This window comes from Impatiens glandulifera, chromosome 6 (genome assembly GCF_907164915.1).
Source record: "Impatiens glandulifera chromosome 6, dImpGla2.1, whole genome shotgun sequence".
In the NCBI taxonomy this organism is placed as follows: domain Eukaryota; kingdom Viridiplantae; phylum Streptophyta; class Magnoliopsida; order Ericales; family Balsaminaceae; genus Impatiens; species Impatiens glandulifera.
This window is the reverse complement of record NC_061867.1, coordinates 6,159,474-6,231,562: the sequence shown is the minus strand read 5'-3', so window position 1 is coordinate 6,231,562 and position 72,089 is coordinate 6,159,474. Positions and strand designations below refer to the sequence as shown.

Below are 72,089 nucleotides of genomic sequence, written 5' to 3'. Positions count from 1 at the left end.
TGGGTCGGATTGTGGGTTGACCCGCCCATAAACTTAAAACAGTTTTAAAATAAAAATGCTATATGTATGTTTCGAACTCGCAACCTAATAAAACAAATACAACATTTTAACCAACTAAGCTAATAACACTTTATATATTAAATTCAATACCAAATTAGATGAACGCGGGATATTTTAACAATATAAGTTGAATTTTTTTAACTAACTAATCTATATATATATATATAATGATGCTTAATTTTTAAAATGTTCGGATTTCCGGGTAGAGTATTGTGCTTAATTTGGATATATATATATAAAAGTAAATGGATACTTGGGTCAAATTGTGGGTTGTCCCGCCCATTTAACTTAAAATGATTTAAAATAAAATTAAAAATGATATATGTATGTTTCGAACCCACCACCTAACAAAACAAATACAACCATTTAATCAATTATGCTAATAACACTTTATATTTTAAATTCAACACCAAATTAGATCAACGCATGACATTTTAATAATATAAGTTCAATTTTTTAACTAACTAATATATCTATATATATATATATAATGCTTAATTTTTAAAGTGTCCGGATTGTCGGGTCGAGATCTGTGGTTAATTTGAATATATATGTGAGTCTAAATGGATACTTGAGTCGGATTGTGGGTTGACCCGCCCATAAACTTAAAACAGTTTTAAAATAAAAATGCTATATGTATGTTTCGAACTTGCAACCTAATAAAACAAATACAACATTTTAACCAACTAAGCTAATAACACTTTATATATTAAATTCAATACCAAATTAGATGAACGCGGGATATTTTAACAATATAAGTTGAATTTTTTTAACTAACTAATCTATATATATATATATAATGATGCTTAATTTTTAAAATGTTCGGATTTCCGGGTAGAGTATTGTGCTTAATTTGGATATATATATAAAAGTAAATGGATACTTGGGTCAAATTGTGGGTTGTCCCGCCCATTTAACTTAAAATGATTTAAAATAAAATTAAAAATGATATATGTATGTTTCGAACTCACCACCTAACAAAACAAATACAACCATTTAATCAATTATGCTAATAACACTTTATATTTTAAATTCAACACCAAATTAGATCAACGCATGACATTTTAATAATATAAGTTCAATTTTTTAACTAACTAATATATCTATATATATATATAATGATGCTTAAATTTTAAAGTGTCCGGATTGTCGGGTCGAGAGGTGTGGTTAATTTGAATATATATGTGAGTCTAATGGATACTTGGGTCGGATTGTGGGTTGACCCGCCCATAAACTTAAAACAGTTTTAAAATAAAAATGCTATATGTATGTTCGAACTCGCAACCTAACAAAACAAGTATAACATTTTAACCAACTAGGCTAATAACACTTTTTTATTTTAAATTCAATACCAAATTAGATAAACGCGGGACATTTTAATAATATAAGTTCAATTTTTTAACTAACTATTATATATATATAATGATGCTTAATTTTTAAAGTGTCTGAATTTTCGGGTAGAGTGTTGCGGTTAATTTGGATATATATGTGAGAATAAATGAATATTTGGGTCGGATTGTGGGTTGTCCCGCCCATTAACTTAAAACGGTATAAAATAAAATTAAAAATGATATATGTATGTTTCGAACTCGCAACCTAACAAAACAAATATAACATTTTATATTTTAAATTCAACACCAAATTAGATGAACGCGTGACATTTTAACAATATAAGTTCAATTTTTTAACTAACTAATATATCTATATATATATATATAATGATGCTTAATTTTTAAAGTGTCCAGACTGTCGGGTCGGGAGCTGTGGTTAATTTTAATATATATATGAGTCTAAATGGATACTTGGATCGGATTGTGGGTTGACCCGTCCATAAACTTAAAACAGTTTTAAAATAAAAGTAAAAATGATATATGTAAGTTTCGAACTCGCAACCTAACAAAACAAGTAAAACATTTTAACCAACTAAGCTAATAACACTTTATATTTTTAATTCAATATCAAAGTAGATGAACGCGGGATATTTTAAGTAATTTTTTAACTAACTAATCTATATATATATATATATATATATATAATGATGCTTAATTTTTAAAGTGTCCGGATTTCCGGGTAGAGTGTTGTGGTTAATTTGGATATATATGTGAGAATAAATGGATACTTGAGTCGGATTGTGGGTTGATCGTCCATTAACTTAAAACGGTTTAAAATAAAATTAAAAATGATATATGTATGTTTCGAACTCGCAACCTAATAAAACAAATACAACCTTTTAATCAACTATGTTAATAACACTTTATATTTTAAATTCAACACCAAACTAAAATAAACGCGTGACATTTTAACAATATAAGTTTAATTTTTTTAATTAACTAATATATATATATATATATATATAATGATGCTTAATTTTTAAAGTGTCCGGATTGTCGGGTTAAGAACTGTGGTTAATTTTGATATATACATGTGAGAGTAAATAGATACTTAGATCGAATTGTGGGTTGAACTGTCCATAAACTTAAAACGGTTTAAAATAAAATTAAAAATGTTATATGTATGTTTCAAATTAAAAATGTTATCTTATTTTTTATCGTAATTTTTTTCGCTTTTTTTTATATTATTATTCGTGCAAATGTACGAATTATATGCTAGTTGTATTTCATTCAGAATCAAATAAATTCAGATTGGATTAATTAAGCTTATTCAAATTATCTAAACTAAAAAAAAATTATTTGTTTTTATCTAGATTAAATTTCACCTTAATATAGTATACTTTTACTTATTTTTGCATTAATTTGGCAATCAATTCTTTTTTTTTTATTAACTATCAAAATTTAGTTAATTAATTAAAATAATTGAAATTAACGAATTAAAAGTTTTAACAAAAATAAATAAAATACTATTATAAATAAACAAAATTAATTATAACAAGATATATTATATATTAAAAAATTAATAATATATTTTTATAATTAAACGAATTAAACCTATTAAACATTAATTAATAAAATAAATAATTAAATTAAGCAATTATATAAAAAAAAAACATTAAATTAAATTATCCCACCAATGTCAGTCCAATGTAAATTTGATCTGTATTAATCAATATAATAATTTAAAATAATAATTAAATAAATATAATTTGTACTTAATAAAAATAGGTAAATGGATCCGATTTGTTCACCCTAATCAAGGGTTGGGTTCTTTGAATTTGTGAGATAACCAGTTTTAATTGGCTTTGATAATTAAACTAATATTGTGTTAAACAGATTAATACAAAAATGGAATAACTTAGTGAAAATGGAATCTTAAACCTTTAGAATAATACATTCAGTGTTGGGTTCGAGAATTGGTCTGCCAATGTATAGAAAAAACGTGTAAACATTTTTACTTGTCCTAATTTAGTTAAAGAAAATGTTTTTAGTTAGATTATAACTTATAATTAATTAAAATTACAAAATTTCATCATAAATTATTAAACTAAACACTTTTATGTTAAAAGACTTAATAAATTTAACTAAATTTTATTTTTATTTTTATTAGATGGACTGACTTAGAGTGGACTATTTAACCTATGTATTTGTCGGGCTTATTCCAAGCCAGCCTGAATACATTTTGAAACAAGTTGGTTGGAAGTTTTGTATAATAAACTATTTACAATATTTAGAATAAGTCTATTGAGCCCATCAATTATAATGAACCAATATTCAAATCTCTTATTAAAGTCCAACCAACCTAGGCACCGTTAACACAAAACATTATTTAAAGTTAAAACCCAACAATCTTTTTTTTTTATATACTTATAATTGTAAATTGTTGTTCGGTTGAAAACTAGTAAAGTTTAATTCCTGTAACTGTATTAGTCAAATATTATTATTTAGATGTATAATTAAATACTTTTATACTTGAAAATAATTAAGAGTTAATAATAAATAAATAACAATGTAAACAAATACATTTATAAAATTAGTTATATTAATTCATTTATTTGAATAAATAATATTATATTCTTATAAATATAAACTGATTTTTTTTGTTATTAAAATCAAAATTATATAAAAAATTATAAAATCATAATATCTTATTTTGTAAAGTTTATCTAAATTAGATTCGTTATATTAATCTAAATAGTAAAATAATTTCTTTTAAATCAACTCAAATTTTAATAAATGAACAACACACCATATTTTCAACCACTTTTTAAATAAATTTTGATGATAAAATTTATATTAGTGATATATTTTTGAATGGCCAGAAATCAATTTCAATCATTCACCATACTTCTTCTTCTTCATAAAGTGTTTTCGCCATTGCCAATCTGAACTTATACTCCAAGCAATAAAATGGCATTATTGCCGCCATTATCGTATCCACCTTCACCTCCAACCATACGTCTCCTCTCATCTCCAAATCCACTTCACATACTCACAACAACTGTTTCAAAACCTAATCCCCTCCCTTCTCTCCACCAATCGACACCGCCAAAGAACCGATTTGTCATTTGCAGAGCAGTTGCCGAGATCGGAGGGTTAGATTCCGTTCTTCACGATTCATCTATCGATGAAGATGTTACGGAAGAGAAGAAGAATGTAGTAGTCCCTTACGATTGGACTGAAGAATGGTATCCACTCTATCTCACTCAAAATATCCCCGATGATGCTCCCTTAGGTCTTACTGTTTATAACGTCAACATCGTCCTGTATCGCGACGGGAATGGAGAATTGAGGTGTTATGAAGATCGTTGTCCTCATAGGTAAAATCTTGTTTCGAATTCTTACTTGATTTATTGTTGTTTCTCTGGATTTGAAGTTTATTTAGGGTTTAGGTTGATTTGAAAGGAGGATAATGATTTAGGTTTGTTTATGTTTTAGGTTGGCTAAGCTATCTGAAGGGCAGATTGTTGATGGAAGGATTGAATGCTTATACCATGGTTGGCAATTTGAAGGTGAAGGAAAATGTGTCAAAATTCCTCAGGTTAGTCTTCTTTTTCTTCAAGAATTGTTGATTCATGTGATGAATTTTATAAGGGTTATTGCAGAAATTTACGATAATGTTGAGTTTTCTAGCGTTTTTATTCGAATTTATCTGCAAAATATAGAACAATAGAGCAATGAACAAGATTTAACATGTTTAGACTAAGTAAAAAGCGCAGCATGTTCGAATTCTGATTGCTTCTACCCGAGAAAGGGGGATTTCTTGAGTTGAGACTCTAGGTTACATGATATTTGTAGAACTTGTATATTTTTTGTTTGAATTAGTTAGACGTTTTTTCATTGCTCTTAGTTTCGAGAAAAGCCAACTAACTAACTACAATTTTGGATCTTGGCATTAGTATTTTGTTACAATCACGGTTAGAATCACAATCACTTTTGAAAATTGTGAAAATAAGAAGTGAAAGTGATTTTGTTTGTATCTTGATACGTGAGATTTGATTGAATTAGATAAGAATTGGTGTTTCCATCCATATAGGCTAAAAAGTTACATCACCAAATCAGATAAATCAGATAGATGTTCAAAATCGAAAGATAAAGAACATCAAAAGTTTGTTTGATCTTAGAGCAATACATTAACAATTTGTTTCTTTCAAACAGCTGCCTGCCAATGCAAAGATCCCTCAATCGGCTTGTGTTCAAACCTACGAAGTTCGAGATTCTCAAGGAGTCGTATGGGTATGGATGTCACGTAAGACACCTCCAAATACCGATAAACTCCCATGGTTTGAAAATTTCGCAAAGGAGGGTATTCAAGAAGTCTCGGCCACACACGAACTCCCATATGATCATTCCATACTCCTCGAGAATCTAATGGATCCAGCTCATGTACCCATTTCCCACGACAGAACTGATTGGACTGCGAAAAGAGAAGATGCTCAACCGTTGATATTCAATGTCACCGAGCGAACAGATAGAGGTTTCGCGGGCAAGTGGGGCCGAGGAAGAGATGGTTCTATGCCAAGCTTCGTCCGGTTTGAGGCTCCATGTGTTTTACAAAACAACATGGAGATCGTGGATAAGAAGGGGGTGAAAATAAACTCGTCCGCTTTGTTTCTTTGTAGGCCGACGGGGCAAGGTAAATCAATGCTCATTGTTCGGTTTGGTTCGACGAGAACCTCTCGGTTATTTAAATTCCTACCGAAATGGTATTTCCACCAAAATGGATCGAAACTGTTCGAGCAAGATATGGGTTTTTTGTCTTCTCAAAATGAAATTCTATTGAGAGAAAAATTGCCCACGAAACAACTTTACCTTAACTTGAAATCCTCGGATACATGGGTATTGGAATATCGAAAATGGATGGACAAAGTAGGCCACGGAATGCCATACCATTTCGGCCATACAACCATTAACCTACCCGAAAATCCAGCGGTAGTCGAACACGCCCCCGCGGGTTTACTTGCTAATATCTCGGCTACTATGCCCGCCAAGGGAGGAATTGGAACAATGCACGCTCCAAATCTTGCAAATCGATATTTTCGACACGTGATCCATTGCAAGGGATGTTCCAGCGTTGTGAAATCCTTTCGGGTTTGGAATAACGCTCTCAGATTGGCAGCTGTTGTTTTGGCGGGTTTTGCTATTCTTGTCTCTGGAAGACAATGGAAGGCGGTTTTGTTAGTTGTTGCGTCGTTGTGTTTTGCAGGAGCTTACGGGTGCTCTTTCGCGATAGCGATGAACACGACCAATTTCATTAGGTTGCATAGAAGATTGTGAACATATTTGTAAAGAAATATGTTTATTGCTAAGAGTTGTGTTCCTTATTACAGTGAAATCAATATTAATTTAATTACTATCATAATCCTAATCTAATACTTTTTAGATATACATAAAGGAGTTCATTCAACTAACTATCTTCTTCTTGTAATGTAGACATGACATTCTAAGATAATTTAGAAGAATTAGATTATTACTGTTATTAAGTATTAGATCGATGTATTATAGTTTATATGTTGGTTTTTATAATGAACAAATGTTCATAATTTTAACCAGTTAATTAGAACCTTAATAACTAGTTGGGTCGAATAGTTGGCATATATTCAGACTGCTCAAGCTCGAACTCGGCTGGTGGGAGATATCGTTTACATCCCTAGTTATGAATAATGAGAGCTTTGTTATGGATGCTAAGATCAAGTTGAGAAATCCGTCACTTGACAGTCATGGTTGATGAATTTGACAAAGCATCATGTGGCTCTCTCACAAAAATAGGATGCATGCAATCAATAAATACTTCTTCCCACAAATTCTGGATTTTCGAATGTCTCCAAGGAGATTTTGAACGGTTTGAAGAAACTTCCGGCCTTACGGTTCTTTGATGTAAATTGTGATGTGGAAAATCTAAATTTGCATTACGTGGGATATCTAAAACATCTTAGATACTTAAATCTTTCATATAGTAAGTATCTGCGTTACCTGATAACATTTGTGATCTATTGAACTTACAGACTCTCAAGCTCAACAATTGTTTTAATCTCGAATGTTTGCCCAAAGATATGAAAGACCTTATTAACTTGCGACATCTTTATTTGGAGGGCTGCAGTAGATTAAAATATATGCCTGGAGGGATGGGGCAATTGAAGCATCTCAAGACGTTAAGCTTGTTTGTGATGAGCGAGGAAATAGATCATTGCCAACTAGATGAATTAAAAGAATTGGACATCGGAGGATCTTTGGAAATTAGGAACCTTGAAAGAGTTAGCGAAGTTTCTCTTGCAAGAGGGAGGATAAGTTTTGCTGATAAAGAGTCAAGTATTAATATGTTGGAGTTACATTGGAAATACGATGACAAGAAGAAGAAGAATATCGATAAGGAAGTAGTTGAAGCTCTCCAGGTGCCAACTACAAGGCTTGAGATATTGAAAATGTGGTGTTACAAAGGTGTGAGTCTCCCCACATGGGTGGAAGAAACATCTAGTTCTATAATACACATTGAGCTTTATTGCTTGAAAAATCTCAAACACGTATTCACCATGAATACTGGTAATAGTGATGATGATGATGGAATGGTATTTGTTATTCCCTTTGTTACAGAAATTGGATATTTCTCACATGATGAGTTTAAGGGAATTGGTGTCTTATCTTGTTCCTAGGCCTCTAACATTTCCTAGTCTATGCAAGATGAATATTTTTAACTGCCCAAAGCTAGGAAGCTTGTCACCGCATCTCGAATCACTTAAAGATCTAAGTGTTGGTGGTAAATGTTCTGATGAACTGTTATATAGTCTCTCAAATCTTGGTGGTCTCACTCGTCTCAAACTTTTTGAATTGGATAAGAGAAGTGTTTTATTTCCAAAGGCAATGTTTGATGAGATACCATCAACTTTTCAATCTCTTCGACAACTGAAGATTAAAGACTGCTCCATGTTGAGTTATTTGTATGATGATGGAATGATAATGCATCTCCCTTTGCTAAGGACCTTAAAGATTAAGAATTGTCAAAAGTTAGTGTCTCTATCACGAAAGCATCATATTCAAGGAGGAGGAACAAGAGGTGTCACAAACCTTGGATCTCTCACGAAATTGCATATTGAAAATTGTCCAGAGTTGGTGATATCATTGGAGGAATGTGGAGGCCTGAATAATTCACTACAGAATTTGTATATCATTGGTTGCCCCAAGATCATGTCCTCGGAAGAAGATGAAGTAGACAATGGCGTTATCGAACTCTTACTTTCCATTCGAACAAGACTTGGTCGTAACAACTTCAATGTAGATCTCCTAGAGTGATGAGGAAGATAAAGGTGAATAAATTATATCCTCCTCACTCATTCATTTGTTGAAGAAATTTAGTATTAGCAAAATAAAAGACTAAGTCTTAATAGCAGTTAGTATTAGTAGCAGTTAGTAGTAATAGCAGTTAGCAGTAGCAGTTTATTTTATTTCCTTTGACGTGCCTTGTTTTTAGGCTGACTTAGTTTATCCTATTTTTATGCTTTTCAGTTGTTGACTAAGTTTTAGGCTGTAAGGCTATTTAAGCCAAATCTCTTATCAATCAAATTACTACATTTTATTTCTGAATACTACAAATTGGTATCAGAGCCATATACCTAAAACTAAACACGAGTGTTTTGTGAGGAAATTAGTGTGTTTATCAAAGAAGCCATGGGTGACGATAAGGGTAGTCTCGTCCAAGTTCCTCAATTCGACGGCCAACACTATGATCATTGGAGTGAATTGATGAAAAATTTGTTGATGGCTAAAGGGTTATGGAGTATCGTAGAGAATGGAATCGAAAAGGAGAACCCCTCTGCTGAGGCGACGACAAAGGATTGCAAAGTAAAGTATATCCTTTTCCAGGCAATCAATCGGGTTACGTTCGAACAGATTCTTGATCGAAGTTCCTCAAACATCATCTGGAATTCTCTGAAAACGAAATTTGGGGGAAATGAAAAGGTTAAAAGGTCGTTGTTGAACTCCTTGAGAAGAGAGTTTGAAGTGCTTGAAATGAAGCAAGGTGAAACGATTAAGGAGTACTTTACAAAGGTATTGGCTGTGGCAAACCAGATGCGTAGCAATGGTGAGGTGATGCCCGACTACCTGGTGGTGGAAAAGATACTCAGGACGTTAACCGAGAGATTCATGTACGTGGTGGTTGCAATCGAAGAGGCAAGAGATACAAGACAAATGTCAATTGATGAGCTGCAAAGCTCATTATCTGTTCATGAACATAAGTTCAAGAAGACAGAAAAGGGAGAAGAACATGCCCTTGGTGCATATGTACCAGATGGAGGAAGAGGCAGGGGAAGAGGAAGAGGTTCACCTAGAGGTAGAGGAAGAGGAAGAGGCAGAGTACCTAGAAATAAGGATCTAGTACAGTGCTACAATTGTCACAAACTTGGACACTATCAATATGAGTGTCCATCATGGGAAGATAAGGCAAATTATGCAGAATTTAACGAAGAAGAAGAAATGTTGTTGATGGCTTATGCAGAAAATCAAGAGACTGAAATATCTGAGCTAGAGCCAAAAGAATCATGGTTCTTAGACTCTGGTTGCTCTAATCATATGTGTGGACACAAAAATTGGTTTTCTCAACTAGACCAAAGTTTTAATAGTACTGTCAAGCTTGGAAATGGATCAATACTTACAATTAGTGGTAAAGGAAGTATAAGGATGCATATTGGAGCCCAAAAACATACAATTTCTGGAGTTTTTTATGTTCCAGACCTCAAAAACAATTTGTTGAGCATAGGGCAACTTTCAGAAAATGGTCTTTCAATTCTAATTCAGAATGGCAAATGTAAGATCTTTCATCCAGAAAAGGGATTGATACTCACATCAATGATGACAGCAAACAGATTGTTTGTTCTCAGATTTGACATAATAATAAAGACTGTCACTCATCCTCAATCCTCAATCTGTCTACAAACAGTCACAGAAGATTTGGTCAAGTTATGGCATTGTCGATTCAGTCACCTCAACTACAAAGCCTTACAAACTATGCAAAATCAGAAGTTAGTGAAGGGGCTGCCTATAATCAACATTCCAAAGGACATCTGCTCTGAATGTCTGGTTGGTAAGCAACCGAGGCAAAAAATGCCAAAGAAGAATGAATGGAGGGCTACCAAGAAATTACAGTTAGTTCATTCAGATCTGTGTGGTCCCATTACACCAGTATCATCAAGTGGAAAGAGGTATTTTCTTAGTTTTATTGATGATTTTAGTAGAAAATTGTGGGTCTATTTTCTTGCTGAAAAATCTGGAAGTTTTGAAATGTTTAAGAAGTTTAAGGCTTTAGTTGAGAAAGAATGTGGTGAATCAATATTATGTTTACGTACTGACAGAGGGGGTGAATTTAATTCAGAAGAGTTTGATGATTTCTGTGTGAGTAAAGGAATTAAAAGACAGTTAACTACAGCCTATACTCCTCAACAGAATGGTGTGGTTGAGAGGAGGAATAGAACTATAATGAATGCTGTAAGAAGTGTGATGACAGGAAGAAATGTTCCAAAGATTTTCTGGACAGAGGCTGTGCAATGGTGTGTTTATGTGATAAATAGGAGTTTCACTAAATCTGTTAAAGGGAAAACACCAGAAGAGGCTTGGACTGGTGTGTTACCATCAGTGGAACATTTGAGGGTGTTTGGGTGTATTGGCCATGTGCATGTTCCAGATCAGAAGAGAGCTAAGCTGGATGACAAAAGCCATTGTTGTGTGTTCTTTGGAGTTAGCAACCAGTCAAAGGCTTATCGTTTGTATGATCCAGTTACTAAGAAAATTGTCATTAGTAGAGACGTGGTCTTTGAGGAAGGGAAAAGTTGGAACTGGAATGAAGATGGAGAGACAGAACTTAAATGGGCTGGTGACATATTAGAAGAAATTGATGTTGCTGTACAGAATAAATCTCAAAGTGATGATGGATCAGATCAAGATACAAACAGTGGATCAGATAATCCAGAATCTACAATTCAAAACCAAAGAACACCTATAATAAGGTTGAGAAATGCACCTAGATGGCAAGAAGATTATGTGATGGGAGAAGATATTTCAGATGAAGAAAATGTGAATCTAGCTCTTCTTGTCTCTCAAGATCCTGTTAATTTTGAAGAAGCAGTAACAAACTCAAATTGGACAGATGCAATGAAAGTAGAAATACAAGCTATAGAGAAGAATTCAACTTGGAATTTAGTTGAACTTCCTAAAGGAGCCAAACCTATTGGGGTGAAATGGGTATTCAAAACGAAGTTGAATGAGAAAGGAGAGATTGAGAAACACAAGGCTAGGCTTGTAGTGAAAGGGTATGCACAAAAGTATGGAGTAGACTACAATGAAGTGTTTGCACCTGTGGCTAGATGGGACACTATCAGGTTAGTTATAGCTGTTGCTGCACAAAAGGGGTGGACTGTTTTTCAATTAGATGTAAAAAGTGCATTTTTATATGGAAAGCTAGATGAAGAAGTCTTTGTTGAACAACCAGAAGGTTTCATAAAAAAAGAAGAAGAACACAAGGTTTATAAGTTGAATAAAGCTTTGTACGGTCTCAAACAAGCTCCAAGGGCATGGTATAGTCGCATAGACTCATATTTTGTCAAAGATGGTTTTCAAAAATGTATATCAGAACCTACATTGTTTATCAAGGTTGTATCAAGATATAGAATCATCATTGTGAGCTTATATGTTGATGATCTTGTTGTGACTGGGAATGATGAATGCTTGATTGAGGATTTCAAGAAGTCTATGAAGCTGGAGTTTGAGATGACAGACCTTGGGAAAATGAAGTATTTTTTGGGTGTAGAAGTTCAACAAGGCAAGAAAGGAATTTTCATTAGTCAAAAGAAGTATGCCACTGAAATACTTGATAAGTTTGGGATGATGGACTGCAATGCTGTAAAGAATCCAATAGTTCCAGGTATTAAACTTATCAAGGATGAAGAGGGACCTCCTGTGGATGCTACAAATTACAAGAGGATAGTAGGAAGTCTCAGATACTTGACTGTAACCAGACCTGATCTGATGTATGCAGTTGGCTTGATTAGTCGATACATGGAAAGGCCTACAGAAATTCACTTGAATGCAGCTAAGAAGGTGATCAGATACATAAAGGGTACATTGGATCTTGGCATTTTATACAACAGAGGAAATGAAGGAAATTTGGTTGGCTTTACAGATAGTGATTATGCTGGAGATCTTGATGATAGAAGAAGCACTTCTGGCTATGTTTTTACATTGGGAAAAGGGGCTGTGGCTTGGGCATCTAAGAAGCAACCTATTGTAACACTATCTACTACAGAAGCTGAGTTTGTAGCTGCAGCATTGTGTGCTTGTCAGGCAGTGTGGATGAAAAGACTGCTTAAAACATTGTTCTATTCTCATAATGAGTGTATTACTTTGTTCTGTGATAACTCATCTACCATAAAGCTTGCTAAAAATGCAGTGTTACATGGTAGAAGTAAGCACATTCATATTAGATACCATTTTATACGTGAGCTGTCTAATGATGGGGAAGTTGAGTTTGCATATTGTGCAACACATGAACAGACTGCAGACATAATGACGAAAGCATTGAAGTTGGAGTCATTTGAAAAACTCAGGGCAAAACTTGGAATTTGCAGGATGCAGAGTATAAACTGAAGTGATGATATTCAGTTTAGGGGAGAGTTTGTTGAAGAAATTTAGTATTAGCAAAATAAAAGACTAAGTCTTAATAGCAGTTAGTATTAGTAGCAGTTAGTAGTAATAGCAGTTAGCAGTAGCAGTTTATTTTATTTCCTTTGACGTGCCTTGTTTTTAGGCTGACTTAGTTTATCCTATTTTTATGCTTTTCAGTTGTTGACTAAGTTTTAGGCTGTAAGGCTATTTAAGCCAAATCTCTTATCAATCAAATTACTACATTTTATTTCTGAATACTACATCATTGCATCTCTGTTTTATTTTCAAAGATAAAGTTTCAATTTTTATGCATGTCTGATGTATATATAGACAAGGAATAACTTAGGTGATGTCTTTTCCCATTTTATAGGGTCGAGTTGACCGAATTTGGACACGATGAATGATCTATTGGTACGTAATTCGTATACAGGTTTGTTAAGAATAAAAAAATAAGCAATTTTGATTTTGAATAAACTGTGTTCGTTCTTTGGCTGTAGTGCTTTCATGATGGGATTTTGATTGACAACAAATTCATAAAAAATATTGTATTGTAGGTTGAATAAATGTTTCACATTCTTCTTTATTGTCCAGCAGGTTTGGATCAAAGTGGTAGATATCGAAGGCTCCAAAATCATTATGTTACTATTCATGTTATATTTATTTTAGTGGACTATCTCGTTGTAAGTCATTATCATATTTTTTTAAGATTTAGAAAGCCGTGGAATCGGTTGAAGAGAGTTCATCGCCCTTTTTTAAGTCTTAGTGCACATTAATCTTTTGGTATTTACTATATGTTTTGTTTGGAATGCTTAAACAACTAGTATTTTATTTATAATATTTCAGGAATGGTTTATTTATGATATCGACCAAGCATGTTTCATATTTAATGGTACGAATAATTTGTTTTGATGTGGTATTATGAATATTTATTCTTGAATGATTTTTAATTCACGATTTGAGATTTTATTTCATATTTCTAATTATTTGACTACATTATGACATACCATTTCGGCCATAGAACCATTAACCTAACCGAAAATCCAGCGGTAGTCGAACATGCCCCTACGGGCAGAATTGGAACAATTCACGTTCCAAATCCCACAAATCGATATTTTTGACACGTGATCCATTGCAAGGGATGTTCTGGCGTTGTGAAGTGAAGTCCTTTCGGGTTTGGAATAACGCGCTCAGATTGACCGCTATTGTTTTAGCGGGTTTGGCTATTCTTGTCTTGGGACGACAATGGAAGGCGGTTTTGTTAGTTGTTGCGTCGTTGTGTTTTGCAGGTGCTTACGGGTGCTCTTTCGCGATAGCGAACACGACCAATTTCATTAGGTTGCATAGAAGATTGTGAACATATTTGTATTGAAATTTGTTTATTGTTAAGAATTGTGTATTTCATATTATAGTGAAATCAATATTAGTTTAATCTAATACTTATTTAAATATATAAAAGAGTTCATTCTTATCAATATTAGCTTCTTAATTGATATTTTATTTATTTACACAAATAATAAGCTAAAAACTATGTTTAAAAAAGACATTTCCAAACCCAATTGTCCCAATAAATAACCTATAATAATTCTACCATAATTTATTTGTTGATTTTATAATGAACATAATATATGTTAGGAACATAATTGTAACTAAAAGAATAATAAAATCTTTATATAATTATTTTTTTTTATAATGAATGATCTCATCATAAAACATATCTACACAAAATTGGTTAGATTGATTCCTAATTGTTTTGATATATTTTATAGAGTAATTTTGATATATTTAATTTGTAATTTATTCAAAATAGTAAGTCAATACAAAAAAATAAAATTGAAATAAAATTCATATTAAATGTAAAAAATAAAATAAAAAAATCTAAACCCGTCAAATGAAATTTACCCATAATGAGTTATTGTTTTATTGATTTAAATGAAACTAGTGCTACGTCATTAATCCATGTCTCGATCCTTGTCATCCATTTTAATTAAATATACACCGTTGATCTGAAACAATCCACGGCTATCCTTTCTTAAATATTTCACACGGATAACAAATCTAACCCTAGATTGTATAACAATCTGACGGTCCAAATCCCCCCCCGCTAATCTAAACCAATTCCCCACCTATAAATAACAATCCCTCCTCTAAACATTTCATCATTCACTGTATTTTCAGATCTAAATCAGTTTTTTCAAATAATCCATCTCTTTCAAAAATGTCAGGTCGTGGAAAAGGAGGCAAGGGTTTAGGCAAAGGAGGAGCAAAGCGTCATCGTAAAGTTCTTCGTGATAACATTCAAGGAATCACGAAACCAGCAATCCGTCGTCTAGCTCGTAGAGGAGGTGTAAAGAGAATCAGCGGTTTGATTTACGAAGAAACTCGCGGTGTTTTGAAGATCTTTCTCGAGAATGTCATTCGCGATGCTGTTACTTATACTGAACATGCTAGAAGGAAGACGGTAACTGCTATGGATGTTGTATATGCTCTTAAGAGACAGGGAAGAACTCTTTACGGATTTGGAGGTTGATTGTTGTTTAGATCTGGTTTTCTGGAATTTGTATATCGATTTGATCTAGGGTTTCATCGTTTGTTGAAATTTGGAATGATCTAGTTTGAATCAGATTCAGTTTAATCCTTTCTGGTTATTGAAATCTTCTTGTTAATTTGTTTTAGTTTTATGAATTTGGAAATCTGCAAATTTTTAGAATTTATGATTATAAATTCTTAATATTTTTAATTACTTAACAAATAATAAGAATTTAATTAGTATATATATATATATTTAATAAAAGTATTATTATTAAATTACAATGATAATTATATTTACTTTAAACATAATGGTAGTAAAGAATATATATTTTTAAGTATTTTAACATAGTGATAGTGATTGGTGAATTATATTTATAATATTGTGTAAGGATATATTAATTATTTGAAAGTATATTTTTAAATATATTTTTGTTAAAATTCTATTGTTAATAATTTAAATGTGTGACTAAAATAAGAAAATGCAGAAATAATATAAATAAATAACTTGATATGATTAATAAAATAGAACTAAACAATTAATTTTTTTTTTATCTAATATATAATATATGATATTGATTAGTTTGAATATTTTGTAATTTATATATAATGGATTTATATGAGTGCAGCCTAACTTGACATTATTGAAAAAGACCTGTTTCACGCATGATAAGGTGTCTTTTATGGATAATAAATAATTTCGGCTGGAACTTTAAAATGTACAATAATTGAGTTCACGGAAATTAGAATTTCTAGATTAATTTCATAAAAATAAATTTGAAAGAAAAAGAAATCAACTGATTAAAGATATAATCAAATATAATGATTTAACTATACCGGTTAGGTATTGAAGTACTTATTCTCGAACCTGATTTTATTCGTATTTCACATCTCCGAATTTGACAATTATCTTTATTTTAGTCCCTATTCCCGATTCGTGAGGTACTCGATCATCGATAGTCCCATGCAGATCCTTGTTGTTGACTAAAAATTTTAGCCATTTAAATAAGAGATTCTAATATTTATATATATATATTTTTAAATTAGTTTATGTCAGTTATAAAAACATAATAATTTTATTTTTCTAATTTTTCCATTTATTTTTATACATTATTTATTTTTGTAAGTTATTCAAAAAAATATTTAATAGTTTTTAACGTATATATCTATAAAATATATTCAAATTAATATACAAATACGTCTAAACTTATAAACCATACATAAAATTTTGTTTGAAATTTAAAAAAAAATATAAATACAAAATCTATATTTTTAAATATCTAATGAGATTATATGTTGTTTAAAAAAAAAAAAAAAAAAAAAAAAAAATTCAACAGATTGTATAAATCTCATAAAATAATAGGTCAAAAATTATTTCTAAATATTTTGTTTAAAAACATATTAAATTAATAAAAAAAACAATGTAGTCTTAATTTAAAAAAATCTAAAATAATTATATTATTAAACAATTTATTAATACTTTTATGCATTTGACTTTTAAGAAAATGAAAGGTAGCATGCTTGAAGATCGGGATTTGTAAATGAAAAGACATTATCTTTTTCCCTCTTCCAATTCTTTCATCTTCCCAAAAATCTACAGTTCGTCACGATTCTTCACAAATCGCGCTGTTATAGACGAAGAATACGATCGATCCGATTCACAAAACGCCGAATCGCCGACCCAGAAACCTGGATAAGGTCAGTTACTTATAAAATTCGATAATTTTCAAAGGGTTTCGTATATAGTATGAATGTAAATCTAGGTCATATTCATTTGACAGGAATCATTGCTGCTGCTTGAATGGAGAAATTTCAGTTATTAGATACAATTTCTGATGATGATGATGATCTATTATGCCCTATATGTTTAAACTTTCCTCATAACACTGTTCTCCTTCAATGTTCTTCATTAAACAAAGGCTGCCGTCCTTTCGTTTGCGATACCGATCATTTCCTTTCCAATTGTTTAAACCGTTTTAGAAATGCTCATGGAATGTCAGATTCAATTTCACCTGAAAACACATGTTCATTATCAGATGAAAAACCCTTATGTCCATTATGTAGAGGAGAAGTTACAGGATGGATTGTTATAGATGAAACTCGTAAACATATGAATGAGAAAGAAAGATGTTGTGAAGAACATGGATGTTTATTTACAGGAACTTATTTACAGCTTCAAGAACATGCTAAGAAAGAACACCCACATGGGTGTCCTGCGAAAATCGATCCTGTTCGTCAGCTTGATTGGGAGAATTTTCAACAGTCGTCTGAAACTATTGATGTTTTGAACACTATTCATGCTGGAATACCTCATGGGGTTGTTCTTGGTGATTATGTTATTGAATATGGAGATAATGATAGTGGAGATGATGAGTTTAGAAGAGATAAAAGGAATTGGTTTACTTCATGTATTCTGTTTCAGGTTTGTGATAATGTTAGGAGTTCGAGAAATCGAAGGAGGTTTAGGGCTGATAGAGATAGAAGAAGAAGAAGTAATCAACAATTTGAATCTCAATTCTTTGATTATGGTGTGGAGTCTGTTACATCTATTATAGGTTCACCTGATTATAGAAACAATGAAATCGTAGGTTTCCAAAGGTATGAAAACAATTTTTGTTTTAAAATTTGGTTGGTTTTGATCTGAATTATTGTATTGTTTAGTTGATACACGTTGTTTGTTGTTATGATTAACAGTTCGGGAAGAAGGAGCTCGCGATTATTTGAGAGTTAGACAAGACCAGAAGAATTGATAGCAATTTGTGACAGTTGATATTTGTGTAGTTGAATCGATAGCAACAGTAGTTTTCATTTTTTCCTTAAACTTTGATTTACCCTATACATGATCAATATTGATGGATGTTGTAAAATGGTGAGTATTGAATGATAGAAAGAAACATTGTTGGTTAAATTTTTTTGTAGTAAACTATGTTTTTGAAATTGTAGTAAACTTAGGGTAATGCATATATAGTTATATACTTCCTTATGAGTTTAGGGAACACTTTTTTCTTGGCATTTTTCACATTTGTGATAAAGGTCAATTTTTAATTTACCATGAGAATGCCGAACCAAATCAATCGGTTTTTCTTTGAATCAGAATTTATTCAAGAAAGTTAGGTTATTTGAGATTTGAATTTAGGTCGATGCAAAATATAAATAGTTGATTCGTCTTTGGAATGTTTTATTTTGGTTATAATTTAGGTGAAAATACCTCATTTCGAGGGTGGTTTCACTCTCTTTTATCCCTTCTGCTAGTCGACTCCCCTTATCGTCGTGGTGCACCCCTGGCTCAGGGGTTATCATTTTCGCTTATCTTATAAATTTGACAATTTTTAACTATATTTTGGACTTAATTTTTAAAATTGAATATTTTTTGGCTTATCTTAAAAATTTGATAGTTTTTAACGATATTTTGTACTTAATTTTTAAAATTGAATTTTTTTGAGATTTATACATTTTAATCGGTCAGAGTGAGTTTGTAGCTAAAAATTACGTGATAGAACTGAAAGATTTGAATTTTTTTTAAAAAAAGATAAATTTTGTATATATTTTCCAAAGAAAAAAATTTAATGTATTAATATTTTAAATTGAATAATTTTCAAAATATACAAATTCTATAATAAAAAATAAAAAATAAAAAATATAAGAGCAAGTTGATCATCTAAAAAATGTATAATATTTGAGAATAATTAGAAGAAAAACAAATATTGCTATTTTTTTTTATTTAAAAAAAAGTAAGAATATGATGATTTAATTGAAAATACAAAAATGAAGACTTAAAACTCAAATTCGAACCTCAATTATCAATTAGACCAAAAAATGTTTAAGACAACTATTATCATAAATTAAAATTAAATATATCATAGTAAAAAGAAAATTCATGAAAAAGATATGTCCTATTGTAATCCCTAACCATTAATAAATAGTAAACAAAAAATATATAACAGTCAAAATCCCAAATACAATTTTTTTTATAACAAAAGACACAATGTTGCTAACACAAAAGACACAATGTTTAAACTCATGAAAAATATTATGATCTAGCAAACTGTCTTTAAAATGATGCTTAAAATGTATTAAAAAAAGTACCATAAAGTTGAGACTTGTTTCTTCTTAGTATGGTACATTACTTGGAAGGTTATTGATAACATTGCTTTTCATTCCCATTTTCGACCTCATTTGCTCCACACCCGACCTGTTCATCTGTCTCAACACCTTCATCTTCACGAACTTCTCCCTCGACAGCGTAGTCACCAAACCCATGCTACGATACCTGAGTCATAATAATGATAAGTTATATGGTTGTTTACTTCTATTTAACAATAACCATCAAAATAAATCCAACCTTGAGGCTAGGGCAGCTATAACTGCATGATTGGCTGGAGTAGGTTTAGGTTTCTGACGATAATATCGCAAAAATTCACGAGAGCCAAGCATCTTAGTTGAAACAACTCCGTCAGCTGTTCTTTTCTGTGTTATCACAAGTTCAGATCCACCGCTTCCAAGTTCAACATTATTTTTCATCTCATCAGCTGTCATAATCTGTTGTTGATCATCCTCCATTCCATCTTCATTCATGTAACTACAAACACACGAATAAATCAAATCGTCAAGGCATATGTATTAACTTATTTGAAAACAGTTACTTGTTTCAATAAGTTCTGTTTACAAATATACCTGCTACTATAGTCATAAAAATCCTCTAGCTCTGCTTCTTCATCATCTCCACCATCCCCATAATGAACCTTGCAATGGCTTTTGGCTTCCATATGCTTCCTAACTGCTTCCAAGCTAGCGAAAGGAAAACGTCTATGGTTGCAATACAAACATAGGAGGTCCTTTTTAACCTGGTGTTCATCATAAGTAGAAAGAATATCAAACAAAGCTTCCAACATCAAGATTCTGATGAGAAATTTGACAGAAAATGTACCTTAAGGCCAAGATATGTAAGAAAACCTTTTGGATCTTTTAGGTATTCTATGTCGGGTATGAAAAACCCATGTTTCTTGTGCATGTGTACCATACAGCTTTCTAAGGTGTCATGTTCCAAATCACACATAAAGCAGCACAACGGATCTAATAAAATATCATCAGTCTCTTCCTCATCATCCTCCTCCATTTCAACATGCTCATCATCATCTTCATCAACTTTCAAATTTTTCAAAGAACCCACAGCTTCTGTGAGGTTATCTTCATCAGAGTCAACCTCTTCCCACTCACTTTCTTCCTCATCTTCATCATCATCAGTTTGTTGGGAAAGGTGGTTATTGACAACACGCGGTGGAAGTGGCTTTATTATTGCCCTCTCCACATTCGAACGACCAGTTTCTTGGGAAGCCAGAAGTACGTGGCTGCGTGATTTCAGGTGTTGAGCATGTGCTTGTGAACTTCTATACCCTTTGTTACAAAGACCACAACAAAACAACATAGGTGTTGCAGAAGGCTTGTTGTTGCCTACAGCAAGTGCAGCTTGTCTAGAAAGGAAGAGTGTTTCAGTCACCCCTGGAACTCCAGCAACCTATTATTGTTCATATCATCCAACCAGATTGATTACAAACATGATCTTAATAACCAAATCAAGTGAAATTGAAATTGAAATTCAACTGAACAATTTGTTTCATTAGACAAACACCAATAACATAAGCACTTTGGTATCTATTACAGAAGAACCCCCGTCTATAAAATATAAGAAATGGAAGATAAACATCAGAAAATCAATCCAAATTTGATCAAATTCTGAAATAGTGGCAAAACAATACCCTAATTCAATATCTACAGCTGCAAATTAGAAAGAAAAAGAAATCTGATGATAATCAATCAAGGATTTTCTCCAATCGCACAGAACTAAACGTAGGGTAACAATAGAGGGAGGAAAAAGAGATGGGTCGATGAGTAACCTTGCGTTTGAGGTTGTAGCGATGCCATTCGGATTTGTAGTGAAGCTTCTGCTCCGATTCATCTTGAAGTTCTTTGTTACAGGCGTTGCAGGTGAAAACCGACATTTTCTCTTATTTTTCTTCTTCAAAGATAATATTGTTGGCCGTAGTAGCTTAAATAGGTTTGGCGAAAACCTGGTTTGGGGATAATTAGGGTTTGAGGAGAGAGAGACGACGGCCCGAACCGGTGTTTGTGGACCGTTTGATTCGTCATTCCTTTCGTAAGCGGTAAGCTTATAGTCGGTCCACATTTTGACCCTAATTATCATTACCGGTTTGATTGAACCGTTTTTTTTTTAGAAAAAAGGGACCATGTATAAATAAATAAATAAATAAATAAAAAGAAAAGAGTTTTTTATTTGGTGAATTGAAATTTCGGATATCTTCTTTGAAACCTTAAAATTTGAAGAATTTTATTGCTAAAGTTATACAAAACGAAATATTTTCTTAACAATTTAAATGACTTTCTTATTATGTATATGTCATTTATAAATAAATAAGATATCAATGTTAGTAAATTAACTACCGAATTTTAACGGACGAAGAGTTTTGGCGGTTAGGATTTGAATCATCAAATCTGAAATGCTTGAAATGATTTGTAAAAATGCAAGAAAAAATACATATTTATAGTGGTTCACTTAAATTAGTTATGTCCATTTTAGCCGCTATCAGATTTCACTATGAATAAAAAAAATGAATACAGAGTTTTTGTTAACACTTTATCTTCTAAAATTATGTCTTATCCTATAAAATAATTACAACAACATATTTACAGGATAAACTTTAACGTAATTAAACATAATTATTTCTTGATTAAGCCCAAACCAAAACTCAAATACAAACTCAGTAAACTCTAATTAACTCTTATAGAGTTTATTATAAGTGTAGTCTCCACAACTCAATAATCTCCACTTGAAGACTAACTTCATCGTCTTTGATCGGTAACGACTCTCCAACCGATATCTTAACGAAGAAGACCAACTGTAGATACACACAACTTCAGTTTCTTGTTTGTCACAATTTCGTCAGCATATCAACTAGATTTCACTCCTAAAAATCTTCTTAAAAGTGAACACTCCATCTTCTAAATTTGATCGGATGAAATGAAAACGAACATGTATATGATTCGTCATACCATGATAAACAAGATTCTTTACCAAATAAATGTCACTTTGACTGTTGCATCACAATACACTTCCCTCGTAGTCTAAACTAAACTCTCGTAAAAATGGTTACAACCACATCATCTTTTTAAAAGCCTCTATCACATAACATACTCTGCTTCACAACTAGAAAGAGTAACCATCTTTTGCAATTTTAAAACCTAACTAATTAAAGTACTACTAGAGTTTAGATGTATCATATTGTGCTCTTCCTACTATCACCATCACCATCATTGTCAGCATCAACATATCTTTTCAAACTCATATTAAACTTTCGAAAACACAAAATGAGACCCACACTTTTTCTTAAGTATCATAGTATTCACTTTACTACTTTCCAATGTTGTCTATCCGGGTTGCTCATGGATCTACTAACAACCCTCACTACATGTGATATGCCTAGTCGTGTGCAAATTGTCGCATACATAATACAATCAATAGTGGAGGCATATAGAACGATGACCATGTAATTTTTCTCATCATTCGTTGAAGATGATTGATCTTTGGATAGTCTAAAGTGACTAACTAAAAGGGTAGTAACTAATTTATATCGTACAAGTTGAATCTACTGAGAACTTTTTTCATATATTTTTCTTGTGAAAATTTGAGAAATTCTTTATCTCTAAAGATCCTCATCCCAAAGATTTATTTTGCCTCACCCAAATCCTTCATTGCAAACATTTTAGATAACTATTTCTTTAACTTGTTAAGCTTATACAAGTTTGCTCTAACAATCAACATGTCATCAACGTAGAGGAGTAGAATAATGTACGATTTATCAAATCTCTTGATATAGCAGTAATGATTAGCTTCACACCTCAAAAAATTGTGTTTCAAACGACAAGTTTCAAAAAAGAAATTAAATTTGACAAAACTACATCATTGACAAATTGTGTTTCTTTATCTCCTCATTTTTTTTTCAATCTATACTAACATGGATTTTAAGATTCCAAGAGAACAATTAAACTTACTTTTGGATGAGTTTAACTTTTTATTTCAAGATTCCACATAGTTGTCTCCCACTAGACAACAAGATCATCATATTGTTCTTAAGGAGGGAGCAATCCCAATTAGCCTAACCCCTACAGGTACCCTGCATTGTATAAAACATAAATTGAAAACTGATTATAAAAATGTCTAAACAAGGTATAATTAGACTTAGTAACAATGCATTTGCAACACCTATCATTTTAGTTAAGAAGAAAGATATGAGTTGGAGACTTTGTATAGACTATAGGAAACTAAATAGTATGACATTTAAAAATAAGTTTTTTTTTTCGAACGAAAATGGGAAAACGAATTAAGTATGTAGCCTGCAAACCCACCTAACCATTTAACTAGGCGCAGAACTTGCCACCTGACGGGCTCGAACACAGAACTTTAGAGTTAGTATCCATCTCTTATTGCCGCTAGTCTAGAAGAGGAGATAAAAATAGGACAAATGATTAAGTATGTAGCCTGCAAATACACTTAACCATTTAACTAGGCGCAGAACTTGCCACCTAACGGGCTCAAACCCAAGAACTTAGGGTTAGTATCCACCTCTTATTATCGTTAGGCTAAAAGATGGGATATAAGTTTTTATACCTATTATAGAGGAATTACTTGATGAACTTTATGCTAGTTGTATATATACCAAACTTGATTTAATAGCTAGATTTCATCAAATTTGTATAAACCCAAAATATATACATAAAATAACATTTAAAACTCATGAAGGGTTGTATAAATTTATAGTCATGCCATTTGGTCTAACAAATGCTCCTTTAAAATTTCAATGTACCATGAATACAATATTCAAACCATATTTGCGAAAATTTGTCTTGATATTTTTTGATGACATACTTGTGTATAGCAAAATTTGGAAAGATCATTTAACTCATATTCGATTACTTTTTGATATTCTGAAATAACATACTAAAAAAATCTAAGTGTTCTTTTGCTTAAAAAAAATAGAGTACTTAGGTCATACTATCTTAGCTGAAGGAGTAGAAGCAGATCCTGATAAATTGTTAGCAATGAAGCATTGATCTATTCTTACAACAATTAAAATGCTAAGAGGTTTTTAAGACTAACAAACTATTATAGAAGATTTATATGTAATTATGATTTAATTGCTAGACCACTATTTAATTTGTTGAAAAAAATATAGTTTTGTATGGTCTAAAATCTCACATGAGCTTTTGACAAATTAAAAAGAGCAATGTATACTCCATCAATTTTGACATTACCTGATTTTAACCATACCTTTATTGTAGAGACAGATGCAAGCAATATTGGTATGGGGTTATTTTAATTCAGAAACGGAAGCTCATATCATTCGTTCCAATCATAATCAAGTCTTTTTTTCCTAATAATAAACTTTTTTCTGCATATGAGAAAGAATTACTTGTGTTAATTATGACAATGAAAAAATAAAAATCATATATACAATTTAAGCATTTCATAGTCAAAACTGATCATGAACCATTAAAATATCTATTGGAACAAACAATACACACAGTTATCCAGGAAAATGGTTGTATAAGCTTATATGGTTCAATTTTTCTGTTACCTATAAAAAAGGTAAACAAAACATTGTTGTAGATGCTCTCTCAAGTGTGGAAGGTCATTGTTGGGCTCTTTCCACTCTTCATTCACATTTTTTAGATATTATTTTATCATTATGGAATAGTGGTCAGAATCTTAAAAATATTATTATTGATATTCAGAAAGATTCAAACACTCACCCATACTATTCTTATACCAACAATCATCTTAGAAAGAAATGCAAACTAGTAATAAGATTTGACACGAATCTTAAGAATAAAATAATAGAAACAATTCATACATTGTCGGTGGGAGGATATTTTGGAGTAAATATACCCACAAAGAAAATACAACTTGCATATTTTTGGAAGGGTATGAACAAAAACTTTCGGGAATATGTGCGTAATTGTCAAGTTTGTCAACAAAACAAACCTGATTCACATCTCCCCAATGGATTATTACAACCCCTTCCAATTCCCAATCATGTTTGGACTAACATTTTTATGAATTTTATAGTGGACCTTCCAAAATCACAAGGTAAAACTACAAATTTTGTAATAATAGACATGTTATCTAAGATGACTCATTTTATAGCAATTACACGTCCTTATACAACTTATTCAATTGTTATGGTTTTATTGATAACATATTCAAACTGCACGGTATACCAAAAAGTAAAATTTTCTTAAGTCACTAGTAGAAAAATGACTATTAAAGACGACGAAAATCGTCGTTAAAAACCTTAATGTCGACGTTAATAATTATTAACGTCGGCGAACAAAGTCGTCGTAAGTGGACACTATAAATCTCGACGTTAATTTTTTTTATTATTAACCACGACTTTAGGGGGAGGAAGCCGTGGTTGATAATACAGTATTATTAACCACGACGTTACCCAAAGCCGTGGTTAATAATACAGTATTATTAACCACGACTTTGGGTAACACCGTGGTTAATAATACAATATTATTAACAACGGTTTTGGGTAACACCGTGGTTAATAATACAATATTATTAACCACAACTTTGGGTAACGCCGTGGTTAATAATTTTAAAAAAATTTAAAATCCACGGTTATTTTTTGATTTTCACAAAACCTGTTTTAAATATTTTTACGAAAAAAAGACAATACAAAAAAAAACAATTCATAAATCAAATTAAATCCAAATTCGATAAAATACTAAAATAGTAATACAAAAATTTGAAATTAAATTGTAATGTGAATCACTAATTGGGGGGAGGAGGGGAAATCTTAGACATGAACGCCTCAAAAGCCTCTTGTTGTGTGCGCACCTGCGCCTGGATATCGTTAATCATTTGCTCATGTGCCTCCTTTTGTGCTTTATTTGCCTCCTTTTGTGCTTCTTATTCTGCGCGTATCATATTCAATTCTTCTCGCATAATCCTGTTCTCCTCCATCAGCGTTTGTTGTGACACATGCGAGTTGACGCTTAAAGAGAAACTTCCCCTTTGATCGAGTCTGAAGTGAGTGAGACGTATTCCCGATCCCATCCCTATCACCCTCTTGTGTCCCTGTCGTCCTAAAACAGACTCAAACACCTCGAGCGGTGACATATTAGGATTTGTTTCTAGCCGCTCACGTATCACAGTCTACAATCATTTCCAACATTAATGTTAGTAATTTTAAACTTAGACATTCAAACTAAAATGATAGAAATGATAACAACTTACGACGGCCTGTTGAACGAGCGGAGAAGGCGTGGGAGTCGGATCAGCGTTCTCCAAAAAAAAAAAAATTCATCATCCTCATCAAACATCTAAAAGGATCAGATTTCTACATCAGACAACTTTAAAATAAAATGATTACCGACTGAATTGATATGCAATTACTAAATTCTAAAGGAATAAACAGGATGAATCAAGAAACTTTCACAAAATTAGAGAAAAATGAAACGGAAGAAATGGGTAAGGAAAGATCAAGACATACCTCAAGCTTGATTAAATCTAGATCTATTTGCACAACTCCAAATTAGCAAAATTAGCCATCACGATCTATCAAGTATATACAACTAATAGAAAATCAAAATTGGATTATATTGGATTGGGATACCACCCACCTACATACATAAGAAACAACGTGCAAAACCAAACAATCTCACGAGAGGATAAATGGGTAAAATAAAAAAAAAATGAATCTACAATAGGCTAAAAAAGAAACCCATGTCTAGGGTGGGAATAGTTTGATTGAATCCTCACAGGGGATTTAATCAGAATCCCCCACTTGGAAATGATCGATTCATCTCAAATACGTGATTATATAAACATTTAGGGTTCCAGTCCAGCTCTAGAATGAATGAAAATAGTGACAAAAGAAGGAGAAGAAGAGATGAACCAGTTTATTTGGCTAAAGCGTCTATCATGGAAGAGCCAACAACAACCATTGTCCTTGATCCAAGCTAGGAAAGGAGTCGACAGTGAGCAAGAAGGAAAACTGAATTGGGGAAAGAGAGAAAGAACACTAGTAAAAAAAGACTATTAAAGACGGCGAAAACCGTCGTTAAAAGCTTTATTGCCGACGTTAATGATTATTAACGTCGGCGAACAAAAACCGTCGCTCGTGGACACTATAAATCTCGACGTTAAAAGTTTTTGATTATTAACCACGACTTTATGTGGAGGAAGCCGTGGTTAATAATACAGTATTATTAATCACGGCGTTACAAAAGCCGTGGTTAATAATACAGTATTATTAACCACAACTTTTGGTAACGCCGTGGTTAATAATACTGTATTATTAACCACGGTTTTTGGTAACGCCGTGATTAATAATACTGTATTATTAACCACGATTTTTGCAACCCTAACAATTCAATAAAGTCATTTCTCTAAACATGCAACCCTAACCATTCAAGTAAATAAGTCATTTATCCAAATTTTTAGAACTTACCAAATGGAGAATGCCAACGAATATACTTAGTTGATTACAACAATTGAAGGTGACCTCAAGAACAATAATAAAGTCCAAGTCTATATAACTGAAAGAAAAACAAACATTAACATTAATAAATGTAGTTAACCTTCTTCATTTTAAAAAATAAATATATTACAATCTAACACTAATGTATTGGATTCACAATTGAAATAAACAATGTCATTTAATGAGATAAGCATAAAATAATCAAATAATCATTTTAATAATGATTTGCAACTGTAATAGCCAATTAAGAGTAACAAGTAGAGGTCACTACCATTAGAAAGGTATACTACAAATCCTTTACACACTTAAATCCATGATTCCTACCCATAAATAAATTAATAATAATAACTTTTCCCTCAGTGTTCATTGTATTATACTATTCTAGATGATGATAAATTCTTTGGAAACCTTTTCAATCATTTGCCTTCTCCAAATCAGATTACTGGGACAATCCTAGATTTCATGGTTACTAAAAAAAAGTGTTAATACGCATAAATATCAAATAGAAAATGAAGACATACTTTACAAAGGGATCTGTATTCCTTCTGAAGCCGTTTTACACAAGCTTTCTGCCATCTTGAAACAACCTCTTGTATGGAATTGCTGATAAATGTTTCTAGTTGAACCTTAGCTTCATTGTTTAACTAAACTACAACTGTTTCAAGAATACAAATAAACACATAATCATCAAATAACTAGGTATAAACGCAAAAGAACAAACAACAAAACCTAGAAGTAAATAGGAAGGTAGAACAATTCATTTTGTAAGTACATGAAAATCACAACTTTTGTGGCATATTATTGCTATCAGATTAGAAAGCTAGGGTTTATCACTATGTACCCTCATACCCCTATTCCTAATATGTATCATTACTAGACATCAAAAGAAGATGTAGAACTGATGAGATTTTTATGAGGGTTTGAGCAAAATTAGGGCAAAATGTTTTTGGGTTTTATCTAAGAGGTGATATAGATAATACTTTTGTCTGCAAATCACTACTACTAACTTTTGGGGCATATAACGTTTGCGTAGTATCAATATCAACTTTACATAAATCAACACGGGATTCAACAAAGCTCTTTCATTTATCCATGATTATTCAATAATTTACTCGGGTCAACATGAGATTTCTACAAAAATGTTTTGGGAATCAGGCCAAAAAAGAAGTTTGATGCAAGCAAATAGAACCCAATTCGTTAGGGAAAATAAATCTAGGGATAACATAAGACCTCAAATCAAATGAAATCAATTTGGATTATATTAATTGCAGATAGATAGTGTGAGAGGGAAAGAAAGAAAGAGATGTCACCTTGAATCAACGATCCATAATCAAGGCTGTATTCTTTCTGGTTTTGTTTGTGGATCCTGAATTTGAGATCACCATTGATATTAAATACAAAGGAGAAAATTAACAGAAAGAAGGTAACAAACGTTTGATTATACAGACTTATTTGCACAACTCCAAATTAGCGAAATCATTTAGGGTTCCAGTCCAGCATTTAGATCAAGAATGAATGAAAACATTTAGACAAAAGAAGGAGAAGAAGAGACGAACCAGTTTATTTCGCGAAAACGTCTGTCATGAATGAGCCAACAACAACCATTGTTCTTGATCCAAGCTAGGAAAGGAGTGGACAATGAGCGGAAAACTGAATTGGGGAAAGAGAGAAAGAAAAAGAATAAGTAATATTGTTAACCTTGTAATGATTATTAATCACGGCGAATTAGGTAAAGTCGTGGTTAATAATGTATAATTATTAATCAGGGTTGTATATAACGTCGTGGTTAATACATATTCACATTTAAATTATATATATTTAATAATTTTATATATAAATCTAAAATTAATGTTAATACATTATTAACCATGGCTTTATCTAGTGCCATGGTTAATAATAATTTTTAATTACGGTTTTATATAACGCCGTAGTGAATAATATATTATCTATATATTTATATTAATATTTAGAAAATAAAGGTTAAAAATAATTTTTATATATTATCTTTAATCATTAATTTTTAATATATATATATATATAATTATTAAATTTATTTATATATATATATATAATATTTATATAAAATATATTTAAAAAATAGAGTTAAAAGTAAGTAAATAGTTCAAAGGTAAACAAATAATTTGTCTTTGTGTATATAAATATAAATATATAGATACAATAAGTAATATTTAACACAAATAACCGCGGCGTTAACATGTGCCGACCTTAATAATCTTGTAATACTAATAACCACGGCGTTAACATGTGTCAACCTTAATAATCTTGTAATGATTATTAACCACGGCATTATGTAAGGCCGTGATTAATAATGTGGACGTTACATAACCGACACTAATAATAATTATTAACCACGACGTATATATCGCCGACACTAATAATTTTTATTAGCCACGGTGAATGATCGCAGTGGTGAATGTTGGTCGTTAAAAATACTTTTTCTACTAGTGAGTGCTTTTTGGAAAGAATTACTTAAATTACAAGGCATATAATAAAAATTATCTACAGTTTATCACACTCAAATAAATGGACAAACAGAGATAGTCAATAAATGTGTGGAAACTTACCTAAGATACATGATTAGCCAAAGTCCACACTTATGGAGTAAGTGGTTACCCCTATTTGAATGGTGGTATAACACCAATTTTCATTATGCAAGTGTTATGTCTCCATATCAGTTAATATACAACTAAGAACCACAAGTGCATGTCCTGTATTTGACTAGAGATACAATTGACCCCAATCTGGATAGAACTCTACAAGTAAGAGAACATCATCTCCAATTAGCTAAATAGAACCTCCGACGAGCATAAAACAAAATGAAACAACAATATGATAAGAAAATAGAGAGATATTTTTCAAAATTGGAGACATGTATTTTTAAAAGCTCAATCGTATAGACAAATCACGCTCACACAAAACAAACACACAAAACTTCAACCTAAGTTCTTTGGGCCTTACGAAATTACAAGCAAAATCAGACAAGTATCGTATCATTTAAAACTACCATCTCATACTCGTATTCACAATATCTTTCATGTGTCACAACTTAAAATTTATTGAAAATCATCTATCAAAGACAAACATAGATGACCTAGAAAGAACTGATTTTGAACCAAATATGATTTTGGAAGAAAAACTAACCTTGAGAGATGGAGAAATGGTGCGTCAGTTACTCGTCCAAAGTGAGGAGAAAGATAGATTAGATGCTTGTTGGGAAAATGCTTCTATAATCAATACTGATTTCCCCAATCTCAAATGGAAATCGAAGAGGCTTCGTTGGTGGAGACGCAGTCGTCTTACATCTCATGAAGGGAGTAGAGTTACGGTATTAACAAAACCTAATGTCTAAACTTCATGTCTAAGTGTTTCAACAATAGAATAGACCGTCAAGATAAAGACAATCCAATGACTGAACTTATAAGATAACATTAATAATTACATTGTTTATTATTAATTATTGAAAGATTTCATAGTTACTTAAATACCCTTACTCTTAATATATAAAAGGATTAAACTGCAAAACAAAGACTATGTTTTGATTTAATAAAACTTTCACATTCTTCTTACTTCTTAGATTTCATTCCCTCATTCACATTCAAAATTCTTCTTCTCATCTCTTCCTTAGTTCCATTTCATAATCTCTATCACCTGTTTAACCCCGTCAACGAAGCAGCACGCTACACAACTATAGCCTTTCTTTATTTAGCTCTTTCTCAATCTTTAAGAAACTCACACGTTTTTATTTTCCAAGAATCCAGTTTTCACATAACTGATTTTCAGCAGACTTCAGTTCTCGATTCTGACCATTTTTTAAAAGAATTTCATAATTTTTTCGCTCATATGGCCTAAACTACAATGGCATAAGTCATTGTTCTTTGAGTTATCAACAATAACATCAATTGTGTCTCTACATGTTGAAGTCGTGTATAACGTTTCAGTTTTAGGATCTCGAGCAACAACTATTGCTCTTTAATCACCTTCCACACACATTTTCCATAACTAAAATTGTGACATTCGTCATCAAGTTGCATAACAGAAATAAGATTGCGCATTAAACCTGCAATGTGTCTCACCTTATTAATCTCCAAACATAACTATTTGACTTGTTCAATTTGATATTCTCCATGACTATAATATCAGTGGTTCACCATCTGCGAAATAAACTCTCCCACAGTTTCCAACGACATAGTTCTCCATTAATTCTTTGTGGGAATTAGTGTGGAAAGACACTTCCGAGTCCAAATCCATTAGTCTATCGGATTATCAACTGACAAAAGCAACGCATCAATAACAATTTATGTAACTACGTTGATTGCATCATTTTTATCATCACCGTTCTTCTTCAGTGCTTTGTAGTCCTCTTCAAGTGATCATACTTACCACAATTCTAGCAATCAAATGTCTGCCCAGACTTAGACACTTCTCATGTTCTTAGACATAAATATACTCTTACCTCGGTTGAAATTTCTATCATTATATCTACCACTATTTTCAATATTTAGAGCAGAATTTTTGAACGTTTTATCAAAACTAATTTTACAAATCTCTTCAACAAGAATTCAATCTTTAACTTTAATAAATTTCAATTTAGAATTTTCAATAGAGTTACTAATTAATGTCCCCATAGGTTCCCAACTATTTGGTAGAGTTGTTAATAAAATAAGGGCACTAACTTCGTTCTCATAATCAATCTCAACAGATAGAGTTGATTCACAATTGTATTAAATTTGTTCAAATGAGTAGTGACAAAAGTACTATCAACCATTCTTAAATTGAGAAGATTTTCATTAAATGTACCTTATTGTCAGTAAATGGTTTCTCATACATAATATATAGAGTTTTCATTAGACCCATGATGACATTCTTCTTTTCTAGGTCATGAGTAACAGTCTTGACTAACGTCAATTGGACAACTCCTAAAACATGTCTATTAAGAAGTTTCCATTCAATTTCATTAATCTTCTCTAGTTTCTCACTCAATGGAACATAATTTGCATCCTCTAGAATACATAATTTGTTCGATCAAAAAATCTTCAAATCCCGTGTTCTATATTATTCTCGCTTGCCATCGTTTCTAATGCTCCGATCTAGCATAGTAGTTCTGATACCAGTTGTTAGGATTTGAATTCCCCAAATTTGACCTACTTGAAACAATATCTAAAAACAAAAGGAAAAAAGAACACAAGAAAATACAGATTTATAGTGGTTAACTTAAATGAACTATGTCCATTTCAACCGCCACCAGATTTCACTATAAAGAAAAAAAATGAATACAGAGTTTTTGTCTCACACTTTATCTCTCTAAATAATGTTTTACTCTATAAAATAATTACAAAAACATATTTATGGGATAACTTTAAGATAATTAAACATAAATAATTCTTAGTCAGACCCAAACACAAGCTCAAACACAAATAAAATAAACTTTAATTAACTCTTGTAGAATTTATTATGAGTGTAGTCAACTTAACATTGACTATTGAATTTCAAAGAATCGGTAATTAAAACTCTCGATTATGTAGTTAAATTAGTAACATAATTTTTTATTTATTTATTTATAAATATCATGTAAATAATAAGTTAACATTGTTTAAAACTGTAAAGACAAAACCATATTTTGTATAACTTTAATAATAAGTAGTCTCAAATGGTGAGATTTAAAAATGAATATTGATTGACCTTAAAAAATAATTTGACCAAAATAAAATATATAAGCTTATTCATATATTTCTCAATATTCTTTTATCAATCATATATAAATACTAAATTTATTTATATATATCATCTAAATTCAATTCAAAAATATTTTATAAAAAATATGATTATGAAGAAATTTATTATCTCTTAGGATAGATATTGATTATCAACCTATTAAATTTTAGCACATAATAGTTCAATTGACAAAATAATAATAAGATAAAATTAAGAGATTTTTTTAAATTTTTTTAAAATGGTCCAATTATATTAAAACGTTAAAAATTGCTTAAGCATAACGACATCTCGTTAGATGATATATATATATATATTATGAAAATAAGAAAATAATACAAACAAGTTAACTAACAGATTATCGAGTTTATAGATCCTTAATAAGAACGAATAACTCTCCGACATACTTTATCGACTTTTCAGAATATCAGAAAACGTCATAATAATAACATTATGAATGATATGTATTGAACGACTAAGATCATGATCATTGAAAGTTTCAACGATTTCTTTTTCAACTAAATAGTCCACCAAAAATTAATCCGAATGATAACCCAAATATGCATATATGTTATATTAGTCGTCTCAATCCAAATTCCATAAAAAAATACTCAAAGAAATCACGTAGTGAATCTCAATCATTCTCACAGAAGACTTCATATACTAGCCACCTTGACAATGCAAAAATAAGTGAATCACAAATTCTCCCTCCTTATAATAGTATGACATCGACTTACCGTAATGCAACTTCTTTCCATAATGACACAAAAATTCCACGAGACACCCCTATAAAAAATTGAGACTCTTAACCATGCAATCGTCAATTAAATAAATCATTTACAAGCCATTAATCCATCTTTCGAATTTTAGTTCACTAAAAATATATTTCACAACCAAGAGTTCTCAATAGTGACTTAATGACGCCTATCTTCACACTATTGTTGATTTCATAAACGTTCCAAACAATCATCTTTCCAATCGTTAATAAAATCTAATTAGAATAATCATTTATCGACTTCGAGACACGCTTTCACTCTTGCATATAATCCTATTGTAGATTATTTAGTTGAAGGTTTCTTCAACTGACAACATTAGTAGTTGTTCGATGAAGAAAGACTTTCGTAAAAAATATACAGAAATGTTGAGATCTCGCACAAATTGAGCCACACTTTAGTCTCTAATTCAAGAACCTCCCTCAAGAGGAGTTGTTTTCACTAACATCATATTATGTGTAGATAATTCTATTAAGATATACTCATTGACATCATAATCTAGCTCAGAATTCACGATTCCTCATCGGACATCGTGAATGGAAATTGACAATTCATTATTTTTAAAATCTAGATAAAATATTCTACTATGGTGGATTGTATTATGTCTTTCATGGGTGATCAACATCCATTTTTACCTAATCAATCACTTATTATTCGGACAACAAATCTGAAATAGGATAGGGAGTTGATGCCCTCCGTTTTTGACACTCCATTACCTGCCCATAATCCCCTTTTTCGATATCCGGGGCGACATCACAATCTGATAGTTGTGAAGACATATACTCAATCTCAACCTTACGAAACTTGATGGCTCATTTAATCCCTCCTTAATCTGCACCCTTAGTCTGCACGACATCCCTCATTCCCAAATCAAATATCTTTAAAATTGTTATCTCAACAACTAGCCTTTCAATATCCGTAAGTCTAGCCATATGAATATGATCAACGTAAAATGAGGTTATTACCGACTCTCTCGTTTACTAAACAAAGTCAATGACTCCAACATAGGGGAATTCAATGTGTTTATTCTCGATGAAAGAGGCACAACAATATGACGTTTATGATATACCATCACCTTATATATTTGTGTTTCGTTATTAATAAAAAAATGTAAGAATAAATTTTATTTATAAATATAACCAAATTAATCTATTAACAAAATATAAATAACTAACTTTGTAAATGTACTTTGATTTGGATTTGTTTTATTGATAAAAAATAATTCTCACTAAATCAAATATTACATACAAAAATATTAATTTACCAATAATAAAAATAACATTTAAAAAATCAAAAGAATTAAATTAAATTCTAGATATTAGATAATATAAAATTACAAAGATTAAAATTATAATAAAAATATCCAACCATCACAAATTTTGTAGGTGACTCCAAAGATCGACTCATTTGAATTTCATAAAATAAACGATGAATTAGAAAAAAAACGAACAAATCAATTAATTGGCGTCGGAAAAATCTCTACTCAAAATTCTGAATGAAAATAAGATTTATCTTTGCCCTAAGATTGGTAAACAACGCATTAAAGTTCTACCAAATAATAACTAAACATCTACAAATATGATTAAAATAATGAGAAATTCATATACATATTAAAGAGTCTCTATATAAAAGATGAATTCCAAACTCTTTATTAAAAATAAAATAAAAAAATAACTCAAAGATCTCACAATATATCTCATTTGTTGAAAAATAAAATAAAAGACTAAAATAAACTCCATAAATGATTACAAACACGAATAATACAAAAAAAAAAAAAAACTATCTAAAATTGAGAGAATTATTCGAATTAAAAAAATTCAAAACGACAAATTCAACTAAACTAAATATAATTAGTTTAGATCGAACTAAACATAATACCAACTCAATCACATACGAATATAGAAGGTGGAAAACAAAATGTTTATATATAATGAAAGATGACAGTATGATTATTTATACCATATTAAAGTGGACCATAGGTGAATTGATAGTAAAAAAACAGAAAAAAACATTAAAAATTAGGTTTAATATAATAAATGGTTTTGAATAGATCCGCCGACATATGTTCTGTATGACTGTGGCATAAGAAAATTGATCCTGTTTTTTACCCAATTATTTATTTACATTTTCTTGATGAAGATCAATCGAGAATTATTGATAGAGAGAGAAAGAGACGGACTTACTGTCATGCACTTTGGAGGTACTTGGGACAAAGTGAAACACTGAAGAAAGAGTTTCGTGTGAAAGAAAAAGCCAGTCTTTTCTCAAACCCCCTTTTCCCCCTTTTTTGATTTAGGGTTTCTCTTCTCCTCCTTCTTCTCTCTTCCCAGAATCTTCAACTTGTTCCATTTTTGATCATCTCCTTTCTGGGTTTCGTTTCAATCCGATTTGGGTTCTTGAATTTGCTTCGAATTCGTCGTTTCGACAATGGAATTTCATTTCTTCAAGCACCTGCATCCATACCCAGGTTAATTTTCTTACTTCAATCCCATAGAGAATCAACAGCATTTAGTTAGACCCTTTTTTTATATACATATATCTATATCGATGGATTCATCTGATAAAAGCAACGAGATTTTGAAATCTACTAGGAAATCTTTGAAGCATAGTTTAGATAAATCGAAAGCCCTAGGTTTATCTCTTGAAAGAACTGGTCCTAGATTGGATGAAATTAAACAGAGATTACCATCTCTAGAAGCTGCTATTAGACCTATTCTAGCACAAACAGATGCTCTTGATGCTGTAGGAGGTCATATTAATCGAGCTGTAGTTCCAGCAGCAGCTGTTCTTAAGGTTTTTGATGCAATTCATGGACTTGAGAAATCTTTATCGGATCCTCAGTCAGATCTTCCTGGTTATCTCTCTGTATTGAAGAGACTTGAAGAGGCTTTGAGATTCTTGGGTGATAATTGTGGTATGGCGATTCAATGGTTAGATGATATTGTTGAGTATTTAGAGGATAATCGAGTTGCTGATGATAGATACATTGCGAATCTAAAGAAAGCCCTAAAATATCTTAAGGAATTGCAGAGTGAAGAAAATGGTAATCTTGATGGTGGTCTTTTAGGAGTTGCATTAGACAGATTGGAGAACGAATTCCGGCGACTTTTAACTGAAAACAGCCAGCCTTTACCAATGGCTAATCCGGTTTCGGGTGAAGAACAAGCTTCCAATTCCTTAGCTCCTCCACCGATTCCTGTATCTGTAGTTCAGAAACTGCACGCGATTATCGGTAGACTGATCAAGAACAACAGGTTAGACAAGTGCGTTTCAATCTATGTTCAAGAGCGAAGTTCGACAGTCAGATCGAGTTTGCAGGATCTGAATCTGGATTATTTAGAAATCTCGGTTTCAGAATTTAACGATGTCCAGAGTATAGAAGGCTATATATCTCAATGGGGCAGGCATTTGGAGTTTGCTGTTAAACATCTCTTTGAGGCCGAGTATAATCTCTGTAATGATGTGTTTGATCGCATTGGTTTGGAAATATGGACAGGCTGTTTCGCGAGAATCGCTGCGCAGGCGGGTATTCTCGCGTTTCTCCAGTTTGGGAAAACTGTAACCGAAAGCAGGAAAGATCCGATTAAAATGCTTAAGCTTTTGGATATTTTTTCGTCGTTAAATAAACTGAGATTGGATTTCAACCGGTTATTCGGCGGGGCAGCTTGTTCGGAAATCCAGAATCTCACTAGAGATCTAATCAAACGGGTCATAGAAGGAGCAGCCGATATTTTCTGGGAACTCAGACTTCAAGTGGAGTTACAAAGAAAATCTCCGCCTCCTCCCGATACCAGCGTTCCCCGTTTGGTTAGCTTTATAACCGATTACTGTAACAGGCTGCTAGGCGAAGATTACAAGTCATTGTTAACTCAAGTTCTCGTGATTCATCGAAGCTGGAAGATGGAGAAGTTCGAAGAGAGGCTTTTGATCGACGAGCTCTTGAATATAATCAGAGAAATCGAACAGAATCTTGAATCATGGTCGAAAGCTTGTAACGATCCGGTCATGCCCTGTCTTCTATTGATGAACAATCACTGGCATTTATACAAACATCTAAAGGGCACTAAGCTTGGTATCATACTCGGAGATTCTTGGTTAAGAGAACAGGAGCAAGCTACTGAGCGTTATTTGGGTACGTTTATGAAGGAAAGCTGGGGGAAGCTTCCTGGTCTTTTGAGCAGGGAAGGTCTGATACTATTCTCAGGTGGGCGTGCTACAGCTCGAGATCTAGTAAAGAAACGGTTGAAGGGTTTTAATGAAGGTTTCGAAGAAATGTATGGGAGACAGTCGAATTGGGTTATAGTTGAGAAGGATTTGCGAGATAGGACTTGTCAAAGGATTGTACAGGCAGTTGTGCCGGTTTATAGGAGTTATATGCAGAATTACGGGGCGTTGGTCGAGCAAGATAGTAATAGTAATGGGAAGTATGTTAAACATAGCGCTCAATCGCTTGAAAAGTTGTTGGGCTCGCTTTTTCAACCGAAGCAAATGAGATTCGGTAGTTTTAAGTTGAGGCAGCAACAAGCTAGTGGGAAATTCGAAAATGAATCAGTTTCGGTCGTTGGTCAGTATCGTTCTTCTCCTGTTACTCCTGCTACTGTTTGATTTTATTGTCTAATATGATTTTGTGATAATAATTCATTCAACTATTATTGATTTTTAGCTTCAGATTAGTATTATTGTGAAGTTGTAGATTTATTTTTTCGCATTTTGCACTTGGAATTAATCGTCTGCATTGAGAATTTGGGAAAACGGAAGCAGAAACAGCTAGAGAAGTTTGTTTGTATCGGTTAGAATCGAAAATAATGTAAGGTTTGTATTGCAGAATTCTTTTTTGTTTGAGAAGTTTAGGGATAAATTGATATTGTATTTGCAAAATCTTTAACTAATTCTTATCATCTTTTACTATGATATATGATATTTATATATAATTTTACATAAGATAAATACCAGTCCTAATATATTCTCTAAATAACTTGTATCCATAAATATATAAAATAAATAAATAAAAAATTTAATGTTTGTGCTCCCCTTCATATGTGATAATAAGCATAGTCGGATCCTCCTTTGCCTTCTCCACGTGCTTCTTTGCAGGACAACTTTTAAATGTACTGCACTTGTAATATCCCCTAAATAAAAAAAAAAAAAAAAAATTACACCAAATTAATATAAATGTTAGAACCCTTATTCCGTTTCTCGAGTGCGATTAATTATCGCAAACAAAGTCGGATCTAAAATTTTGGTAGGTAGCCCATAAGGTAGATCTGTCGTTGTCCTCGAGTTAAGTACCACGTGACATACTCGAACTAGGGAGACAGATTTGGTATTTATTTAATAAATTTTAGATTATAATATATTTATAAATATATTATATTTTAGTATTTTGATTAATAAATTGAATGATTAAATGATAAAATATTAATAAAATAATTTTAATTATATAAAAATTAAAAAGATCAATCGAAAATATTATAATTCATTTTCTAAAATACTAATAATGAAATAAAAACTATAAAAAACATTGTCAGAAATGAGAATCTTCAAGTTTTCATTGTAGTCCTTAAAAGATTTGTTTAATTACAAATTGATCCTAAAACTCTTACAAAACACCAAAATAGTGTTTTTTTTCTTACCTGGGATATGGTGATCCCTTGATTGGCTTCTGGCCATACTTCCTCCAAGAATGCTCGTCGGCAGGTATATCAGCCATCTTTGAGCTTATCGCCGGCACTTTAATCGATTTTCTTACCTTTAAATTCCTAAGTAATTAAGTTGAATAAGAAAGTTTAAGATAATTAAGAACCTAACACGGTTGAAAAGACGGGGATAGAAGTTAATTCATTTAATCGAGAAAATTGAATGATTCAAAACGATATAAATCATGAGAATAGAATGTTTGAAATATCCTACTAAGGTAAGGAATAAAAAGACAATGACAAAACACTAAACACTAAGTAATTGACTAATGTTATACATCTTTAATTTTGCTTAAAAGATTGGGAAATATTAAAAAAAATAGTTAAAAAGTAAAGTTTCTTAGGGTACCCTCAAATGCTTAGGGTGGGGTATTGATGTAGATTTAATTGTATCCACATAATTAAGTTGTTTTAAAATCCTACAACCTTGACTAGCGTTTTTTAGGGTTTTTTTTTTCATGTCATAACTTATTAATATATTTTTTGTTAGTTTGTTTTCAACACAATTTGGATGTCTTTGCAAAATTAGTGTTGATTAGTGAAAATTGTATTTAACACTTAAATCTCATATTTTTTCATATAATATTGATATGACTCTCAACTTTAACTAGAGTACTTTAAGTCATGGAAAAAAAATTCGAGACTATATAATTGATTAAATAAATTAACTTACATTGTTTTTGAGCAGTGACAACCGTTAAAAGAGTTCGAGAGTTTCCCTAATATGCTATTGGGATTGTGTTCTTGGCATCCTTGACTCGACAATTGAGAGGAATTCTCCATTGCATATACCTTCTCCGGTCCATGATCTAGAATCAAAGTTGATGCAATTAGATTTTTACCATTTGAAACACTTCTATCGCCTGTGATCGAAGACAGGAAGGAAGAATTCGCCGATGATCCCATCGAGTACTGGCTGGTGGAACCGGTTTCAAGACAATTCTTCGAAGTCGGGCAAACTATGTTAGCATTGGCAAAATCGAACATCAATTTATGTGGACGATGAACAAGTGGAGAAGGGAAGATTGGGCCACGTCGGAACCGGGCATGGCCAGTTCGGTTTGGACCGGAGATTGTCGTTGTAGGGTTCGTCTCAATGAGCTCGTAGAGGTGTCGAAAATCAACCGGGCTCAAGAGTTGGTTATTTTTCGAATGTGTAGATATGAGCCGAATTAAATCCTCCATACTCTTTAGACCATTTGATGCTATCTCATGCACATTAAGGGCTTGGTGATGATCCATTTTTGATCTTTAGCTCCTAAATAATTCTAGATCTTGAAATAGTTTAATATCCATATTTTAAGAAACCTAATTTCATTAAGAAAGATTGGAGTAAGGAATTTAAAAGGAAATGTGGAGGAAATGAAGGGGAAAGATGGTTGGAGTCAAATATCTTGACTATTCCATGAAGGGTTAGTATTTAGTGGTGGTTATGATTCAATTTTCAAAATTTTAATCTATTTAAAATTTGATTCTTTAAATTGATTTATAATAGTGTGATGCTTAATTTTCTTAGAAAATAAATTAATGATGGTATGATTAAAAAATATATTCACATGATGGAATAATTTAGAGTTACTTTTTTTATGTTGTAAATTATAAATTTATGTTTAATTAAATTTATTTTAAAATGTTATTTCAAGTAAAATACAAAAATATGAGACCCAAATATAAGTTGGACTATAAATTATAATATTACCAAAAAGAGAAAAGAAAAGCATCAGTTGACTTTGAATAACACAATATAAATTATTTGTTGCTATTCATAATTCATATATATTAACTATTTATTTTAATTAAAAAAGTTATTATTATTTCATATTTGAACTTAGATATTTTTATTGAAAATCAAATCATTAATTTTTTATGTAAGATTATTTATATATGAGTTATTCTATTTTGTTAATTTGTATTATTTTATTGGTCATAAAATTATTACAAAAAAAAGTCTTTCTTCCATTGTAGAAGGATTTGTTTGACAAAGTTAAACATTCTAGAAGGAAGTGCTTTTCAAAGATCACAAGACTACTTCTTAGTCTTTAGTCAATGTATATAAAAAAAAGTTTTCATTTTGTTAGGCGTCTTATTTGGTCATATTTAGGGTTCACTTAATTCCTAATCTAAATCGAAAATATAAATTTAAATATAAATTTGGGTTAAGTTAAATTTGAGTTGGATTAGAATTAATAAAATAACTTTAATTAAAAAAAAGTCAAGATGTCCCTATTTTAACAAGTTTGTTCTCTGCTTCAACATTCAGCCCTTATATATCACTCATTCTTTACTTTTTCTTCTCTTTTGTACACAAAAACAATATAAATTTATAATTTGTATACTTAATTTTGTGATAAAGAATAATAAAAAAAATTATATGTGATCAAATTAAAATATATTGAATGAATAAAAAACATGTCAAATAGATAAAAAATAATAATATATATAACGAGTAAAACGTGTTAAACGAGACTGAATTAGTCAAATATTTATTAAACGACTAAAAATATGTTAAACGAATTAAAAACGTGTTAAACAATTAAAAAACTGTTAAATAAACAAACTAAGTCAAATAATTGTTATACGGACTAAAAATATATTAAATAGTCAAATATGTTAAACGAGTCAAAAACGTGTTAAATTGGTATAAACATATTAAACGTTATATAACGAGTTAAAATATTTATTAAAAAGGTTAAAAACGTGTTAAATTTATAAACATGTTAGACATGTCAAATTATGTATTAAACATAACAAAATAAAAATAAAAAATCAGTTTAAATTACCTAATTCATATCTCATCTAATCCTTACCCAAACACTGTGAATAATATAGGTTAGATTATGGGTTCAGTAAATTTAATTTGGGTTGAGTATGAATTAAGTGATACGAGTTGAATTTACTAATTTGTTCACCCCTAATTATGCTGTTCTAATTACGCGAGTTTAAATGCGAAAATCTTAATGTTTAAAAAAAAATATATTTTTGGTGAAATATGTGAGCGTCAAGTTAATTTAAATATATAATATCATGAAACATAACCTATTAAAATACTTTGACTACAATGTTCTACGTTGATAAAATGAATAAATATTTCCTTATAATAACTCTTATAATGATATCATCAATCACTTAGGGTGGTATATATTTCTAACACCAAAATAAACTTAAAACAATAGGATAACAAATTCAAATAAAATCTTAAAATCAAAACTAATAATTCATATAGATAGTCTAAATGTAAAAAAAAAAAAAGTATCACTCATGACATAATAATAAAAAAAGACAACTTATACTAATGCCTTCACCAAACTGAGGAATCATACAATCCCATCTAAAGAAACATACTTATGTTACACTTGATGATATGATAATCTAGTACATTTAAGTTTTCCTCATAATTTGGTTACAATTCACCAAAAACTAACTAGGGCTACTAATAAGGAGGAGGGCAATAGTTGTATAGATCCTCCATGAATTGTTGTGAATTTCCCAAAGAGGGCACATGCAGCCCGCCACAAGCTTCAACCATACCACCACCATATAAGGCGGCGACTGTCTCTTGATCCTGCAAATTGGTTTGTCGGAAAATATTAGCAGTAGCCTGAGCCGAGGCAGAAGAAGAGCCAACATTACTCCCACTAGGATTTAGTTTCAAGCTAGACATGGTGAAGCAACTGTCGGGTCCTGGTGTTATAGTTGGTGGATTGCAATTGATCAAGTTCTCTAGAACCTTGAAATCACAAACAAATATGCACATTTATCAACTTTGATCTTAGGTTTAGTTAATTACAGAATGATAGCACATAATATACTAGGAAAAGAACATGCATGAAGTAAAATGTTTTAGGATGTATTAATTTGTTCATCCCAATGTGATGACTTTTTGTGATAGAAATAATGTTGGACTCAAGTATTAATTATTAAACAATTTAACTATGATGCGATCAAATTGAATTGGTTCATCAATGTTAAGTATATTTGTTAGTTTATACTAAGTTTTCTAAAGGTTTCAAAACAAATAAGAACCCTAATTACATTTTTAGGACAATAAATGTATTAATTTAAAAACAAAAAGTTAAATATATATTTCTCTTCTATTTATGTAGTAAGGAGTCTTACTAAGTTAATGTATGTTTAAAAAAAGATATGAAAAATCTTTAAAAATATAAAAAATTCTACTTTGCATATAGAAGTATTTAATTTGTAAAGAAAGCATTTTGTAACAAAAAAGAAGTTATAGTATGTTTTATTTTTTAAATATTTACAATTTCTGGTACTTTTGTACATGATTACAATATATTTGTGATATTATGAATTAATGAAATGATTTTGCGCATTTTAAAAATCAAATTACTATTACGCACCATAATATTGTTTCCTCTGCCCAAATTTGAGGTAGTTGCCGATGATGAAATATTTTCGAACATGTCTCCATGGACAACAATATTATTGTTAGTTGTGACCGTATAGTTCCTTCCCATGGGAAAATACTGCCATGGCTGATCCGGGATTGACATGGCTACATTTGTGGGAGCCATCTGAAGGTTATAAGTATTCGCCATGGTTGTTGTTGATCGGATCGGAGGAGGGTGGTTTGATGTTGGATGTTTCTTTCCGGATTCACTTTTTTGGAATACACGACAAACCACCCATGCATCATCTTGCTGTAGTATTACAAATTAGATATAAAAAAGAGAAAATTAGATGAAATGAATCTTAAACATTCAATTTTCATTTTCTTTGTTCCTTTGCAACATATCCATGATTGACCACAGGGTAATGCAATTATGAGATAGAGTTACCCTAAAAAAATGAATTATTAATAATAATATAATGTGATTTACCTAAAACATTTTTTTAATCAACTAGTTTAACACTAAAACACTCTACTCCTCTCCAATTTTGCTTAGAAAATCCTAAGGGAAATAAAAATTTGGTAAGAAAGTACTAAGGGAAATAAAAAATAATAACTTTTTTCGCATGAAATACTCTAATTCTCGAGGCTGATATTGAACAAATCTTTCATGCGTCTTAATATTTGTGGCTTTTAATTTTGATCAGTATATATTCATGAACTTGCTTACTTGTGCATGAGACTTTCTTCATATAATATTCCTAACTATAATTTTATTTGGTAGATTTCTCCTTCATTACTCAATAGATTGTTCAAATAATTGTTAGTGGTTAGTTAGGAATATTACTCATTTACATAAACCATAATAAAAATAATAGGATTTAAATCCTCAACTTTTCATATTTAAATAAGGTTTTTATTCACTACATGATCCCTAAATTTTAGGGTTATATTCAATATAGCTTAAAATGCAATTTTGATCTATGAATTTATAATCAAATTTCAAGCTTTAATTAATAGTGTAATGAGAAGATAACACTAATATAATATTGCTCATAACTTGCCTCTAATTTTGTGTGTAAGATTGTTATATGTAGTAACATCAAAGCAGGAATAAATTATAAATTTTAGAAAAAGGTTTAGGAATCTTGTGTTTCTACATGAGATATCTTTAGCAACAATTGTTTTTAGGTTAAATTGACAAGTATGAGCAATTTGTGATATTGTTGAAACAAATCTTGATCTAAAATATAAAAGATTGACATAATATATATCTAACCTTGTTGATTTTGAAAGTAGTAGACCTAGAATAGAGACGATATTCGTGCATAACCCAACTCATCTTCTCTCCTCTAGGTGCTCTTCCCTTATAGAAAACCAAAGTCTTCTTCATCCCGATGTGTTGAGATGTGTTACTATTGAAGATCTCTTTATCTTTCCCTGTAGTCTTCCAGTATCCGGTGTTTGTGGCTCGATTAGTCCTTACTCCGGTTGGGTATTTTCGATCTCTTTGATTAAAGAAATACCATTCTTTCTTCCCCATCTTTGCTTTACCTATTCATGAACATTTGTTTTTGTTGGAAATGATAATTTTGTAAGGATAAGATCAATCAACTAGTATATATACCTGGAAGATCCCATGGCTCAAATTTATTGAGATCAACATCCGTAATGGCCCTTGTTGTAAAGTTAGCATCCAAGATCTTATTCACCAAGTAGTAATCAATCAACTCTTCATCCATTGGATGGAATCGGAACCCTGGTGGAAGTGATGTTTCCTCTTTCACTTGTTCTTCTGCCATCTTCGTTTGACGATCGCTTCATAAAAGAGAAATAGAAGAAATAGTAGATCATGAGTTCATCAGTTACTCGATCGATCTAATACATTTATTACAACATAAGAAATTCTCATAAAAAAGAAGCGACAATACTGAATTAGAAGAAGAAATTGTCATGATCTCTATAGTATTAAAAGAGAAGTGAGGAAGTTGAGTGATTATATATAAGTTGTTGGCTTGCTTGACTATATGAATATGATAATGAAATAGTTTCTTGTGATTTCTAACCAAAAGAAGTAAGGTTGGCTAAATAGGTTTTCTTCTTTTCTTCTAAGAAGATGATGAAAACCCTAGAACAGATATCTTGCTAGACATTCTCAAGAAGTTTATTAATATGAAGAAAGATAAGGAGTGTCTCAAAGAAGCTCTCACCTACTTTGGATCTTCACATACACGAAATCCCTCTTGCTTACTTCAAATCCGTTGATGACCATGCGACGACATATATAGACCTAGAAAATAACTCTAAGAGAACCGAAAGCTAATCATCGTGTTGAAAATTTCAACACGTATATTATAATGATGTCACAATCTTGGTTCATTTAATTATCGGGTCCACATGCTTACTCAATAAGATAATTCAGTCTTAATTTTTATAGACGACTTGCAAACGTGCACACGGTCAATTTAGGGTTATATATGCTAACAAGAAATGGTGAGATAGATGAAACATAGAGCTATCTAGGGATAGAAAATCAAAAGAATGTTTTATTTCAAGATTTTTTTTATAATTTTATTTTTTTGTAGATTAATGAGAATGATTTGTATGAAAACTATTTGTGTCGATGAACATGGCAATCGATGTAGTGGTTTAAAACTATATTGGTTTCGCCATGTTTGAATATAGAGTTTCTTGGATGACATTTTGTCTTGAAAGCTATTATTGATTTTTTTTTGTCTTAATCCTGATAAGTTTTCTAATGCTAGTGAATTAATTGATAAAAATCATGAATATAATTAGTTTGTTTCTTGGGGTGTTCCCTTTTGTATGACAAATGAAATTAATGTATTTAAAAGTATAGCTATTGCATATTTGCATTATACATAAATATTATAAGAAATTAATAAGCTTAAACATTAAATTGTAAAGATATTTTTTTTATTTGTGAGAAAATAGATATAACTGGCATTTTTTCCTATATTGTCTTCTTGATTGTTTGGCCCAATATTTAGATATCCATAATTGCTCATTTGCCCCTTCAATATATACTTTTATAAAGTTCAAGAACCTATTTGCACTTCAAATCTAAATGAAGGACCTTATTTAATTAATGCACATCCTTCGTATCCTCTATCATGGGTCAGGCTGCTGAATAAACAATTTCACTCATAACTTTAATTAATTTCAACAAAATTTCAATTTCAATTTCATGAACATAATTAGTTAATATCACAAGATAAGAAGTTATCTAGCTAGTCATTAGTTAGTTAAATTATTTATTATTATTATTAGTTGGATTTATGTATGACTTAAAATGGAGATTTGTTTTTCCTAATGCGTGATTGTATAAATATAAGTAGCTAGGAATGAACATTTGACATTAATTATTAAATCCATGTTACCCAGCATAACTAAAATGTAATACAAATGTTGATAGATTATATGGTGCTCGAATATGAGTCATGTTAAGGTCCAATCCGTATCTTTGTCAAACCAGACTATTACATAATAAAAAAACAATAAATTAAAATACTATTATTGGGGCGTGAGGTTCTCAAGAGCATCGATAAAAACATGTCATATGAACCTGATCGAGACAAATTAGTTCAAAAGTTACAAATTTCTTTTTACTATATTGGTAAACTTTGTATTAGCATGCTCCAAATAAAAAAATGGTCTAAAAAATGATTAGATGAATTCTAATGTTGGAATTCTAGCAATGCATATCCTTTGTAAAATTTTCACTATTGTGACCTAGACTCTTAGTTATAAACTAATCTTAGACTGGTCTTTTATGTTATGACATTTTTCAATTTTGTCATGAGTTGTTTTAGCATGATCCAAAATTTTGTAAAAAAATTATATATTTTTTATACAAGTTTACCAAGCTAAAATATAATATCTTGGGTACGACTGATTTTAGAGAACCAAAATCTATGTCGGTTATTGAGTTACTTTAAAACAAATTTCGACCGTAGAAAAACACCTCTATTTTCTCTTACCACATCATTACAAGTAGTGATTTACAAAATGAATATGTTAAGTAAATTTAGAAATCAATTATATAATTAAGTTGGGTCTTACAAGAAATTGAATTGTGTTTGCGTGTTCAATTAGGTTAAAAGAAGAAAATTAAACACTAATTAAAGACTATTGTGTTAACTTCAAGGTTACGAGTGTATCCTTGCATGTCCACACTGAATAAAAAATATGCATGTGAGATGACTTTGTGGACTTTTAACTTAAATAAGACAACTTACAATTATTTATGATATCTTTGTTACATATTTTATAATGATTTAATTTAATTGCAGCATTTGAAAGGTATGTGGATGTTACTACTTACTATCATAATCAACAATATATAGTTGCTATAAGAACTTTTATTTAGCATTTAAATAAGATAAATATTAATTTTTCTATTTACCACATTTTTTTACCAACAATGATTAACTAAGAACCTTCTGATTAAAATTCTGTCAACATGATATTGGAGATCATGATGCCTACCCACAAATAATAAATCTCTATAAAAAAAAACAAATATTAAAACAAATTTTGGTCAAATTTATGTTGATAGGTACATTTCTACTTAGTGAGTTGGTTGAAGTGTGACACAAGAATAGTAAGCACAATCACAAAATATTAATAAGAAAAAGAAGGACAAGTTACTCAAAAGTTACTCAATTGGTTATAACTTGTAGGTTTTTGACAAGATCGATTAACTCCCCGATCAAATTCATCGGTTTTCCGGAACGAATATAAAAAAGCGTAATAATAATAACATTATGAATCATACGTATCAAACGACTATAATAATTGAAAATTTGATGATTTATTTACTACCAGATAGTCCACCAAAAAATAATTGAGATGATAACCTAAATATGTAACTTGTTATATAAACCACGTTAATTCAAACTTCTCAAAACTCGACATCACCTAGTGAATTATAATAATACTTCACAAAAAACCACGTATACTAATCACCAATTAATAATGTAAAAATAGCGAGTTTTCGATTCAATATTCTCGTGACACATACAATGACTTACCATAATATAACATTTTTTCACGCACACAACTTTCGTAAAATTTTACCGTGAATAACGCTCCATTCAAATAACGAGATTTGAATAAAATCTTTGACTCCCACCATTTTTCACAACAAAAATAATATATAATCATCGTAACCAACTTATCTTATTTATATATATATAAGTTTGAGATATTTGAAAAGAAAGAAAATTTAAAATGAGATTTATTGATGTTTATTTATTTATAGTATATATAGATTCTAGACCCAAAATGAGTTTTTAAATAAGCCCATTAATAATATTGTAAAAACTTATAGGGGCTTATACGTCTTTTTATAAAAATAGGATTTATTTTTAACTTTTTTCCTGGAAATATTATTTGGATGCCTACCGTAATTACGGTAATCATGCTTACACATAAGTTTTACCCGAAAGCGCGGGAAACGCAAAAGAGGGTTTTTCCAAGCGCGGGCATTTTTGAGCTATCTTTAATTTCACTTTTCATTTTTCGCCATTATCATCGATTTCTTCTGCTTCTCTCTCTCTCTCTATCTCCTTCAAGATGATGTTCTCCACTCAGTTCGATTCCATGTCTCAATCGTCTCAGTTCCCTGACTATTCATCTTCTCCGGCCAAGGTAAGTCTTCGATTTCAGTTTTTCTCTATATTAGGTCAAATTAATGGATTTGTTTCATTTGTATGTGATCCGAGTGATCAAATCTTGTATATGACAACGTATTGTGAGTTTTACTTTGTGAATCCGTTGTATAAGCTTAAATTTGTGGAAACCTAAGTCGTTTTGTTCATAAGAAACTAGTTGTGACTTGTGATATTTCATTTATGTTTTTATCAGTGTTATCGTAGTGAGATAAGTGGAGAGTTGATAGAAGTTTTGGTTAATAAGGTTTTATTTATGGTTCAATTGTAGACTCGTGAAACTTATGGACTTGTTCCAGTTACGCTGAAGCAGATCAGTGAAGCTTCTCAATCTGGAGATGATAAATCAAATTTTCTTGTCGATGGTGCTGAAATAAGCAATGTATGAAATCTGACTAACTCTATGTTTGGTGATCTGTTTCTATTAATGAAGTAAAGACTGATTTTGTATATTAATTTGCATTACTTTCAGATTACTGTGATTGGAATGCTGTCCAGTAAGACTCAAAGGGTTACTGATGTATCTTTTGCACTTGATGATGGGACTGCACGGATTCACTGCAATAGATGGTATGAGTGTTTATGTTTTGCATAGGAAGGATTTCATGTATTATGGAATTTAACTGCTAACTAATGCAGATTTCTAGACAAGATTCTTGATATAATTTGCTGACTTCTGCTTTTTCTTCCAGGGTGAATGAAAACTTTGATACCAAGGAAATGGAAGATGTTGAGTAGGTTTTAATATTTGGTTCTTTATTTTCAGAAAAAAATATGGTATGATATGTATGTTTGAGTCAATAAAATGATTTGTCCATCTTTAACAGGGATGATATGTATGTTCGAGTCAATGGTCGCCTAAAAAACATCCAAGGAAGAAAGCAATTAGTTGCATATTCTGTTAGGTAGGCTCACAATTCTTCCATTTGTGATTCTATTGTTTTGGTAATGTTTACGTCTTTCTACATGTCTTTTGTTTGTGTAAGTGTGCAAGTCTTTGAAAGAAATGATTTGAACTTTTCTATCTTTTTGACCAAAAATAATTAACTTCTATCATTACTTATGAAATGGAGTGGCTAACAAAATTCAAAATCCTTAATATGTATTGTAAATATAGCATGCTTTATTGAATCCTTATTTGAAAACAGAGAAGCTAGATTTGTTTAGCTATTGATAATCCTGTTAGCTTACCTAAACATAGATTATAGAATCTGCACTTGTTTTAATTGGTTTCTGTTTACAAAAGCGTTGTCTTTAAAATCATAATCCTGTCAAAGAGTTTTAGTTCAGCTTCAGCTTATTCTGTGCACCATCTACTGCACTGAATTTATATGATTGTTTATTTAGATTATGATGAGACATTTATAAACATTTGTTTTGACTAATGAATAGAAATAAATGGAGAGACTTGATTTTAATGATTATTTTTTCATTAGTAAGATGTGGTGATAAGAAACAAAAGTGAAGATCTTGTACAAAACACAAGCTACTCCTGTATCATGCCTTCAGAAAATTCACTTTCCCATTAATTTGAATAAATGAGACCTAAAAAGGCATCTTCTACCCTATATTGTTGTTGCATGGCCATAATGTTCTAACTCTAATTGATTCTGTTATAGTTTTTGCCTACTATAATATTTCTTCAATTTTTTTGTTTATTGTAAATGGGGGAATTCATGCAGTATTATCAACAAGGTTATTACATTTCCAGTGATAACTTGCTTATTATCTACTTCATTTACTTAAGATTTTAATGAATTTTCCATTTTAAATTTTCAGGCCTGTGACAAATTTCGATGAAGTTACTTTCCACTTCATTGAATGTATACATTACCACATGCGTAGTTCAAAACTTCAGGTAAATGGACATCAAATTACATTCTGCTTCTATTAGCACCTATAGAATGATTTTAATCTGACAAACTCTTTATAATTTTAAGTTTCCAGGTAATGGAACAAGTCAAACACCCTTGAAGGAGAGTTCTGCACAGGAAGGAGTCGTTGGAAGTCAATCTGTCCAAACAAATTATGTATGAAATCTATTTGGGTAATCGAACTTCTGTAATTATATGCTTATTTAATTTCATCTATAGGTTTCGGGTCAATTTAACGTTGATGGACTGAAGGCGTTTGATCAAATGGTGCTTGAATATCTCCAGCAGCCTGCAAACTTGTGAGTTTAGTAGTAGAACATATCTAATAATAATATAATTGTACCAACTTATTTTTGTAACATTTGATATTATTATGTAGTGAAAGGGAAAGAGGTGTGCATACAGATGAACTGTTGCAGAAACTTAAAATTCCAATGGAGAAGATAATGTAAGTTTTTTTTATTTTATTTTATAATCTTGGATTAAAATCCAACTTTTTTTTTAAAAAATAAAAATATTTATGGTTATGTTTGCAGGGAATCAATCAGGACCCTTGAAGAGGAAGGGTTGATATACTCCACCATTGATGAGTTCCATTTCAAATCCACTAGCAACTGATGGAACAAATGATGGAGATAATATATTTTTCCCAGGTTCTTGTTCTAGACTTTATTAATGTAGATATTTATGTCTTTCTTGTTGTTTTAAGAATCTTATTATTTTTTTTTGGCTTTAGAAGAAAACAAATTTGTAGTTTGAACCCTATTCTCAAGTGATTAATTTTGGTTAAGTTCTTAGATTTGGATTTATTTTGGAAGCACCTTGAGTCGATAGTGTTTTCAAATAAAGTATTTATTTTGAAAAATTAATGAAAAATAATTAATTGGTTAAGAAGAATCAGAATAAAGAAAGACAAAAAGCCCATAACCTTTGTGGGAATTGCCAGCTGTAAGGTATACCGGAAGAGTAAGAGATTTAAACTGATTGTATTATAACAAACAACACAATAAAATGCATAAATTTATTTTTGTTATTTTAATCTAATTTTATTTAATATTTTTAAGATTAATTTTTTATTTTTAACTTTCATCTAACTTAATTATTAAAAATATATTATATAATAATAAATTATTAGAAAATAATAAAGAAATCCAAGATCAAACAGACAAATACGCTCTCAAAAAAAAACCCATAAATAATTTTAAATAAAATCTCCAAACAATGGGGAGTTTAGAAATTGACTTTATTTCCTGTTAACTTCAATAACCAGGGTTAGTTCTTCAAAATGAAATTAATGTTTAGTAATTAAATATTATTTTTTAATTAATTAATTAATTTATCTTTTTTTTTTATGTATTTCTTCGCTGGTCTATTCTTATATATGTCAGCAATTTAATATTTGATTTTTTAAAATATTTTTTAATATTTTAACTTTTCTCTATATAAGTAAATTATTTTAAAATTATTTAATATTTTTTAAGGACTAATATTTAAATATTACAGTTAGGGTTGTAAACGAATCGAATCGAAGCGAATATTACTGTATTCGATTCGTATTCGTGAAACTATTCGAATATTCGTATTCGTATTCGAAATTTTTTCGAATAATTAATGTGATTCGTATTCGATTTGAAATTGATATTCGTATTATTCGATCCGATTCGAGTATTCGATTCGATTTTTTTAAAACATATTTTATACAATTTATTCGAAAATTTGAAAATTAATATTTTTACATAATATATAACAATATTCAATAAAATTACCTAATAAAAATAAAATAATAATGTTCAAATTACGATTTCAATATTCAACTCCCAATACAATGCAATGCAAGCCATTAATTAAAACTTCCGCGTAACATAACATAAACAATAGTTATCAAAAGAACATTTCATTAAAGTGGTTTCTAAATCACCGAAGAAATGTGAGTTTCAAGCCGAAGAAATGTATATATGTATTAGGGTTTAAAATAAATAATATTTATAAAATTAAAATTAATAAAACGGTATATATATATAATCGAATATTTAATCGAATATTAGCGAATACCGAATCGAATATCTTGATTTTGTATTCGTATTCGTTTATTAGTCGAATCGAATCGAATCGAATATTTTTATTTGAATTCGAATAACAAAATTACGAATACGAATATCAAAATTCAAATACGAATACCGAATCGAATCAAAAATATTTGATTCATTTACAACCCTAATTACAGTAACTCATTATAATTAGAATGTATATGGTAATTTAATGTTTATTTTTATTAAAAATTATAAATTCTGAATTAAAGATTAAATAAAAGATTATTAATTTTATTTTTGTTTATATTAAAAATAAATAAATAAAGAAAGCGATAAAATGAGTATTTAATTAATAAACAAAAGATATATAGAGAAAAAATGAATATTAACTAATTGAGATTAGATGAGACTATTTTTTATAATATTAAATGAGCCTTCTTTCTTTGATCATTTGTTTTCAAACAGACTTTTTATACTATTCCAACTTAGTTTTTTTTTTACTTAATTATTTATTTATATTTAAACTCTTTATTAAATATATATATATATATATATAAATTATTATTTTTTATAAATTTAATTATTTATATTTAATATATATTTAAATTTCAATTATTATTATTATTATTATTATTATTATTATTATATATATATTTAAAGTTTAATCCAATGTTATATAAATGAGAATCATTTAAATACAATAAAAAAAGACGATTGAAAGTATCACACAAAAAGTTAAAACATAACGAGATTAAGCATTTGAGATACAATAATAAAAATATAAGTCACAAATGTTTATCAACAAATAAACCTAACATAAAATCTAGTGTTAGCAATTTTAGAAATACTTAAAAAATTTTGAGAAAGAAAAACTCAACGAGGTCAAAGTCAACGTATTCAAACTGAGATGGATAATTAAAAAAATCCATTTTTAAAGTTATACAAGTTAACTATGTATAGAGAATATGATTCTAATCATTTTTATAAATTATTAAATTATTTTTTTGTTATGATTAAAATGTTTTAAATTTATTAATATTTATCAATTATTTATAAGAATAATATATATTATAATTATATTTATTATATTATATTATATAAACAATAATTTAAATTTAAATTTAAATATATATATATATATATATATTAAAATATAAATAATTAAATTTATATAAATAATAATTTAAAATATATATGAAATATAAATGATCAAACTTATAAAAATTATAATTATAATTTAAAATTTATATATATCAAAATATAAATAATCAAATTTATAAAAAAATAATAATTTAAATATATATATCAAAATATAAATAATAAAATTTATAAAAATATTAATTTAAATATTTTAATAAAAATAATAATTTAAATGAATATATTTATTAATAAGTTTAAATATAAAAAAATTGAGTATGAACGTTAAAGTAAATTCGTTTAAGAATAAATGAATAAAATAAGTTAGTTTGAAAATAAATAAATAAAGTATTTTAGTTTGAGAATTGAATGAAAATTAAGATTATTTTATTTGAGAATTGGTTAACACTTAGAGTCATAATGTAATTATATGTTATCTATTCATTTATACTCTTTTTTTTAAGTCCTTCTTTTGGACTTTGGTTATTTTAATAAATATTTAATTGTTTTTAATATTTAATAAAAATATTTTTCTAAAAAAGAAATAAAAAATATTTTAGGATTTTTATTGATAAATTGATTGTCACGATGAAATATTTAAATAATCAAATGTAAATACATTTATCAATTTAAAACAACAATTTTTTATGTATTACAATTTATATATACTTAAAAAAAGATAAATATATTAAAATTGAAGAATAGCAAATTAAGAATACTATTCTTAAGAAGCCATGAGAAGTTCCAATAAAAAAATGAAAAAGAAGAAGTAATGAATGAAGATGAGAAGGGTAGGGGGACCAAATAGTGCTTTAGACATGCTAGTATGGAGATGGAGGCTTTAATAAGATACAAAGAAGAATGAAGATGCTTAAATATAAGTTTTCTAGACAAATAACCACTCAACATCATATTGGTTTAGCTAGCAATAAAAATTCTGTCCAATAAAAAGGACTAAATTGAACAAGGAGATAGGAGATGAACCTGAATATGTTTACCAATTGGAGGACAATAGTGGGACATCCAAATATCCAAAATGGAAGAATTGATCGATTGTGGTAATAGTTTGGAGTTTTTCTAGAGCAAACATATAGAATGAATTGAGTAATAGGCGAGAAATATTGTTGCATGTCACCGAAGGGTACAATATGACTTCTAGTTTGTTCAATATCTAAGAGACCCAAAATCACTTAAGACATCAACTCAATTGGTCACTAAGAATATTTTGGACATAGCTAAGTTATTTTAAGATTTAGTTCTGAGTTGGGGATAGATTTGTAAGATAGATAAATGATTTTTTTTTTGGAAAAACGACTTAGTGTCATTCCATTAAAAATTTCCAAAAATGGGAAAAAAACCCACGAGTTTAAGAGATCATTCTAGACAAGCCTAGAATGATTTTGAAGTCGTAACATTCTGAATAAAAGTTAAAAAGCTAAAAACGTACATGAATTATCTGTTTACAATGCTTTCAATTCTAGTGAGTTTAAAAAACGGTAAATTCCAGTTCCTACAAATATTCCAGTTCTACTCCGTACTTGAAATTCTTGTCCACGTTCCCGTGAGGGTGCTGCAATCCGATACAATATCTTTCCATAACTCTTCAACTCTCCTGCGGGTTCTGCCATATGCCCTTGCATTCTGTTCTTGCCAAATGTTATACACCACTACTCCAAAGCCGCACTTGAACACGCTTGTTGCAAATTTATTTTCCCTGGCTTTGAGTAGTGCTGCATCTTTGATTTCATTTAATTCGTTCGAGAAACTGATCAGCTCCAGGCTTTTATAGAATCTGTTCCAAAGCTCTAAAGCAATACAACAGCTCCCGAATAGGTGATCTATGGTTTCTTCATTTTCTCTACATAGAAGACAACTCATGTTCGGGATGCTCATATATTTGTTGATACGATCACGAGTGCTGAGTCTTTTCCCAGAAGGCGAGCCATAGGATGAACTGGTGTCTAAAGATAATCTTCGTTGACCATACAAGAGAAGCCCATTCTACTTTCTGCGCTTTTTCCCGGGTTACTTCCCATATTTTCTTCGATACCAGCTTCCCATTGTCCTCAGCTTTCCATTCATGAATATCCGGTCTGTCGTGTAGTTGTATGTTACTTATATGATCAAGTATCCTCTGTCCTTCTGGATTTCTTCTCAAGAGTGAGTCCCAATTCCCGTCTTTAATGTCTTTGATTTTCGCCTTTGTGTAGTCCCTTCTGATGCGGGTATTTTGAAACTTCTCTTTATGAATGATAGGCTGGTTTTCAAACCAGGGGTCGTGCCAGAATAGAGTGTCTTTCCCGTCCCCTAGCTAGATGTTATAAAGATCTGCAATATCGCTTCTTAGTTTAAGAATCTTTTTTAGAGACCAGTTCATACCTTCATGAATTTTGCAGGTCCAGATGCTGGTTTCGTATTTCATAAACCTCGTATGCACCCATTTGATCCATAGTGACTCCTGATTGCGCTCCAAAGACCACAGATGCTTGAAGGTGAGAGCCTTATTCCACTCGATACAGTTCTTCAAGCCGATGCCTCCCTCGTCCTTCGGTTTGCAGAGAGCGGTCCATTTGACTTTTTTTCCTCCTCTTCCGCTACTGCCCCAAATAAAGTTCCTCATCAGTGTATCGAACTCCTTCATTACCTTCTTCGGAATGACCATTTGCTGCGCCCAGTAGCCAACTATGCCCATGACCACGGTTTTGATAAGTTCGATCATTCCTGCATAAGAAAGTTTTTTCGCTGCCCAACCAGATATCGTGTTTTTTACCTTTTCAATCGCTGCCCAATTACTTCCGAATAGGTGATAGATAAATGAATTTAGAGATAATATGTTTTACACAAATGGACATCCTGTTGGGTAGAGGGAAACTCACATCATGGAGATCATGACAATGTTCCACTTTGAATCCTAAACCAGGAAATTGAGGCATCAATGATAATGTAGATGATATATTTGGGGATGGTGCTTACAAGGATATCTAGGTTAAGCAAAACAAATGAAACTTTTTTCAGCAAGAAACATGGTTTTAAATTTTGGAGAAATCGAAGCTGAAGAATTTGTTAAAAAAAAAATTCATTCATAACTTAAAGATTGTCCGCTCATATGATCAAATCAAGCTAAACAAAAATCTAACTTCAAGTTCACATGTTTCATTTTGAGAATTTCAACTTGGCTCAATAATTATTGACCTACTTTTTGTTTAATAGATACTTTTAACTTCAATTGTACTTCACTTTTGATAATTGACAATTCATGTCAATTCAGTTATAAATTTAATTTAATTATACTTCCATTTTGATAATTCATGTCAATTCACATGTGTAATAATTATTAATTTTCAAATCATCAAAGTACAACTAGTTTTCTTATTTTTTCAAAGTATTAATTTTACTCTAACATCTCCACATTTATTTAGTTCACTAAGATTCAATAGCTACCATTTGTATTAGATATTACCAATAATATTATCTATACTAAAAATTATTTTAATTTAAATAATTTGTAATTTAAATAGTCTATAAATAATATTTTTTTAGAAAAAACTTATTAATTTTTTTTTTTATGATTAAAAGTTGGTCTTAATATATGTAAAAAACTTAATAAATAAGTACTCATCTTCATTTTACTATTATATAAAATTATATAAAAAGATGAAAATATAAATATACACATCGGTACAATTTTAGATTATTCCGCCCACAAATATTAATGCATAGATGCTCGATCCATCTAGAGTAATCCTGAATAATCATGTTCATTCTTTCTGGTCCGAATAGATGTCTTAATTGTCGTCTTGTAAAAATAAAGCAAAAGTTATAAACAAACATGAATGTAATATAACCCATTTTCATTCAAACCACTTCACCATGACAATAAGCCAAGAAAAAGTAAAGATCTTCAAGGTCCTCCTCACAATAGGAATCATATGTACCGCACGTGGTGAATCATGTGGGGACAACCAATTGAATTTTTATTTTCTTTACTAAACATAAACTTTAAAAATTGACTTCAATCATTACTAATATTTTTGTAGAGATATCTAGAGAGCAAATTAATTAAAACTTTTTATAATTTTAAATTTACTTATGTATAAGCAAATTTGTTCTATTAATTAACTTAAAACAATGTTATTAATCACAATTATTTTATAAGATAAATTATTGCATATCCTTAAGACAATCTTAAGGATTTGAATTTACTGTTAACTTATTTTTTTAATTAAGGACACCGATCGAACTATAGACCTTCAATTTATATGATTAACACTCTACGTCTGAGTTATACGGACTATTTATATTACTACATAATAAAATATAAAAAATAATCCCAACATTGCCCAATGGATAATCAAACTGCAAACCTTTCTGTCCTTCAGTTTATAAGACTGATGCTCAAGCTATACGAACTGTTTATAAAATTACTACTACAGAATAAAATACAAAAAAGAATTCCAACAATATTTTTTTTTGTTAGGGCCGAGTCTCACATCACAAGACTAACGCTCTAACACTGTATTATCCAGGCTATTTATAAAAATATTAAAAAATAAAATATAAAAAAACAATCTCAACAAGATATAATTGTTAGGACCAAGTCTCACACCCAACTAACTTGATGTCCACGATAATCCAAAACAAATCAGTTTACAAGACTAACACTCTGCCATGGAACTATACAAGCTATTTATAAAAATTACTATAGAATAAAATATAAAAAAAATCCCAACATTGCCCCCAATGCATAATCAAACTGAGACCTTTCGGTCATTTAATTTACAAGACTGACGCTCTATCACTGACCTATACGAACTATTTATAAAATTACTACAGAATAAAATAAAAATAGAATCCCAACAATTTTTTTTTTTGTTATATCCGAGTCTCACTTCACAAGACTGACGCTCTAACACTGTATTATACGGGCTATTTATAGAAATAATAAAAAATAAAATATAAAAAACAATCTCAACCATGCAGGATCAAAACTACGTACCTTTAGTTTACAAGACTGACACTCTACCACTGAATGCTATTTATAAAAATAATAAATAATAAAATACAAAAATAATCCCAACAAAATAAAATTTAACTAATATGAAGGTTTGTAGTTCAATCTTGCATAGGGCAATTTTATACTTTTTCGATTTTGATTTTGTGGACAACTTTTTAATTTGATTTTCATTTTAGCCGGTTTGTTTTGGATTAACGGTGGACATTAACTTGGTTGGGTGTGAGACTCGTAAATAACAATTTTATTTTGTTGGGATATTTTTTTGTATTTTATTTTTTATTATTTTATAAATAACCTGTATAGCTTAGTGGTAGAGCGTCTAGTTCGATCGTGCATGAGAAATTTTATACTTTTTTTTTATGAATAATAACAAAATTTTCTTTACATGCACTGCAGAGATTCTTATAGGTATGGACCATCTCCATATTATAACCCATAAGAGGTGCCATAAAGTGGTTTACAAAGGGCATCAATGTACACTCAATTTTAAGCCATATGGCTCCCACAATATCTACAATGCATACTAGAAGCCAGACATACTCTACTTTCTTCTTCCAACTAAGACTCTTTTCCATATCTTTTATATTCCCCAACTCCTCATATATATATAAATAGATCATACCCCCTAAACCAAAATATCAAACCCCATTCATTCATTTGATCTCTCACTCTCACTTACTAGACTTGATCAAGAATACCAAAAAACCAAATTAAACAACATATTACTTTCAAAACAATGTCGGGTGTGTGGCTATTTCAGAACGGAGTGATGAGGTTGGAGAATCCTGAAGAACGACAACCAAGTGAGGATAGGAGAAAGAGATCATCAACAATGTCGTGCAACAAGACAGGGAAGATGAAGGAATTGTTGCACATTCCGACTGGACAAGTGGTGAAGTCTTACTTATTCCTCGAGCAGATACTGAGTGGTCTCGGTTGGGAGAGGTATTACGGCGGTGATGGTGATCTCATTCAATTCCACAAGTATGATTCCATTGATCTTATATCTCTTCCTAGAGACTTCTCGAGGTTCAACTCTATATACATGTATGACATTGTTGTCAAGACTCCTAATGTCTTTTATGTTCGAGATAACTAGTTAGTCGTACTTTTTCATATTTGTCAACCTAAATTTGCTTGAAATTTCACCATCAAATCTTCTACTTTTGTCTCTAGTTGTTGTTATGTATCTTTCCAGACACATGTAGTGGAATAAACAAGTTTTTCTTACTTGCTAGCATGATTTCAACAGTCCTAATTTCACATATCTTTTTACTATATTTTGTATCTTTGTCACATTTGTAGTTGTGCCTACTATAATATTAGGTTAGCTTTAGCAACAAACAATGTCACAATTTGTATAGAACAAAATGAGTTAGGAATATATATATATTTTGATGTCGTGTCTCAAATTAATGTGTCCTAATTGGTATATAATTGGAGATTATATTAACTTGAAATAAATTAAGAGACTTAATACATCTTATCAATCTTAACTAGAATGTTTGTTATTTCTTTTCTAGTTTCTATTGAGAAAAATAAATTAATATTTTCAGGAAGACAACAACTCAGAAGTAACAATTTAAGATTAAGAGTTTAATATTTTCACTGTTAAAATTAATTCATGTAAAATGATGACATTTTTTGCACTAATAGACTAATAGTTATTGTATTTAAAAAAACTTTAAATAATTATGTTTGAGCTAGTTTGGGCTATTTGGTTATATTTTTTAATGTTAAATAAAAAAGAATGTATACATATTTTTATATTTAATTGCTGATGTTCAATATTTGGGTATTGGACCATGGGGGTAAAGAATAGAGATGATTGAACTCGTGGTTGAAAACTTAATTAGGGCTTAATTGATGTCAAAATATTTTGTTTTGTTTATTAATTAAGATGATTTTAATAAGATGTTCAAAATAATTTAATATTAAATATTATAAAAATAAGGAAAATTTATTTTTTGAAAATAAACACAAATAATAGTCTATATGAAACAAGCTATTTAAAATGATTATCTTTGCAAGAGAGTTATTTTATGAAATCACTTTGTTCAAATGATTGTTTTGATCCTAAATTAAACTTATTATAATATTAATAATTCAATTAAATAATTTTTAAAAGTGATAATTAACTAGCTAGTTAAGAAGAATACTATAATTTGAGAAATGTTTGAAAGTATATCATTAATATCTCTGAGTATTATCTTTTAAAATAACAAAATAAATATCTTTGTGCATTTGCTATTAACTATCAACATGGATAACATCACCCTTTTGTTAGTGTTAATATAATAAATTAAATTGATAGATACACGAAACTAAAATAGGAGGAAATTTGGGGAAGGGGAGGAGAGTATATAGTATATAGACTTTAATTTGTTCCACAACATGTTTTATTCTCCTTTTAAGCTTGTTTCATGTTTGATTATTAGTTAAAATATTATTTATTGAAAAAGTTGATTAGAGAAAAAATTAACATGAAAATAAATCTAACATATTTTGTTATGAAAATGAGTAAATTTCTTAGGGACATCATGTTTGACCTATCTAGAGACGAATATATGTTAGGGCTTATACGAGTTTAGTACAACCCAAAAAAACAACAATTTTTTACGGTAGAATTGTGATATAACCTATAATTTTCTATTTTTTCAAATTAATTTACTGTTTATTTTTTTTTTAAGAAAAGAACAAAACTCATATTTATCCACTTATTTTATCTTAATTTTTTTAAGTCTACCTCAACTTTAATTTTTGAATTCCTCCTTTATCTGTCTACTCAATTTATTGTCTATCAATAGTGGTACTAGGCTTAAGCCCAATAAAAAAAAAAAAAATTAAACTATGTATTTATATATTTTAAAACATATAATATATTAATAGTCTAGTAATTTGTACTCATGTTACCCAATGAAAATAATGGACCGCTCAAGGTTTAATTCTCTCCCAATTTTTTTTTTTGTTTTGCAATGTTTGTTAACATTAAGTTCATGTCCCTTAGTCATAAAGACAAATATTGCTAGTTTAACTGAAGTTGGATGCATTGTTCTCGAGATCTGGTCTTGTAGCCCATTAGACTCATTGGCTAGGACAAATCCATTACAAGGTAACCCACATTTTTTTTAAAATATCAATTTAATTGGAAAAATGGTTTAAACATAAACGCAAAACATAACATGAGAGTAAAAAATAATTACAGAGAAACACTTGGTTGATTTGATGATTTTCAAATAAAGCAATAAGGTCTCCACACGAATCCACATATTTTCCAAATTTATTCTCCGATAACGTCATGATAATGACATTGTGAATAATTCTTAACGGCCTACTTTGATTGTTAAATGTTCTTCGATTTCTTTTTCATCAGATCATAGTCCACCAGAAAATTATGGGGATAAAGGTTCATCTTCTAAGTCTCACTTTTTTAGTCGCCCCAATCAATGCCTCCCAATAGACACCAATGGTCTCCGATATAATCCATTGGATTCTGGTCAAATTCCACAAAAGAGTCCATATATTTACAACAACGTGACAATATAAAAGCAGATGAGAAGCCGTCTCAATCTCATTGTAACACATACGTTCAACGGCTCACAATAATCATACCTTTACACATATATATCATTCGTGGGAATTCTGTCGTGAATAACACTTCAAAAAAAGATCTTGGTACACATCTTAAACTTTCATAAAATTTTCCAACAAAGATCAACCGGGATAACTTTATTAAACAAAGTGTAACAATGTTCCACATGAATGTTATTTAGAGCACGCCACCGCATAGAATCCCGAAAAGACGAGTTTATCCCTTTATTTATAACAATGCACACAAGTTTATCATTAGACATGTTTATCTCTCTGTTCAATCTTCTTCTATACATGATACAGTTCACAAAACTATTAGACCAAATATCAAGCATATCTTTAACCGACGCATCTCTATAAATAAAAATAGAAGCAAGCTTAGGGAAAACATTCGCTAAACACTTACTACCACACCAAGTGTCTTGTTGGAGAAATCGAATAATAGCACCTGTTTAGAAATTCAGAAATAAACAAGCTACAACAAAGCCTAACAATTCTTTTTCCCTTTTGTGTAATCAAATAGGCAGCCAAAACAATTGAGCATCAAACAATCAAAAACAGAGAGCAGGACACCAAAATTTTACGTGGAAAACCCAAATTAGGTAAAAACCACGGGACACTTCGGCCACTTAAATCATCCACTATATCAAATGGGTATACAATGTTGTTCAATACAAGCCTAGAGGTAATCTAACAGAAGTTATCAATTGACCTCATCCTAACTTGTCATTCACATACATTATTATCATCACTAAAGATGGCTAACCAAATGGAGAAGAGATAAAGGAAATCAAAAGAAGAACCTGCTGCTTCAATGGAGGAAGAACTGCTGGAAGAGAGAGAGAGAAAAATCAACCCAAAAACTGCTGTGTTTTTTTCCCTTAATTAAATATGCCATAATGGGCTTTATTAATTTGTTAGGCCCAGCTGCCAAAAGAGCTGACCCAACAAATCTCCCCCGTCAGCGCAACTTCGCGGGCTCCAATAAACCCGCTCTCTCCCGACAATCTTCAAACTTGTCCTTAGGTAAGGATTTCGTAAACATATCGGCACCATTCTCACTTGTATGAATCTTCTCCAAGTTCAGCTCTTTTGCCTCAAGCACATCACGTATCCAATGATATCTCACGTCGATGTGTTTGGATCTCGAATGAAAAGCTGAATTCTTTGAGAGATGAATGGCACTTTGACTGTCGCAAAACAAAGTAAACTTCTCTTGCTTTTGGCCCAACTCTTGTAGAAACTTCTTCATCCATAACACCTCTTTACATGCCTCGTTAGCTGCAATATACTCAGTTTCTGTAGTAGACAAAGCAACACACTTTTGTAACCTTGACTGCCACGAAACAGCACCGCCTGCAAAGGTAACCAAAAAACCTGATACAAATTTTCTTGAATCAACATCACCTGCCATATCCGAATCTGTAAAACCTTCCAAAATAGGAGTATCACTTCCGAAGCATAAACGTGCTTTTGAAGAGCCTCGAAGATATCTGAGAATCCACTTAACAGCCAGCCAATGTTCTTCTCCTGGGTTAGAGAGATACCGACTAACAACACCAACTGCGTGTGCTATGTCCGGTCTTGTACATACCATGGCATACATAAGACTACCAACTGCAGAGGCATAAGGTACATTATTCATTTCATCTTTCTCTTTCTCACTTGTAGGACATTGTTTAGAACTCAACTTGAAATGACCCGCAAGTGGAACTGAAACCGGTTTTGCATTTTTCATTGCAAACCTCTCAAGTACCTTCTCAATGTACTTCTCTTGTGATAGCCAAAGTGTTCTGTTCTTTCTGTCTCTTATGATTTCCATGCCTAGGATCTTCTTCAATGAACCCAAATCTTTCATTGCAAAAGACTTGTTCAACTCCCTTTTGAGCTTCTCAATTTTCGTAATATCTTGCCCAATAATCAGCATATCATCAACATAGAGCAGAAGAATAACATAATCATCAACACCGTATCTTTTGATGAAAACACAATGATCAGAAGTAGTCTTACTTTACCCATTTGCTTCCATGAAGGAGTCAAATTTCCTGTACCATTGTCTAGACGCTTGCTTGAGCCCATACAAGCTTTTCCTCAACCTGCAGACAAGATCTTCTTTACCTTTAACTTTGAAACCCTCAGGTTGTTCCATATAGATCTCTTCCTCCAAGTCACCATGGAGAAATGCAGTCTTCACATCCAGTTGTTCAATTTCCAAATCTTGACTAGCAGCCAATGCCAACACAACTCTAATGGATGACCTCTTCACAACCGGTGAGAAGATATCTTCAAAATCAATCCCCTTTTTCTGTCCAAAGCCCTTCACAACCAGTCTAGCTTTATATCGAGGTTGTGAGCTATTCTCTTGGTGCTTCAACTTGAATACCCACTTGTTCTTCAAAGTCTTCTTTCCTTTTGGAAGTTTCACCAAGTCATAAGTTTCGTTCTCTTGCAAGGAATTTATCTCTTCTTGCATTGCCACCGACCACTTGTTATTGTTTTCATGAGACAATACTTCTTGATAGGTTTCTGGTTCTCCCCCGTCAGTCAACATCACATACTCATTGGGAGGATACCTACTAGAAGGTTGTCTCTGCCTACTAGATCTTCTAATATGCTGATCATTAGGTGGCTCTAGAGAACTATCATCATCTTGTTCAGCTTCCTCTGTTGGATCAGCATCAACTAAAGGAGTCTCATCAACCTCAACTTGGGCATTCTCCACATCATTGGGCTGTGATTGTGGTGTACGAATCCTACCATTGTCAGGCAATTCATTCTCTGTAGACTTCGACTTTTCCTTTTTCTCAAAGTCTTCAATGGTCTGATCTTCAAAGAATACCACATCTCTACTTCTAATGAGTTTCTTGTTAATCGGATCCCAACATCGGTACCCAAATTCTCCGTGGCCATACCCAATAAAGATACACTGTCTCGTCTTGCTATCAAGCTTAACTCTCTCATCTCGAGGAACATGAACAAACACTTTACAACCAAAAACTCTCAAGTGATCATAAGAGACGTCTTTACCTCTCGAAACTCTTTCTGGAACGTCGCCATCTAAAGGAGTTGAGGGTGAAAGGTTTATCAGATCAACCGCTGTCTTCATTGCCTCTCCCCAAAAGGATTTTGGCAACTTAGCATGAGACAACATACACAAAATTCTCTCATTAATAGACCTGTTCATCCTCTCTGCAACTCCATTCTGTTGAGGTGTTTTTGGCACAGTCTTCAAAAGCTTGATCCCATGACTTTTACAGTATTCCACAAATGGTCCTCTGTATTCGCCACCATTATCCGAACGAACACATTTCAACTTCTTCCCAGTTTCTCTCTCCACTTCAGCATGAAACAACTTGAAGTAATCCAATGCTTGATCCTTAGTCTTCAAGCAATAGGCCCACACCTTTCTTGAGCAATCATCGATAAAAGTTATGTAATAATAAGCACCACCTAAAGTCAAGGAATCCATAGAACATATGTCTGTGTGAACCATATCTAGGATATTGGGCTTCCTAGATGGAGAGAAACTTTTGAAGGAAACTCTATGTTGCTTACCAACTAAGCAATCTGTGCATGTCTTCAAATCTGTGGACTTTAAGCCCTGAAGATCGATTGTCTTGGAGAGAACTTGCATGCCATTCTGACTTAAGTGACCAAGTCTCTTATGCCAAAGCTGTGCTGAATAATCATTAACTGCATTTGCTTCTCCCCCGTAAGACTTAGTCTCTATCACATAAAGAGAACCGACCTTCTTTCCTTTAGCTATCACCAAAGACCCCTTAGTGAGTTTCCATTTTCTTTCACCAAAGTAACTATGATAGCCCTCATCATCAAGAATACCAGTAGAGATCAAATTCATCCGAATATCAGGAACATGTCGAACATTCTTCAAAAGTAGCTTGCACGAAGTGTTAGTATCCAAACAGACATCTCCTTTTCCAACAATCTTACACGTAACATGGTTTCCCAACGTCACTGAACCAAACTGTCCACTAGTGTAAGAAGAAAATATATCACAACGATTGGTGACATGATAAGAAGCACCTGAGTCTACCACCCATTGTGTATCTTGAGAAACAAGGTTGATACTATCATTGTCGTAAACAATATCGATGTCGTTACCACCCACATCTGCAACCTTACTACTTCCATCTTGCTTATTCTCCTTTTGTTCCCGCTTCAAAGATCTGCACTGATACTTCTTGTGTCCTGGCTTGCCACAATGATAACATGTAATCTCTTTTCTCGAGCTAGATGTTCCCCGTGACCTGTCTGAACTGCCACTGCGATTCTTTGGAGTTTTACTTTTCTTCTACCCCTTTTCTCAGTCACGAACACCTGACTTGGAGTCGAGAAGCCCTGTTCTTTTTTTCTAGCCTCTTCATTCAGCACGCTCTCTTTCATCATTTTCAAAGTGAGCTTACCTTGTGGAACAGAATTGGTAATTAAAACCACAAGTGTTTCCCAACTTTCAGGCAGAGAATTAATCAAACACATAGCATGAAGCTCATCATCAAATTTCATTCCTATCGCAGCCAACTCATTTAGAATCCCATAAAAAGCATTTAGATGCTCAGACATAGAAGACCCATCTTGATATTTCAACGAGCAAAGCTTCCTAAATAAATATGCTTTTTTTTGAGTGTTGTTCTTCTCATACAGTTCACTCAAAATAGTCCACACCTTATAAGCATTAACTTCAGTAGCCACATGCTGATACACACTGTTGTCAACTCATTGCCTGATTTTACCAACTGCCTTTCTGTTCAGCTTCTTCCAATCTGCATCTGTCATAGCCTCTGGTTTGCCTTTATCACCCAAAATAGTGTCTTCATAATCATAATTACACAATAAGTCCTCCATCCGTGACTTCCATATTGTGTAATTGGTAGCTGTGAGTTTGATCATCGTTCCATTACTGCTCAACGATTCTTCCATTTGAATTATACAAGAATCACCACCAAACTAACTCAGCTCTGATACCACTTGTTGGAGAAATCGAATAATAGCACCTGTTTAGCAATTCAGAAATAAACAAGCTACAACAAAGCCTAACAATTCTTTTTCCCTTTTGTGTAATCAAATAGGCAGCCAAAACAATTGAGCATCAAACAATTAAAAACAGATAGCAGGACACCAAGATTTTACGTGGAAAACCCAAATTAGGTAAAAACCACGGGACACTTCGGCCACTTAAATCATCCACTATATCAAATGGGTATACAATGTTGTTCAATAAAAGCCTAGAGGTAATCTAACATAAGTTATCAATTGACCTCATCCTAACTTGTCATTCACATACATTATCATCATCACTAAAGATGGCTAACCAAATGGAGAAGAGATAAAGGAAATCAGAAGAAGAACCTGCTGCTTCAATGGAGGAAGAACTGCTTCAATGGAGGAAGAACTGCTTCAATGGAGGAAGAGCTGCTGGAAGAGAGAGAGAAAAATCAACCCAAAACTGTTGTGTTTTTTTCCCTTAATTAAATATGCCCTAATGGGCTTTATTAATTTGTTAGGCCCAGCTGCCAAAAGAGCTGACCCAACAGTGTCGTCCCAAAAACTAATCGAAACTCCATCACTCATAATAAAAATTAAATGCTGCCGATAAACCTTCCATATGGAATAAATATCACCCCAAATGTTGCATCCTATGGGTCTATAAGATTTTTTGTTGAACCACCAAGACTTATCCTGACCATATTTACATTTAATCAATTTAGCCCAAGTATTATCTTTCTCTGATGCAAATTTATTACATCATTGAGATAATAATGCTTTAATAAAAGAAACAATACCGTGGATTATGAGCTCCCGATATTTTATTAATTTAACATTTTCCCAACTCACTAAATGAGAAAATGAGAAATCAGACGATTCTCATAAGAATTACACATAATTCTCTCCAACTTCACGACCACACACTTTGGAATGACAACTAGAGACATCATATAAGTTAACATTGAAGAAATGACGCTCTTGATAAAGACTAAACGACATTCCCAACTTACTAAATGAGAAAATGAGGAATCAAACAATCCCCATAAGAATTTACACATAATTCTCTCCAACTTCACGATCACACACTTTGAAATGACAAACAAAGACATCATATAAGTTGACATTGAAGAAATGACGCTCTTGATAAGGACTAAACGACTTTCCCAACTCACTAAATGAGCAAATGAGGAATCAGACGATCCCCATAAGAATTTACACATAATTCTCTCCACCTTCATGGCGACACACATTGGAATGACAACCAAAGACATCATATAAGTTGGCATTGAAGAAATGACGTTCTTGATGAGGACTAAACGACCACCCTTAGAAATCATCTTATTTTTCCACATGGAAAGATTCCTCTCCATCTTACTGATGATCAGATCTCAAGAAGTTTTGGAGCTAGCCTTAGCACCTAAAAGGAGTTTGAGATACATAGACAAAAAAAAAAACAATTTTAAATATAAAAATATTGCCAATCTTATCATTCTCCTAGATGAAACTGAATAAGTAAAAAAAATATCAGACTTACCCAATTTAACACGAAATTCTGAACACACTCCAAATAATCAAAGGATATCACGAAGGTGATTGACATTTCTCTCAATAGCTTTAATCATGAAAATAGTGTCATATGCGAACAACAAGTAAGACATATAGAACAAAGACCGTCTCTCACCGCACTCCACCCCACGAAATAGACCCATGTATTCGACAAACACCATCATTTTAAAAAGACATTCCATAACAATAACAAACAAGAAACGAGAAAGAGGGTCCCTTGACTTATACCCCTTGAATCTCGAAGAAATTCTGAGAGCTCCTATTCAGGATATCAGAGAATTTCGGTGTCGACAAATATAATCTAATTCATCCAATTTATCCCCTATACCCATTTTACTCATAATGTCAAAAATGAACCCCCAGTTAACATGATCATATGATTTCTCGATATTGAGTTTGATAAAAGCACATTTATTGCCTATATACTTAGCCTAATCAATACGCTCATTGGCGATCAATGTCGTATTGAAAATTTTACGGCCTTTGATGAATGCAGATAATCGTACCCAAAACTTTATGTAATTTGTTGCTTAACATTTTGAGATGATCTTATAAAATGACTTAACCAAACCGATGGGTCGGAAGTTCTTCACATCGATAGTCCCAATTGCCTTATGAATGAGGACAATCAATGTAGAATTCTAGCTTTTTTCAAAAGATGAGAATTGATAGAAATGATTCATAGCCGCTATAATATCAGTATTAAGAAACTCCCAAGTCTTTAAAAAAGGAAAAAGTAAAATCGTCGCTCTCGCAAGCCTTATCACTACCACAATCAATTATTACTGCCTCCACCTCCTCGATAGAAAGATGAGCTTCCAACATAAACTTCTCCACCTCCTCGATAGAGAGATGAACTTCCAACATAAACTTCTAATTCGCATTTATAGAGACAAAATTGATGCATTTAGTTTTGGTCTAACCCGAAATGGTTCATGGAACAAATCTTTGTAAAATATATATTGGTTTGCACCAACCTAGTTCTTGGATGCACGTAATTGGATCCTTGCGCCATCAAGGCACCGTCTTATGCATTGCGCTGGCACTTTGTATGGTTGGATTGGGTGGAAAAGTTAGTGGTCGATGATAAGTGCTTTGAAATCCAAACTTTATTAGATTAAAAGGAGATCTCCTGTAACTCTAAACTTTAATTTGAGACATTTTTAGTGAGAAACAAAATCTTGATATCTCGTAACTTAGATACAACTTTTGTCATTTAAACTGTCATAATATATTAAAATCAAACCTAAACTTTTGATAAATTCTCTTAATCATAATGATGAATATAATCTTAGTCGATATAGAATTATTGTATCACATAATTATTGAAATATTTACCGGATAATTCTGAATGAGTCTAATTTAGTCAACACATAGGACCCAAAATCACATAGGACATTAACTCAATTGGTCATTGTTTCTTATGAAGTTTTGGAGTACT

At 31.1% G+C, this 72,089-nt stretch overlaps 9 protein-coding genes across 9 annotated transcripts; 6 read left to right on the top strand and 3 right to left on the bottom strand.

Annotated features, from left to right (window-relative positions):
* Window positions 1-4,332: 4,332 nt before the first annotated feature.
* LOC124942092 (protein TIC 55, chloroplastic-like) lies at window positions 4,333-6,832 on the top strand. Its single transcript, XM_047482509.1, has 3 exons — window positions 4,333-4,771; window positions 4,890-4,992; window positions 5,610-6,832. Exons 1-3 carry the CDS (start codon window positions 4,362-4,364, stop codon window positions 6,726-6,728), a joined length of 1,632 nt encoding a protein of 543 aa, XP_047338465.1. The 5' UTR covers window positions 4,333-4,361; the 3' UTR covers window positions 6,729-6,832.
* An 8,438-nt stretch (window positions 6,833-15,270) lies between these two features.
* On the top strand, window positions 15,271-15,745 carry LOC124942001 (histone H4). Its single transcript, XM_047482405.1, has one exon. It carries the CDS (start codon window positions 15,316-15,318, stop codon window positions 15,625-15,627), a length of 312 nt encoding a protein of 103 aa, XP_047338361.1. The 5' UTR covers window positions 15,271-15,315; the 3' UTR covers window positions 15,628-15,745.
* Window positions 15,746-17,148: 1,403 nt separating this feature from the next.
* Window positions 17,149-18,568, top strand: LOC124942822. Its single transcript, XM_047483385.1, has 3 exons — window positions 17,149-17,324; window positions 17,408-18,224; window positions 18,321-18,568. Exons 2-3 carry the CDS (start codon window positions 17,428-17,430, stop codon window positions 18,355-18,357), a joined length of 834 nt encoding a protein of 277 aa, XP_047339341.1. The 5' UTR covers window positions 17,149-17,324; window positions 17,408-17,427; the 3' UTR covers window positions 18,358-18,568.
* Window positions 18,569-19,515: 947 nt separating this feature from the next.
* Window positions 19,516-21,681, bottom strand: LOC124942256 (cytoplasmic 60S subunit biogenesis factor REI1 homolog 2-like). Its single transcript, XM_047482718.1, has 5 exons — window positions 21,521-21,681; window positions 20,554-21,141; window positions 20,301-20,470; window positions 19,969-20,205; window positions 19,516-19,896 (listed from the first exon to the last, which is right to left on the bottom strand). Exons 1-5 carry the CDS (start codon window positions 21,623-21,625, stop codon window positions 19,737-19,739), a joined length of 1,260 nt encoding a protein of 419 aa, XP_047338674.1. The 5' UTR covers window positions 21,626-21,681; the 3' UTR covers window positions 19,516-19,736.
* A 15,165-nt stretch (window positions 21,682-36,846) lies between these two features.
* Window positions 36,847-39,360, top strand: LOC124941470 (exocyst complex component EXO70A1). Its single transcript, XM_047481804.1, has one exon. It carries the CDS (start codon window positions 37,240-37,242, stop codon window positions 39,295-39,297), a length of 2,058 nt encoding a protein of 685 aa, XP_047337760.1. The 5' UTR covers window positions 36,847-37,239; the 3' UTR covers window positions 39,298-39,360.
* Window positions 39,361-39,650: 290 nt separating this feature from the next.
* Window positions 39,651-41,630, bottom strand: LOC124943018 (probable WRKY transcription factor 11). Its single transcript, XM_047483586.1, has 3 exons — window positions 41,062-41,630; window positions 40,326-40,451; window positions 39,651-39,821 (listed from the first exon to the last, which is right to left on the bottom strand). Exons 1-3 carry the CDS (start codon window positions 41,628-41,630, stop codon window positions 39,707-39,709), a joined length of 810 nt encoding a protein of 269 aa, XP_047339542.1. The 3' UTR covers window positions 39,651-39,706.
* A 4,280-nt stretch (window positions 41,631-45,910) lies between these two features.
* On the bottom strand, window positions 45,911-46,541 carry LOC124943017 (protein CUP-SHAPED COTYLEDON 1-like). Its single transcript, XM_047483585.1, has 2 exons — window positions 46,367-46,541; window positions 45,911-46,293 (listed from the first exon to the last, which is right to left on the bottom strand). Exons 1-2 carry the CDS (start codon window positions 46,539-46,541, stop codon window positions 45,983-45,985), a joined length of 486 nt encoding a protein of 161 aa, XP_047339541.1. The 3' UTR covers window positions 45,911-45,982.
* A 3,731-nt stretch (window positions 46,542-50,272) lies between these two features.
* LOC124942444 (replication protein A 32 kDa subunit A-like) lies at window positions 50,273-53,096 on the top strand. The gene is made up of 10 exons (XM_047482958.1): window positions 50,273-50,412; window positions 50,704-50,814; window positions 50,905-51,002; window positions 51,125-51,166; window positions 51,260-51,337; window positions 52,212-52,290; window positions 52,373-52,462; window positions 52,526-52,605; window positions 52,686-52,754; window positions 52,843-53,096. Exons 1-10 carry the CDS (start codon window positions 50,338-50,340, stop codon window positions 52,922-52,924), a joined length of 804 nt encoding a protein of 267 aa, XP_047338914.1. The 5' UTR covers window positions 50,273-50,337; the 3' UTR covers window positions 52,925-53,096.
* Window positions 53,097-61,154: 8,058 nt separating this feature from the next.
* Window positions 61,155-61,648, top strand: LOC124944004 (flowering-promoting factor 1-like protein 2). The gene has a single exon (XM_047484465.1). The coding sequence runs from the start codon at window positions 61,224-61,226 to the stop codon at window positions 61,584-61,586; it is 363 nt and encodes a 120-aa protein (XP_047340421.1). The 5' UTR covers window positions 61,155-61,223; the 3' UTR covers window positions 61,587-61,648.
* Window positions 61,649-72,089: the final 10,441 nt, after the last annotated feature.

Excerpts from the sequence above, each read along its gene's own strand:
- LOC124942092 (XM_047482509.1), top strand. The coding sequence starts at position 4,362 with ATGGCATTATTGCCGCCATTATCGTATCCACCTTCACCTCCAACCATA. Across the intron at positions 4,772-4,889 it reads GAAGATCGTTGTCCTCATAG|GTTGGCTAAGCTATCTGAAG; the intron begins GTAAAATCTTGT and ends TTTATGTTTTAG. Across the intron at positions 4,993-5,609 it reads AATGTGTCAAAATTCCTCAG|CTGCCTGCCAATGCAAAGAT; the intron begins GTTAGTCTTCTT and ends TCTTTCAAACAG.
- LOC124942001 (XM_047482405.1), top strand. The coding sequence starts at position 15,316 with ATGTCAGGTCGTGGAAAAGGAGGCAAGGGTTTAGGCAAAGGAGGAGCA.
- LOC124942822 (XM_047483385.1), top strand. The coding sequence starts at position 17,428 with ATGGAGAAATTTCAGTTATTAGATACAATTTCTGATGATGATGATGAT. Across the intron at positions 18,225-18,320 it reads GAAATCGTAGGTTTCCAAAG|TTCGGGAAGAAGGAGCTCGC; the intron begins GTATGAAAACAA and ends TATGATTAACAG.
- LOC124942256 (XM_047482718.1), bottom strand. The coding sequence starts at position 21,625 with ATGTCGGTTTTCACCTGCAACGCCTGTAACAAAGAACTTCAAGATGAA. Across the intron at positions 21,142-21,520 it reads GCTACAACCTCAAACGCAAG|GTTGCTGGAGTTCCAGGGGT; the intron begins GTTACTCATCGA and ends GAACAATAATAG. Across the intron at positions 20,471-20,553 it reads TTACATATCTTGGCCTTAAG|GTTAAAAAGGACCTCCTATG; the intron begins GTACATTTTCTG and ends GATGAACACCAG.
- LOC124941470 (XM_047481804.1), top strand. The coding sequence starts at position 37,240 with ATGGATTCATCTGATAAAAGCAACGAGATTTTGAAATCTACTAGGAAA.
- LOC124943018 (XM_047483586.1), bottom strand. The coding sequence starts at position 41,630 with ATGGATCATCACCAAGCCCTTAATGTGCATGAGATAGCATCAAATGGT. Across the intron at positions 40,452-41,061 it reads TGTCACTGCTCAAAAACAAT|GAATTTAAAGGTAAGAAAAT; the intron begins GTAAGTTAATTT and ends TTAATTACTTAG. Across the intron at positions 39,822-40,325 it reads AAGGGATCACCATATCCCAG|GGGATATTACAAGTGCAGTA; the intron begins GTAAGAAAAAAA and ends TTTTTTATTTAG.
- LOC124943017 (XM_047483585.1), bottom strand. The coding sequence starts at position 46,541 with ATGGCAGAAGAACAAGTGAAAGAGGAAACATCACTTCCACCAGGGTTC. Across the intron at positions 46,294-46,366 it reads TGAGCCATGGGATCTTCCAG|GTAAAGCAAAGATGGGGAAG; the intron begins GTATATATACTA and ends GTTCATGAATAG.
- LOC124942444 (XM_047482958.1), top strand. The coding sequence starts at position 50,338 with ATGATGTTCTCCACTCAGTTCGATTCCATGTCTCAATCGTCTCAGTTC. Across the intron at positions 51,338-52,211 it reads TTAGTTGCATATTCTGTTAG|GCCTGTGACAAATTTCGATG; the intron begins GTAGGCTCACAA and ends TTAAATTTTCAG. Across the intron at positions 52,291-52,372 it reads TGCGTAGTTCAAAACTTCAG|TTTCCAGGTAATGGAACAAG; the intron begins GTAAATGGACAT and ends TATAATTTTAAG.
- LOC124944004 (XM_047484465.1), top strand. The coding sequence starts at position 61,224 with ATGTCGGGTGTGTGGCTATTTCAGAACGGAGTGATGAGGTTGGAGAAT.